At 42.9% G+C, this 72,089-nt stretch overlaps 2 protein-coding genes and 1 long non-coding RNA gene across 4 annotated transcripts; 1 reads left to right on the forward strand and 2 right to left on the reverse strand.

The window, feature by feature from the left end:
* Nucleotides 1-5,892: 5,892 nt before the first annotated feature.
* On the reverse strand, nt 5,893-28,872 carry LOC124140094 (ras-related protein Rap-1b-like). Of its 2 annotated transcripts, none has more exons than XM_046507451.2 (3): nt 28,697-28,872; nt 7,685-7,830; nt 5,893-7,338 (listed from the first exon to the last, which is right to left on the reverse strand). In XM_046507451.2, exon 3 carries the CDS (start codon nt 7,303-7,305, stop codon nt 6,622-6,624), a length of 684 nt encoding a protein of 227 aa, XP_046363407.1. In that variant the 5' UTR covers nt 7,306-7,338; nt 7,685-7,830; nt 28,697-28,872; the 3' UTR covers nt 5,893-6,621. The 2 variants fall into 2 exon arrangements, with proteins under 2 accessions (XP_046363407.1, XP_046363417.1); XM_046507461.2 differs by lacking the exon at nt 28,697-28,872 and adding an exon at nt 11,975-12,237.
* Nucleotides 28,873-35,212: 6,340 nt separating this feature from the next.
* Nucleotides 35,213-35,900, forward strand: LOC125384156 (negative elongation factor E-like). Its single transcript, XM_048402638.1, has 2 exons — nt 35,213-35,384; nt 35,722-35,900. Exons 1-2 carry the CDS (start codon nt 35,213-35,215, stop codon nt 35,898-35,900), a joined length of 351 nt encoding a protein of 116 aa, XP_048258595.1.
* A 19,711-nt stretch (nt 35,901-55,611) lies between these two features.
* Nucleotides 55,612-61,341, reverse strand: LOC125384144. Its single transcript, XR_007222952.1, has 4 exons — nt 61,252-61,341; nt 57,566-57,647; nt 55,972-56,197; nt 55,612-55,891 (listed from the first exon to the last, which is right to left on the reverse strand). It is a non-coding gene; the product is annotated as an uncharacterized LOC125384144 (long non-coding RNA).
* Between the last annotated feature and the right edge of the window lie 10,748 nt (nt 61,342-72,089).

Consider the following 72,089-nt stretch of genomic DNA (forward strand, 5'->3'; position numbering starts at 1 on the left):
CGAAGTGATGCAGGTCTCAGACGTTTACCACTTCGGTGAAACCCATGATCACGGGTATGGTGCTGACAAACCTAGAAACATATATCGGGGCGAATTTAAATTTAGAATGATTAAGTGTATCTATTAGCAAAAATGATTCAAGTGAAAATTGGGAAACCAAACAATGAATATAGGCTCTTTTAAGAAATAAATACATTTAACATAATGAATTATTCAGCAACGTTGAAAAATCAACGTTAAATCGAGGTATGTAAAAAACTAGCATAAAACAACAGAATGCCAAATGCCTGAGGGGAGACAACTGTGGCTAGAGTAATTAACTGATATCAGCTAGGTTCAACACTGAAAGTTTATGTTTCGAAGTTAGACACTTTTTACACAGGTACTTGAGACTTTAATGCCGTTAAAGACAGTCTGTGCTGTGAAATAACAGTGTTCCGTGTAATTGCTGGTCAATCAATACCGTATGTAGGTCCTCAGACTAGAACATACTGACATTTCAGTCTTGCTCGTCTTGTTAGTAAAAACGGGATCTCAGACACATTTATAGATTGTATAATGCATATTCCTTTATCTATTGGTTTCACAGTTGTCATATCCCGTTAGTTATGTATGCACTTATTGACGAGAGGCTGGGCAGTGTGTCGCCGAAAACCCGGCGATTATTTCGAAAAAAGTATTATGTTCCCGAAAGAACTCGAAAAATAACTTTGCATCAGGTTTAACCAAAATAAATAACTGTTTTGATGGAAAACCTGGACGACCTGAAAAATAATGTGTCAAAAGAATTTTGTCGATTTCTCCTTTCAAGGAAACATTTGTCTGCCCGCAGCTGGAAGTTGTGGCCGAAACAATAATATTATACTGTCTCTAACAAACATCCCAGTCTCATCGTACAATAGTAAATAGTCAGTCCGTAGATGAGTCTTTGGATTATCAAATGTCCGGTTTAACCAAATATTCGCATTATGAAATCATGTACAAGGTCAACTGTCATTTTGGGACCATGTAAGCGTTCATAACAATAATCGCACGACTGTTAGGGTTTCCGCATCAACAAAATTCCGGAATAACGAAGATTTACTATTTAATCCGTCTTCTACATTGCCACACCATAGAACGCCACGACAGCACAGGAAGATATTATTCTTAGCTCACTGCGTTGAGCAACCCTGGAATGGTTTCATGCTATGCCATAGTTTCGCAAACCTAAACGTACAACGCCATGCCAAGAGGATAGCCGAGATCAATGCTGCTGCGTCCTGTGAATGTTGATTACATGTGAAGTTCCATCATCAGCTTTGCCAAGTTGGAATAGATTATTCAAGGCTCAGTTTTACGTTGTTTGAATATATATTTAAGGCCCAGCTATTATGATGTTTGAATCGATTATTTAAGAGTCAGCTTTACGTTGTGTGAATAGATTTTTCAAAGCTTCAGCATTATGACATTTGAACAGATTTGCCCGGTTCATTATTCAAATTTCATTTTATGCCGTCAATATATGTTTCATTTTCAGCTATTAATCTTGAATAGAATATTTCAGGTTCTAAAACCTGCCTTTTATTTAGAAAATGGTAATTAATTTTAGTAAGTCAGTTTCGAGGGATGTTACAGTTCGCGAAGGCTATCCTCAGTTACACCTTGACCAGCATCATTCGTTTGGATTCTTTCACAGACTTGAGACTTGCAGAAGTTTTTTATATTTGATAGTTTATCAGTATGCTTGGCATTCCAGTATTGTTCTCCTTTGTGAAATTTAATGTTAATGACGCCCTCATGAAATAGAACCTCAAAACGTGTGGAATGCTCTCATTAATTCAACTCTCAAGTCAGATAAACCTTTTATCCGTCACGAAACCATTCCTTACTTTGCGCGTCACCATATTTCGGCCGCAGTCATCAATCATATCGCTGCTGAATTGAAAAGAGTTCCCGACAGAGCTAAATGGAAGGTCTCACCTTCTGCTGAACCCAATCAGTCTACACCTTCGTGAAAGGCACCAAACAGTCAGCACCTGGGTTGGGATTTTATTCCGGATCTTCATCCTTTGATTAGTACAAATATTCCACCATCCTGGTAACTTTCACCCATAATGAACTGGCACATCACGTTCTGTCACTGGGAGTTAGAGTCTTCAGTTCTTGCTTCACATCTTCATCCTCATCTTCGTGATTAGAGATGGTAATCTTTCATCATGAAGTCTAACGATGTCGTATAATTGACCTGACAAATGCGCCGTACATCATGACAGACCATGGCAAGACTTAAAAGTGTGGGTCTGCAAATGGGTACGACAATCAACGTGTAATCTATATATTATTAACACTATCTCGTTTTTGTATCCAAGGTTGGCACCGGAAATATTTTTAAAGCACGCACTTTATTAAATGATTATATATTTGCACAGCCATTAAAATATATAAAACATTTCCAACAGGAGTATCCCCACACAATTAAGTCTCGTTCAAACCATCAACTCCGTGTGTAAATACATTGCAAGTGATTCCCTATCATTAGGTTGGCTATTAATATTGCGTTTATGCTACCATAAACATCGGCCACACCAACTAGCGAGCTGCTGTTTCCTAGTAACAGAGTGGGCATAACATTACACAAAAGGGTCAATCCCATGTATATATCATATGTCAGAATACAGATCAAATATTTTTTAGCTGCAGCTACAAAACCAGATATTTTTTTATTTTAAACGATGAGCCTTATTTTTTGAAAGAAAAACACCTTGCAACGATACAATTCTTGTGGCAGGCAATTTCGGTTTTTTTAAAAGTCTGAACCAGTGACTGAAAGTATGAGCAACGGTCCACCCCAACGATATCACCTGACCACCCGATCCCTATTTCACTCGGCTCATTCCATCAGCTGACTATTGAAGATCGGATGGTATAAGCGATCTGGTTGATTGTGTGTGGCCATTCCCGGTGGAGTGGACCATTGGTCTTCCTACTAAATGTTTGCTATGTCCAGATTCAACATAACCTGACTATTGCTGACTGCGGCATAACCAACACCCACTCACCATTTTAAAATGTCTCTATCACCAATCAATCGAATCCTATATGAAATACTTTGCTTTAAAATTGTACTTGTGATTGTTAGCTATCCGTCCACTTTTTTCTAGCCATAATAGTCAACCCTTATCTAATTAAAATCGGGCCCCGTGAAGATCTGGGTTAGAATAAGTCTTTAGCAACCTATGCTTGTCATAAGAGGCGACTAACGGGATCGGGTGGTCAGGCTCGCTGACTTGGTTTGATGCATGTCATCGATCCCAATTGCACTGGATCGATGTTCATGATATCAATCACTGGATCGTCTGGTCCAGACTCAATTATTTACAGACCGCCGTCATATAGCTGGAATATTGCTGAGTGCGGCGTTAATCAACAAACAAACAAAACAAACAAACATCATTAAAACCAGATCTTTTGCGCCGACACCTTTTTCGTGTGAAGATTAGAGGAACCTCTATGGGAGGTTGCGTCAAGTGAACTTTCTTATCATCCATCACCGTCGAGGCTTCTGACATCTCGGCAAGAGTGAGTAAGGCATTCGGACAAGAATATCTGATTTCTGTATCTCTAAAAGAAATAATAAGAGGCTTCGGAATTCACCTAATTAATCTATCCTATCCTCTGACTATCGCTGCACCTCTACTACAACCCATCTAAACTTGCACCACACCCTTATTCTCTACAACAGTACAAATCTAGGACATTTCAACTTGAACCTATGACCCTTTGATGGTCCCGATCAAATAGGTATTTCGTATGAGTATGTCTTCTTGATAACCATGGGACCGGTGAAGATCTGGGGAAAATAGGTCTTCAGCAACCCATGCTTGCCGCAAAAGGCGACTGTGCTTGTCGTAAGAGGCGTTTAACGGGATCGGACGGTCAGGCTCGCTGACTTGGATTGGTGCATGTCATCGATCCCAATTATATTGGATCGATGCTCATGTTGTCAATCACTGGATTGTCTGGTCCAGACTCGATTATTTACAGACCACCGTCATGTAGCTGGAATATTGCTGAGTGCGGCGTTAAACAACAAACATACAAACAGACAACCACCCATTGACATTAGTGCTAGAATATGTCCCCAGCAACATATGCTTGCCGTAAGAAGCGACACAATTGACCGGGCTAGGTGACTTGGTTGATTGCATGTCTTCGTGGGCCGTTGGTCAATAAATCAATCACTGGTTTGTCCGGTCCTGATTCGATTTTCACAAGTTGCCACAATATAGCAGCGTTAAATGTTTGTTTGTTTGTGTGTTGTTTATTGCCGCACTCAACAATATTTCAGCTATATGACGGCAGCGTTAAATGACATCAATTAACACGTAAGTACACATTAGTTTACTGAGGACTAAGACTTACTACTCTCACCCGGCTCCCTCCGGGGTTACTTAAGGAAGGTTTGATGACTACACATAGCAAAATTGAAACATACATTTATACATATAAGATTCGAGGTAAAATTGGTCTTCAGCAACCCATGCTTGTCGTTAAAGGCGACTATGCTTGTCGTAAGAGGCGACTGACGAAATCGGGTGGTCAGGATCACTGACTTGGTTGATGCATGTCATCGTATCCCTATTGCCTAGATCGATGCTCATGATGCCAATCAGTGGATTGTCTGGTCCATACTTTAGTATTTACAAACCGCTGTCATACAGCTGAAATATTTCTGAATGCGGCTTTAAACAACAAACACCATTAGTTCAGCTTAAGAGACGTTACCGTATCGATTAATACTATATCCCCATCTCTACAGTACTGCATACTGTCCATGTGCTTCATCACCCGATAGAATTCAAGAACATCTTTTTTTTGGAAAATAATGCATGGGAGTGTCCGCTTTCGAAATAGGGTTCTTCCTCTGGAGCTACCAGTGAACATGCAAACATAAGAATTGATGTACAAGAAAATTCAATGACAAGGCCCCGTTTCTATCAGGCAGTTGAAATTACTCAAAACACATGACGTTTAGAACATCCTCCGCTAATCTGAAGCCATGTAGCGTCTGAATAGACTGCTCAGCTTCATAGTCTGGTAGTTCCCATGGGTCACCTTCCCGACAACACGTGGGACGATATCGGCGCGACCATCAGATTCTGTTTGCTACAGAGGAGCTTATAACAGGAAATTGAAAGCTTTTGAATAACATATCTTGTGGGAAATGAAAGCCATCGCATGAGATAACGGTTTCCTGTTTCGTTAATCTGCTCATTATTTTTCGCATGGTATTAACTCCAAATGCACGCAACGCCTTAATAAGAGTATTGTTGGTGAGTGCGTAACCTGACAATTAGCCATCAGATATTTTTTAGATGTAATACTCCCAATGGACCTGTTGCCATTTCATTTGATATAAAGGACTGGGCATTTTTTATAGGGGGGGGGGGGGGGGGGGGGGGGTGGGGTTGGTCGGTGGGGTTGTTCTTAGGGCTGTATCATATTTTGCTGATACCTCCCCACCCCCTATTGTATATAACATTATGTCATGCCCTCGTCCCACCCCAAATACATGTATAATTTTGTCATGCCCCTTTCCTAAAACACACAGACATTTACATAACTTAACATAACAATCCCAAATGGTAAAACGACTCGGAAAATATGTCAGGAAGATGACTTTCGAACATCGCCATCGAACACAGCCATCGATGTGAGCCTTAGAGTTAAGACTGGCAAACGAACCCGGGATATATGCACTGAAAGCAGTCGAGTTATTACTCAGAACACTGCCCAGTTGTGATGATGTGTAGTTATTGACAGAATCCGACATGGTTATTTGACATGACAAGCCAATGTTTGCATAATAACACGATTCCATAATGTTCCGATAAAGCAACAAATCATTAATTTGTTCACGCCGTTTACTGATAGAGAAGTATGTACATGATATACCAACATATCACATCATTTTATCAACATATATCATAATTTTATCAACATATAGTCCTCACCTGTTAATAGGGATATTTTGGTATAATTGTGTCCCTATGAAAAGTCGAGTAGTATATATTATCATCATGGTATCGACAATTATGTGATCAATATTATATTAACTATCATACAACACCACACGACACATGCACAGGCACAGAAAGTCAGGAATTAAGGACTCCCAGTCTATTTTACAAGAACTGCTACCTTCAGTTCGTGGTGTATGAATGACTTTCGTTGTAGAACCAGTCAGTGCAATTTGAAAAAGTTTCTGCGACGTAATTGAGACAACTCTACTGCCTTACACGAAAAACTCTTCTTCCAATACATGGATACAATTTTAGGCAGGAATGTTTTACTTAAAAGTCAACGAGTCAAATGATAGGGGTATCGGTTGGTAAAAGAGAACCCACCGTCGTCACTGTATCAACGTTCAGCGTGTAAAAACGCCACGCGGACTGTTCTCGACGTCAAGGTGAAGGTCACGGCGTCTCCTGGAACACCGATGAGGATATCTTTGCAACACTTTTCTTGCATAAGGATTGGATGAGACAAATAGTTCCGTAGGATTTTTGGGAAACATGGATGTCCGTACGGATGGCATGGCAACTGTAGAATACCGTACATGCTCTTTGTGGGGTTCCATCAGTTTAACGAACAACTATGTCTTTTAGGAGGATCGAGCTGTCGTCGCTGTACCAACACTGCCGGCATGGACCGACGTCGACGACGAACGGCTGGGCTGAGGGCATATTGAATATTGGACTGTCGTAAAATTTCTTTGAAAATGCCAACAATGTTGATATTGTCTTTGGCTGAGGCTTCAATATAACCGTTCCCCCATTCAATACATACAAGCGTCTCGGCCGTCTCACGCCCGATAACCCTCCGCTCTTCGGTAACGTCCGTCTTGTTGGCGGCGATGACGATGGGAACGTCTTCGCTGTTCTTCTCTTCTATGATCTCGTCACGGAGTTGTTTCACAGCTGAGAAAGAGGAATCATCGTCCACAGAATACACCAGCACAAACGCGTCCCCGGTGGCTATAGCTAGTTTCCTCATAGCCGGGAATGAATGCGTCCCCGACGTATCGAGGATGTCGAGGATGAGGTGCATGCCGTTCACGTCGTACTCCCCTCGATGGAGGTCCTCAACCGTGGCCTTGTACTCCTTCACGAATCTATCGTACAGAAACTGAGAGATGATCGCACTTTTCCCGACGGCCGCCGCCCCCATGACGACGATACGGTAGTGGGCCCTGCTTTTCGGGAGACGATGACCACCCCGTGGACACAGCTGCCCAGTGGAGGGTCGACCTGACGACAACATTTCTGCGAAAGATGCCGACAGCCTCCGCTGTATCTGAAATATGTAAGCCAACTGTCAATCGAACACGGTAAAAAAACCTCGTTAAATCTCACTGCTCACATGTGTGGACAAAAGGTATAGTCACACTGACAGACTAACCCCGGTGAAAGACGAACACTGCATTACTGAGTCCGAGCAGGGATTATATGACACGTCTATCGACTTCGATTGTAATTGGTTGTGATTGATATACATTAGGATCAATATTCATACACAGATACCGATGCTGCGGATTGATTGGGGGTATTTTATGATTATTTTTCGGAGTTTGTAGGAAATGGACTGCCTGCAATATGCTTTTAGTGTCCAAGTGGGAATTAATGAAGTATGCTTCACTTACCTGGGTACTGGAACACTGCCCCGTCTTTACAGCGACGGTCTCCAGACGCAGAATGGATGGATGAAGGGATGGGTGGCGCCAAATGACCAGTGACAAAGGTGATCCGACAGCACGACGCTCGACGCTTCAGAGTTGACACGGAAGAGCTGCAAGATGTATTTAATGACAGTCAAGCTGCGAGACGCCGGGATATATCGATCAGCAGATCAACACGTACCTCGACCAAGGGAGGTCTTGCGGTAGAAATGGGGAATCACAACGCTTGGGAGGGGGAGTAGGGACACTTATGCCCTCAGTACAAGTCAGACTCCAAACCTCGAGGTGTTACCCGAGACACGCGCTGGTCACATAGGCATGATGACGTCACGACTCACCCCTAGCCCACATCCCGCCTGAAGCTGTGTTCTAATTAATGAAGCTCGGGCGAAACCGGTAGGGGGTGACAAGTGATTATAGCTGGAAGTCAGTCAGCACATAGTGGATTCAACGCCGCACCCGGTAACATCACCAGAATAATTCGTCATCTCTTTGTCCTTCATGCATTCAAAGGTTCAGAATAGTTGCAACAGTTCAATGTAAAGTCCCCGGTATCTCTAAGTAATAGTGCTACGAATAAAACATGGAAATACCGCGCCGACACAACTTGACCGGGCGGAAAGGAAAATATGTTATCTCCGAGTCTGGCGACACCGGGATATTACGACAACCAATCTTTTGAAATAGGTAACTCGACGCTACTGGTCTATCTGCTGGCATTGCTCCCCTGTGGTAACGTCAGTGGTAATAGATGCCATTAATGGCTCTTTCAAACATGAGGAAACGCGAAGATAATCATCTTTGTCAGCTGCTCGTCCTTAATCCAAATGTGCTTCTTGGAAGTCTCGTCAAAATATAGTCTTGGGATTTCATTTGATTTCACCGAATGCAGTGTTCGGTTTAGATTTTAGCAAAAAAATGTTGCTTTTTTCAGATGTATAATCTAATGCGGTCTCCTTTCACCGTCAGTTAGGTTTTTGGCACGTAACGAAATCATAGAAAACAGCGGAACTATTCCATTAGAGATGAAACGTGTTTTAATATTCCCCGAATAAAAGGTCGGATTTACGTGAATGGTAAACACACTATAGGGATTACAAGCTACAAGGAAAGCCCGAATGTCTCTGATGTGTAAGCATCGCGCCTCCATAGACAGTTGTCTATAAACAATACTTCTGCGTATCTAACTTTTCTGAGTTGTTGAAACCCCGCATCCAATCCGCTCCATGTTAACGCTGCACTCAGCAATATTCCAGCTGTGATGGCGGTGTGAAGTAATCGAGTCTAGACCACAATCCAGTGAGTGATATTATGAGCAACGATGCATATGTCGGGGCACGATGACACGCAATCCACCGAGTCTGACCACCCGATTTATCTGATCGCCTCTTACGACAAGCATAGATTGCTGGGGAGCAACTAAGCATGTGGTGGATGTAAATTGTGTTTGCTTACTGGTGGGTTATTAGGTGTTGAACTGTTAGTCTTTCTGTAGCCATCAGTAGGACATCAGTAGGACATCAGTAAGACATCCTATATATTATTAACGTATTTGTACGTACTGTACATACGGAGGGGCAGAGACACAGACTCAGGGTCAAAGCCCAGCCATGAACTCTGGTGTAAAGCATAATTGTAACTTAACATTATTAACATTATTCCCGCATTAACCAACGAATTAATGTTCCAGATCTATTCTAATCATAAATATTGGATTTTAATTTGTTTTCCTCAATTCCGTTGTCCTATTGGACACATAAGACCATGCGTGGCCCTCTTGCGATGACAAACTCCACGGTCTTGTGGACAGTGCGGAAATTCGGTGGTTCGATTCAGTGGCCGCGTCATAACAAAAGACGTTAAAAGATGGCACTTGCTGTTACCCTGCCTGGCACTCTGGCATTTAGGGCCTTGTTGGGTTCATGAAAGCAGTAAACATCTACGAACAATTTGGGATTTCCTCTTTTATTTATTCTGACACACCATGAGATAAACTGATATACTAGTCAAAGCAGCGTATAACCCAACCGTTTATAATAATCTCTACAAAGACAATATTTTTGTTTGTTGTTTACGCCGCGCTCAGCACTATTCCAGCTATTTGATGGCGGCCTGTAAATAATCGAGTCTGGACCAGGCAATCCACTGATTGACATCAAGAGCATCGATCTACGCCATTGGAATACGATGACATGCATCAACCAAGTCAGTTAGCCTGACCACCCGATCCCGTTAGTCGCGACAAACTCTTACCACAAACAAAATGGCCTCTTACGACAAGCATGGGTTGCTGAAGACCACTTGACCACAATCACATAAAACTGTTAGTTTCGTCAAATGGAAAATAAAACTTGGTGATACAAAATCCAAAGTGTTTGAAGATTCTGGAATAACTGTTCTAGGGTTTGAGGGCCTGGGATTTATGTCAGAGTCATTCTATATTTTTCCTCTGTGAACAATTGAATATTTCTCAGGGCATCAACCATGTCCAGGGAATATTAATTGTGGCGGTAAATTATTTTGTAACAGTCTCATTCCTCGCCGAGGCGATATAATAAACAGGGAAAACGCGATCCAACACAACATCCTCATCAACATGCCGGTTGGCTTGTCCTAATTGCCACAAATTGCCCAGAACAGTGTGCGGTGTCAGCACAGACAGGGCTAAGCCATCGATTGTGGCCCACTGTGTTGTGTACGCGGGGATGAGCAATATTGAAACAAACATGGAAAATGTCAGTTTGACGAGCACGTGACACCCGCCTCGGAAAATTTCAATAATTGGGAAAAAGGTGTCGGTTCTAAATTATATGGAATTAAATTGTCACTGAGTAAAGAAATTGACCGATACAGCTTGAATGGCAGGCAGATAAAGTCACGCTTGATAGGTGCGGCCGTGTCGTTGTCACGGTTACGTCAAGATAAGTGATGACATGTTTGTGTAAGAATTGATGTGAGAGCGGCTAGTCGTGGTCATGTTGGTCAGTTGCCTGTGAGCAGTCCCTGTTGATATTGTGCTTGCGTATACATGTCTGCTCAGCTTGATAGTTACCTCACTTATCCACTGGTTCGTGTCAGTTAGCGAGTGAGTGAGTGAGATGGGTTTAACGCCGCTTTGAACAGTATATCAGTTATATCATGGCATGTTAGGTTGATGTGAGAGATATACACGATATAATGCAGGTCTTAGACGTTTACCACTTTAGAGACGCTACTTGCAAAGGTATGGTGCTTCTGATATCTAGAAATATAGTCAGAACGAACCGGGATTCGAACCCACGATCATAGGTTCCTTGCATGCCTGAGGGACGCAACTCTGCAGGGAATAGTGCGCCCGGGGCTGATGTAACAAGACACACATTTGATGGGTGGTTGTGGGTACATGAGGAAGAGAACTGAACGTTTGCAGGAACCAAACGGGCACAAACACCGGGTGTTCGTTCTTGTCATATGTATTTGTTGTTTAACGCCGCACCCAGCCATATTCCTGCTATATGACGGTTGTCCTATACATAATCAAGTATGTACAAGACAATCAAGTGATTGATGTCATGAGCATCGATCTACGCAGTTGGGATACGACATGTATCAACCAAGTCAACGGGCCTCACCACGCGATCCCGTTAGTCGCCTCTTACGACAAGCAAGGGTTGCTGAAAACCCATTCTAACTTGATTAGATGATATGGACCATATGTTTATAAACAAATTTCTAATTCTTTTTCAGTAATCTCCATTTATAATCGTTTAACTTGAAGGATATTATTTCTGTTTGATAATAATGTCGTGATCACGAAACCGCACGGCTAAAACTCCGTCCCAAGTCGACTACTTTAAACATTTAAAACGTAATAAAATGAAAGAATAGTTGGTTGTTGGTGGTCGTTGCTGTACAATATATGGGGCCCGTGATGGTTCAGGGGTAGGATAGGTCTTCAGCAACCCATACTTGCTGTAAAAGGCTATGCTTGTAGTAAGAGGTGACTAACGGGATCAGGTGGTCAGGCTCGATGACTTGCAGGTCATCGATCCCAATTGCGTGGATCGATGCTCATTATGTCAATCACTGACAATCACTGGTCCAGACTCCCTTATTTACAGACCGCCGCCATATAGCTGGAATATTGCTGAGTGCGGCGTTAAACGGCAAACAAACACACTAACAAATACAATATATGGTAGTTTCAAACCTGGACTGAGAGAATTGTATCTCAAATATCAGATAAAATACAGTGTAGTCACTGATAATACTTACATGAATGTTAAGATTGGTATCCTAGGTAACAGAGTAGGTGTCCTAGGTTACAGAGGAGGTGTCCTAGGTAACAGAGGAGGTGTCCCACATGACAGAGGAGGTACCCCCTGAATCACTGCAATGGGGGCTCAGCTAGAGCGTAATCAATGGCGCTGTCCTCATGTTGAGGGAATGTCCGCCAATATCTGTCGATGTTCTCTGACGCCACAGAGTGTATTGATTGTCAGTGGTTCAAATAGACACATAACCTATACAATGTGTTATGTGATGGAACGGCAAACACAGGCACTTCGAAGTCGCCCGGAATATCGGGGTGTCGGAGTCAGCCGATAAAAGAACTTCATCGTTCTCCTCGTGATTAACATAATATATTAAAATACATATAATAACTATAATATAGCTGTTCCATGTTCAGCGGCTTTTCATCTTGTTTTGCATACATGCATAATGCTTTATTGAAAGCTGTATTAAAATATTGTTATGTGATTTATCTATGACGCAACAACGGGTCTTATCTGCCTCTTACAAGGTCTGTTTGTTGTTTAACGCCGCACTCAGCAATAGTCCAGCTTTATGACGGCGGTCTGTAAACAAAATCGAGTCTGTACCAGACAATCCAATGGTTGATATCATGAGCTTCGTCCACGCAATTGGGGCGATGACTTGCATCACCCAAGTCAGGGAGCCTGACCATCCGATCCCGTTAGTCGCCTCGTACGACAAGCATAGTCGCCTCTTATAACAAGCATGGGTTGTGGAAGTGTAACCCGGATCATCCCGGGTGTATTGACTATGTACAGGTGCAGGTGATATCGCTGAACAAATCATCACTGTACCGCAAAACAAGATTCACTCGTACTTGCATACACCTTATCCCTATGTGAAGGAGATACTGTGGTTCAGTGTGATAAATTAGTATTTTCGTTTTACCACGGCCACAAAGTCGACACCGATATTAATTGCCCCGAGCCAATGTAGCTGTCTGTATTCGTAACAAGAGATCAGATTTAATTAAAAACTAAAGACATATTCTTTACAAGCACTGATTCCTTCCACTGGTAAATAAACCAGGCCCCTCGGGATATCTATTTAAAGAACACAACCAGGACGGCTACGTAGACATAACGAGTGTTTTACACACAAGGACAGCCGCAGTCAATTTTACTGAAACAATACGAACGCATCGTTATGGCTAATGTGTGGTGGTGGACTTGTGCAATCTGCATTAAGCTGAAACGTCGCATACAGCTGAAATGTAAATACAGAGCGACGTTAAATACGAACATCTTAAATTGTGTCTGCTATTCATGACCAGTGTATGTATATCTGGACTGTTTCGTTCCTTGTGGGAAACTGCGACATTGCTTCTGTGTAATTAGGGTATGGTACGGTAATACTTTCTTGGGGAATTAGTCACCGGACATGATCGTGCGTTCAACTGTTGTGTTCAGATACTTTTGACAGTTAACTGTTTGTTTGTTGTTTATCGCCGCACTCACCAATATCCCAGCTATATGACGGCGGTCTGTATATAATCGAGTCTCGACAAGACAATCCATTTACTGAGATCATGAGCATCGATCTATGCATTTGGGATACGATGACATGCATCAACCAAGTCAGCGAGTCTAACCACCCCATCCCGTTAGTCGCCTGTTACGACAAGCATGGGTTGGTGAAGACCTATTCTTACCCGGATCTTCATGGGTAGACAGTCAATAATATAATCACGAAGTCTGTAGATATGGAGACTATACAAGTTATTTTGTAATTAAGAAACTTAACAGGGTAAACAATTGTCATAGTTTGAACAAAAAAAGACAAAAATGTCAGAGAACCTCTGTCCAAACTGAACGTTTCCTAATCCGACATGTATTTCTAGTCCAAATCGATGTCGGTTCCGACAGACTCGCATTCAGTGAATAAGTGAGTTCGGGTAATTTTACACCCTAGTCAGCCATACTCAATCTGCATTCACGACGGCTTGAAAATGAATCCCTGGTTGGCTCTGCCGGGGCTCGATGAGACACAATCACCATGACAACCACTCAATCCTCAGTAGTCAGCTCATACGACAAACACTGGTTAACAGGGTCCAACTTTGTTTATACTCAGTGATTCAGTTTCAGACCCACCAGAAATATACTTCAGTAAGTTATTCAATAAAACGAAGCGACAAAACCCTTTCCATAATCGCAAGAAAAGATCTGCAAACACAACAGTACGATCCCGACTGTCGTATGCATTGCTTCTGAATCACTATCAAGTAGTGATGATACCAGGTGTTCACGAACAGGTGAAACTGTCCGGCCCCAACGTTGGCATTCGTCATAAACACACGCAAAGGCAAGTCAAGTGTCCAACGAAGAAACACAAGAACATATGGTACATGTCAAAAGAGGGGATTGCATCGGACATTATTTTGGTCTTTGATAAATGATATGTTAAACTGATCTAAACATGTCTGCCACAACCACATTGAAAGCTTTACTGAAGCATTGATCGCTGTAACCCTGATCAAACAACATTTAGACAAGCGTCGTATCGCTCTGCACGAGAAACATATGTCTTGTAACACAGGGGTTATGTAAATATGAATTATCATATGAAAATGGACATAAAGCGTAACAGATACTTGTAACGACGATGAAGCACCATGCAAATACACCTCACATGCAAAACAAAACAAGCATTGCTGGAAAAATAAACAAACCACAATGACCCACATAAAATTCGCACTGATCCAACTCTAGCAGTTGTCTTCAGGCAACAAGCTACTGTCAGCCAACGTGATGTTCGTATGGACATGAGGTCAGATAGGATTTGGAAGTTCTCAGCCGGAGCGGCTTACGCTGAAACTAGCCATCTTAACATCCGGTCACTTGCCACTTACCGGCTTTCCTTACAACGCATTAGCTCCTCACAACGTTAACACTCCAACCAGGCGTCGCTTTCAATCCCATCACGTATCGAGACCAAGTTCATGAGATAATCCTTGAGGTTGTAAAGTGTTCATGGTTGACACAAGACGCGGCGTGTTCATATCTTTCACAGTAACTGATTGGAGCAATTACTAAGCAAGGAGTAGAGGTGCTAATCCAAGAAGGCGGCTACATCCATCGATATGAAAGCGTGCACTTTACAAGGTAAAAGTAGATTATAGAAATCCAATTCCAACTAAAACAATACTTTAAGACAGATCTTTGCACTATCATGAGGCCAGGCTACTGTCTGATTACAGCAACTGTCCATGATGGCATTTTGATGAATTTACAAAACAAGTTTCGGTAAAAACATTTACGACAAGCATAGGCGCCTTTTACGGCAAGCATGGGTTGCTTACGGCCTATTCTAGCCCAGATCTGCACGGGTTCAGAAATGTTCGGAATATAGGTGCCGAACATCTGGAATGTGAAGGTCGTGAAAGAGCATTCAAAGATTTCTACGCAACATTCATACCTAATCCATCTATTTGACGGTGGACTGTATACAATCGAGCAATAACGGACAGGGCAAATCGCTGGCAGCACGATTCCCGCCGTCAGGGTACGATGACGCAATCAAACATGTTTTTGCCGTGAAGGGGGAACGATATATTTTTTTCTTTCAAAACACTTATTTCAGGACAGCGAACACTACAAGTAAAACCCTAGGATAAAAGGTCGGTCCCAGCACTGAGAAAAAGGCCCAGTGAATCTAAGGACTGCTTAAGTAGTAACAGCGGTCAGAAGGTTAGTAACCAGCGAATTTACCATCCTGCCTGGTAGATTGCACGCGGCACCAAGGCCACGTGACATTGCTCATTCCACCATGGTCAGAGGCAACAGGGAGATGATTATGCTTGTTTGTTTGTTGTTTAACGCCGCACTCAGCAATATTACAGCTATGAGTCGGAGTGTTATGTGGAAATTGGCCTTGTAATCGTGTTAATGTGATGTTTTCATGACTGACAAAATATAAACGTTCATATCATGTACTCAATAAAGAAGGAGGGTTTGTTAAGTTTGCCTGTACCAGTGTAAAAAAAGATTTGTTTATTTTATTTACAAGTCAATTTTGTAGTATTATGTAAATATACATAAAATGTCACTGAAAATCATTAAATGGTATATTTCGCCTGTATTCTTTATGTTATTTGTTCTTTACATGTTTTAGTAAATTGTATTCATCAGCTGTCAACAGGGATCGCAGAATGACTAAGAAACGAGCCTTTAATAAAGTGTAGAAAACAAGCTTACAAGCTATAAGCTTCGTAAATATACTATTGCAGTTGGCAAATTGTGAGGAGAACACAAGTAAATATCACTTATTAAAACAGTACTTTAAAAGAGGATAGTAATCTCTACTAACTGATCTATATGCTATATGAAGGCGATCTGTAAATAATCGAGTCTGGACCAGATAATCCAGTGATTGATATCATGAGCATCGATCCACGCAATTGGGATCGATGACATGCATCAACCAAGTCAGCGAGCCTGACCACCCAGTCCCATTAGTCGTCTTTTACGACAAGCATAGTCACCTTTTACGGCAAGCTTGGGTTGCTGAAGACCTATTCTACCCCGGAATCTTCGCGGGTTCATAATTATGTAGTTTCAAATGGAGAATAACAATAATTGCGCCATGTTGTCGATATTTTTACATTTTGTCGTTTCTGAACTTCATAGGCTGTTCAGACCGAAATTTCCGATTCAGCTTCCCAGCAGAAATAGAATCAGATCGCCTTAAAACTTTGAATGCAGCGAGGAAGAATGGTTTCAGAAAGCTGACATCTGATTGGGCCTAACCCCGATGCATCCTGCATTTGTATTCGTGGTGAAAGTTCGACCTGGGTTCACCTGGCGTGAGCCCCTAAAGCAGGATTGTCTGATCTTGACAGGGAAAGGCAGAGAGTAGTACATGTATCTGATTGAAGATACAACACAAATGTTAGCTGATGCAGAGAGCTCCTTGGAAGAGGCAAAATGAGCCGTGTTTCTCCACATGACGTCATTGACTACTCTCATTCTTCATGTGATTATATTAAGTGTCCTTGTCAAGAAAAGGTCACAGCAATTGCCATGGCATGCAAACACACTGTCAAAGTATTGTCGGATATGACCGATAAAACAAGATAGAATGTTTCACAGACTCTTGCTGTTGAAATATCGAATAAGTACCGATCTACCTACCTGTGGTTTGAAGTATTTCAGTCACAAGGAGTCCTGTCGACAAGTTTACAGGAGAAAAATTCGAACGAACGGTTTATTCCGAGTCCAATGAGGACAGTATGAAACGAACTATAGAAATATGCGCAGGCGACTCCGTTATAATAATAATAAAGTCGTCTTCATAAGACATCTAATCCACAAAAAAAGTCAATTGGAGAAAATTGTAGATGGAATATGCATTTGTTTTGTCATGATGTATTACACGTTGTGTAACGGTCATAGCCATGGTACACGACATGGAGTCTGTAGTAGTAAATGTACACATTTTCTTTATACTTGCGAGAGATAGAGGTAAACCATTTATTAGTTTAGATGGGGTGTATCACTGAACTTACAAAGCCCTGGGGCTTTCATACCAAGTCTACAGATTATGCCGTGGGATAAAACTATTTATCATACCTCCAAGTCAGAATGATGAGATCTGATTGGTCCTAGTGATCTTGATAAAATACAGACAGACAGGTTTATTCAGTATTGTGGCAATATGGCTTAAAGTACAATTGATGCTAACTCATAATATGTTTTCACTTGCATATACAGAAATTACATCTTCTTGAATCTGACAGTAAAAACATGCTTTATAGAAGTAGCCACTGAAAAGATAATATATACTCAACAACAAAAGTTCCTATGACACCAATATTTTAGTGTATTTTTCAAACAAGTAAAGTTTGGTTTTCAATATTGTAGTACATGAATGGAATCAAGTCACGAAAACGCAACTGCTACAGAAAAGCATGCATTCGATGCAAAAGCTGACTTTTATGCAAGCCCCATGCATTTCACTACCCAAGAATGGGTATAAAACATGTGCGTTAACGGGATTTCATATGCATTGTTTAGCATCTTGCTGACAACAACCACTCAGAAAACAACAAAATTACCCAATTATTATTCAACATTACGAAATGCCACGCCTGTTCGAAAATGAGCGTCTGCGAGCCATTGGTATGCTTGAAGCAGGATCGAGTTAACGTGATGTTGCAAGACAATTTAACGTCCACAGAAACACCATTTGGTGTTTATGGCAACGTTGGCAACAGACAAATGCAGTCAGAGACCATCCTCGGAGTGGCAGGCACTGGTAACCAATAATCGACAAGACTGGATTCGAACAACACACCTACGAAATCGATTCGAGCCAGCAACAGTGACTGCAAGAAGCATCCCTTGTCTTCGTCGAATATCTTCACAAACCTCAGATGTGCAGAAATTGTCGCCAGAAGACCCGCCAGACGTCCTATTTTGACAGGAAACCACCGTCAAGCACTTCTACGCTGGACGGCCATGCAGTGGGGACAAGTTCTATTCACTAACAAGTCTCGTTTTCACCTCAGCCACAGCGATGGACGGAATCGAGTGTACCGACGTCGAGCCCAGGCAATACCTTTCATTTTGTTGTTCAGTAAATATACATTGTGTGAGTTGATAATAATTATCATTAACATTTTAGAGTTATAGTCATATTCAAGAAGGGGAGATATGTAGATCTTAACTTGGAATACATTCTTCCATTCTAAGTAACTTTATCCAGTATTTATCTACTCTTACTTGGCATATTTACCAATACCACCCCCCCCCCCCCCCCCCCCCCCCCAAAAAAAAGGTTTGAAGTATGAGGTATGTACTTTTTAGATGGCAGGATTATATTTTGTTCCCCATATTTCCGAACCATATAGTAATATTGGTGCAATTTAACAATAATAAATATTGCATGCTCTTGAAAATGATACATAATTATTTTGTTTAAACAATTTATACACAGTTGTTTACTTAAGGATTGACTGTGTATTTTTTTAGGTTCATTGAGGTATGAATCGAAAAACCGATATGCAAATTGTATGAATCCGCGTAGATTGATAAACATTCCAGGTGCAGGAATACATACTGTGACGTGACATGAATCAGGTGATCGTTTAATTTATGCACATAACTTGACACGCCTACACAGTCAGTAGCCAATTAAGTCAGACTGCAACGAACCGGACGAAATATGTCCAGGAGAAGGCGGCTGTTTCAAATAGCATGGTCAGTTATCGCCAGATTCAAACATTACTTCCCTGATTACGGTAAAACACAGTTGGAAAAATGCAAGTTAGAAATGAAACCCCAAGACATGAAAGTTTAACCGAGGCGAGCGGAAAAAAAACAAGCGAGCGAGCCTGCACGTTTGCTGTTTCATTAATTCTCGGCCTTCGGTCTCAAACGGTAGTTTGGACAATGAATATGCATGAAAGTAGCTAAATGTCCTGAACACGACGATACACATAAGCAGAAAGGGAATTCCCTCGACTGTAATATTGGGATTCCCAGACATTCCGCACCAAAAAATACGGCGCCTCGGTGGGCGTGGCTTAATGTTTTACATTCATTGGGAAATGAATGCAATAACACGTGACCAGTTCAGCTAATCAGAATGCAGGAATTTCAATGAACACAGCGAAACTTTAATTATATGCTATTGACCACATTAATTTAGATGAAAACATGATATCCAAATATTAATAGTAAGTTTTAGCCTTGACCGAAGCATTTCCATAAGTCCACTTTTCCCTTTTGGCAACTATACCACCAATATTAAAGACAATTATGTTTGATTTATTTAAGTTTACCTCCAATCCACATTTCAAACAAAGTGATTGTAATACATTTAATTGTTTTTGTAAAACGGTTGCTGCAAATGAAAACATTACAATGTCTTCATCAAGCAATAGCATCATAATATCAACAATATCTTGGACAAATATACCATAATTACATTGTTTATAAATTTCAATAACAGGTTCATTGATAAAGAAAATGAACAAAACAGGACTCAAAAGACACCCCTGTCTTACACCTCTGGACGTTGAAAAACAGTCTGTTTTACCATTGTCCGTCATTATACATGCTTTTACTGCTGAACACATACTTTGCAGAACATTAAACATTTTCCCATGACAACCCTTGATTACAAGTCAATACAGTAAAATCAATGAAAGCACAGTAAAAACGGCCCTTCGATTTGCATATATATTTCGAGCACAATGACTGTAAAATGTACATATTATCTATGGTAGAATAGTTAGAGCGAAAACCAGCTTGAGATTCCAATATAAAATAATTAATTTCCATCCATGTTCTCAACTTTTTTTCCAACACAAAGGTGAATAATTTGCCAGTAACATTTAAAAGAGAAATACCTCTGTAATTATTTGGGTCCGCCTTTTTTTCAGATTGGTATAACGGGATAATCATACCTTAGTTCCACGAAGAAGGGAAAATACCAGTATCTAATACTTTGTTACATAGTAATTTCAAAAAGGGAATAAGAAACGGTCCCTCACACTTAAAAAACTCTGGAGGTAATCTGTCCTCTCTAGATGCTTTGCCGAGTTTCAAATTGGAAATGTCTTCTTCTATCTTGTATGCGGTGATTTCGTCTCATCAATCATTACTAAAATATACACTACAATTTTCACAAGAATGGTTATCAAGGAATTGGGAAACCGAATGATCAAATTCAGAACAATCTTATGTAGTTGCAGGGTTCAATAAGTTTTTAAAATAGGATGCCCAAACGTCAGGTGATATTGTATTACTAGTGTTCTTGTTTTGTTGGGCACGTTTAAGTGTATCCCAGTATCTCTTACAGTCAATGTCCTTTACTGCTGAATTTATCTCATCACTCAGTTTCATATTATATGTGTTCTTCTTTCTTTCACAGCACATTTTAAAATCGGCCTTTGCTTCAATGTATTTTTGCAAATTTATACTGAGTCAAATTAAAAACTTCACATTTTTAAAAGTAATCCAAAATATAAAATACAACGGAAAAATGTATCAGAGAAGGTAATTTTTAATCATTAATGTCCAAAGAAGGATTTTAATTAACGGTGGTAACCATAATTTGTTCCAAGCACCTACGGTATTCGGTAATAACATCAACAGTTTAAATCATCGCAAGCACGAGAAATCTGATGGCACACAAGTTCAGCAGTGTGTATGGCCACCACCTCCGCATGGACCTTGTGATGCTTGTGAACACATGTTTGGGAAGACGACGCCATTGTTGCTGCAAAATGGTGCCAAGATCTTGCAAATTCTGTGGTTGGTTCTGGAGAGTGCGCAGACTTCTGCCAAGAGCATTCCAGACGTGTTCGATGGGATTGAGGTCGGGAGACCTTGACGGCCAGTCCATCAGATTGACCCTCGCATTCTGAAGGAAATTCCTTGTCAAAATTGCTGTTTGGGGTCTGACATTGTCGTAGTTGGAAGATCAAACCGGGTCAATATGCTGCCATAAAAGGCAGACGTTCTGGTGCCAGTACCTGGTCGCGGTAAGCAGCAGCGTTGAGGTTGCCACGGATGACAAGAAGCCTGGAACGTGCATTGCCACAGAAAGCACCCCACACCATGACACTTCCGCCTCTATATCTGTCAACTTCCTGTACACAACACTGGGCGTAACGTTCATGACGGCGCCTCCACACCATCGCCCTACCATCAGCAGATCGAAGATTAAATCGGGATTCATCACTGAAGACGACTTGATTCCAATTACGAGTCCATCGTAAGTGTCGCTGTGCCCACAATTGACGTTGACGTCTGTGTAATTGAGTCAGAATCGGCCCGCAGTATGGCCGTCGTGCTTGAAGGTGAGCAGTTCTCAGACGGTTTCAAACAGTTTGCGCACTCAGTCTACCCCTAAACAGTTCATTTCTGGTTGATGTAGCCGTCAAAAATCGTTTACGGAGGTGACGTAAGACAATCTGACGATCCTCTGCATGTGACGTCACCCTTGGTCGACCTGGCCGAGGGCGATCAGCGGGGGTACCCGTTTGCTGTAGACGCGTCTGTAAATCATAAACAGTCCGTCGACTACAACCCATCGTCCTTGCGACTTCTGCTACGGACGTTCCCGTCCGCAACATGCCGATGGCACGTTCACGTTGCACATTTGAAAGGCGTTGCATGACAAATGACCGTAAAGACTTTTGTTTTCTCGTGGGTTTCTTTTTTTGTTAATGACTGCTAACAAGAATGGCTGAAAACACGTGCTGTATTATGGCCATGACCAGTTGCACGTGAAAAAACACTTTTGCCACTGTAGTGCTGTGCACATGATTTTGATCGATTCACCTGCACAAAAACAGGTGTTATCTGAAGACAATACGTGGCCATTACTGTTTAAATACACAATAAGGGCCCACAATGATAACTGGTCAAAATGTTAAAATTTTAGGATTGTGCAGTTTTTAATTTGGTTCAGTATATTTTCGGAACTTGTTCAGTAGTCTATATTTCTCTGATTTGAATTGGACACAGTCATCATCAAACCAAGGAGGTTGTGATCTTCTAGTTTGCTTAGATGCCGTATCATAAGCTCCTCCATTTAGAGCACTATGAACCATAATTTCAGATAATTTGTCAACGGCTTTGTTAATGTTTTCATCTTATATCACTGAAAATTGTTCATACATAATCTGACTTGTAGTATTCCGAAGACATTGTAAATATGACCCAAAGTTTTCAACTGGTAGAATATATCTAGGAACAGTCTCCACTATACCATCTGTGGTTTCTGGGGATTCCATTACCCTTTTTATTTTGTACCCTTGACGGGCATATGTCCTGAATCTATACGCTGGATAACTGACATATCAATGACATTTGAGAAAAGATCACTGGAAACTATGAAATAATCTACAGTACTGCATCTTGTATGTGACACAAACGTGAAGTTACTCGGGATATCCAATGGGGCTCCGCCATTTACTTTATTTACTAAGATGTGACTAAATCGTTCTCGTGATTTTTATATCAGGCCAGGTTAACATAACATGATTCTTATCTCCAAGGACCCGTGCAGATCAGGGTAGAGAATAGGTCTTCAGCAACCCATGCTTGCCGTAAGAGGCGACTAACGGGATCGGGTGGCCCGGCTTGCTGACTTGGTTGATGCATGCCATCGTATCCCAAATTGCGTGCATCGATGTCCATGATGTCAGTCACTTGATTGTCTGGTTCTGTCTGGTTCATGCTCGATAATTTACAGACCGCCGTCATATAGCTGGAACATTGCTGAGTGCGGCGTTAAACAATTAACAACAAACAAACAAACAAACAAACTTATCTCCAAGACCAAAGGAAGGATATAATACTCTGGATAGTTGAGGATCAAGCAAATGACTTCCGAGAGTCTACAACATCCATTCACAGATGAGAACTACTATCCCCAGACAAGCGATTCACGCGACATCTCAAAATATCATCACATCCTCGTTACCGACTTGTAATTATAAACCTCACCCGAGAATCTTGAAGCTTGTTGATTGTAACGACTTGATTCTCAGGAGTGACTTACGAAGTAGAGATACATACTGTGGCGAGATGCCATTTTTCTATTGAATTTGAAATTCCTTATAACGCTCCATCTCGTGTTCCTCCGAACACGGAAATGTTAATACATTTCCAAATGTCAGACAGAGCACAATGTCCTTTATACACTTCGTACGACTATCAAGAAGAAATGAGAAATGCTCAGGTTTCGGAAATCAATAAAATCCCTAAACATCACCGGACCTGGTAATGATCTTACTACGATCTCAAAAAGACAGTAATTCGATTAGAGTGAACCATTATCACCATCAAAGTCATTGCTAGTCCCGTAAGATTGTTCTTAAACGCGCTCGAGACAAGTTTTAATTACGGAAGACATAGGAGCACCGTCAAATGGCAGTGACTAAAGGGATTGCCGTTAAGTAATTATTCATGCTTAAATTGAAACTTTAAATGCGTCTCCAGATAACACACAAACATGGTAGGCCAAACGTGTTTATTCGTATCACGCAATATTATTGCGTTACTGAGGTTTTGAATTAATCACAGGTACAATGTACGTGACGCATCAGTATAAAAGCTATATGACAAATAATCTCTCGGCCTCACAAACGAGTGGTTGTTTGTTATTTGTTTGATGTTTAACGCCGCAATCATTTATATTCCAGCTATATGACGGCGGTCTGTAAATAAATCGAGTCTGGACCAGACAATCCAGTGATTGAAAACATGAGCATCGATCCACGCAATGGGGATACGATGACATGCATCAACAAAGTCAGCGATCCTGACCACCCGATCCTGTTAGTCGCTTCTTACAACAAGCATAGTCGCCTTTTAAGGCAAGCATGGGTCGCTGAAGACCTTTTCTACCCCGGATCTTCACGGGTCCAAACGAGTGGTTAATTGTAGGGGTTAATTGGTACCTGTGTAACTCCGGAATCCCCAGCGGACGATCTACCTTCTTAAACCATAGCTCGATTGCCTCCGTGGTCTAGTAAAAGAGCGTCCGCGCAGAGAGCGGAAGGTCGGGGGTTTGATCTCCGGCTGTGTCATACCAAAAGACGTTAAAAGATGGTACTTGTTGTTACCCTGTCTGACACTCGGGATTAAGGGGCTAAAACAAGGATTGGTCGGCTCGAAGTCGATATATATTGTCTGATTGTTGTATTCATGTTTACCTGCGGCATGGTATCTCAACGGGCTAGTATTATAAAATCGGCATCATATATTAGTCCGGACCAGTACAAGCAGCCACACACACACGTCGCAATAGTCTTGAACGCGACGGACGTTAAACCCCATTTCACCTCACCTCAACTAAACCATAGATTCTTTGGCTTTGACCAGTATGAATTAATCGAATTGTTAGTTAAACACCAATTCTTGTGTTGGCTATAAACGCACGAAATCTTATCGAAGGCTAACGAATGTGGTCTTTTGTGAAGGCGACATTGAAGAAATCATGCAGAATTAACAATCAAATATTGACTCACATCAACACTCACAGTTGATCCGTTTATGAATGAGAATAATTGTGTCGTGTTCGGTGTGTTATTATGTACCTTGAATGCACGTAATATTCGGGGGATTGGCAGATGCGGCGCCAGCTGGTCCAATATGACTTGCATACTTTCCTCGGGACATGCAATTATGACCCGAGTAAGCGGAGTGCACGTGTGAAAGACTTAGGGAACGTATTTCACGTGCATCACGAAGGGGAACCGCACACAGCGTTCTCACAGCTGAGTTGTGAGTTTTTTTAATATACTCAACAACAAAAGTTCCTGTGACACCAATATTTTTTCAAACAAGTTTTTCAATAGTGTAGTACATATATGGAATCAAGTCACAAAAACGCAACTGCTACAGAAAAGCATGCATTCCAGGCAAAAGTTGACTTTTATGCAAGCCCCATGCATTTCACTACCCAAGAATGGGTATAAAACATGTGCGTTAACGGGATTCCATATGCATTGTTTAGCATCGTGCTGACAACAACCACTCGAAAAAACAACAAAATTACGCAATAATCCAACATTACGAAATGCCACGCCTGATCGAAAATGAGCGTATGCGAGCCATTGGTATGCTTGAAGCAGGATCAAGTGAACGTGATGTTGCAAGACAATTTAACGTCCACAGAAACACCATTAGGTGTTTATGGCAACGTTGGCAATAGACGAATGCAGTCAGAGACCATCCTCGGAGTGGCAGGCCACGCGTAACCAATAATCGACAAGACAAGTGGATTCGTACAACACACCCACGAAATCGATTCCAGGCAGCAACAGTGACTGCAAGAAGTATCCCAGGCCTTCGACGAATATCTTTACAAACCGTACGTTGTCGCCTCAGATGTGCAGGGATTGTCGCCAGAAGATCCGCCAGACGTCCCATTTTGACAGGAAACCACCGTCAAGCACGTCTGCAGTGCTGCAGACAGCATCTACGCTGGACAGCCATGCAGTGGGGACACGTTCTGTTCACTGACGACTCAGCGATGGACGGATTCGAGTGTACCGACGTCGAGGTGAACGTTACGTCAATCATTGTGTCATGGAAGAAGATCGGTTCGGGGGCGGCAGCGTTATGGTATGGGGTGAGATTACAGCAAGACAGGACCCGTTTGATGGTGGTAGAGGGAAATCTCAATGGACAGCGCTACCGCGACGAGATCATCGGCCCTGTTGTTCTACCGTTTTTGCGTCGTCGTGGCCCAGGCATTACCTTTCAACATGACAACGCCCGGCCTCATATTGCTCGACTTGTTCAGGATTCTCTTCAACAAAACAACGTGAATGTCATCCCCTGGCCGGCTCGCTCCCCTCATCTCTCACCAATCGAGCACATGTTGGAAGAGATGGATCGGCGCCTTCGACGTCAACCACGTGTTCCACAGACACTCCAGGAACTTCGAAACATGCTCCAGCAGATATGGACAGATATCCCACAGGACTTTGTGCGACGCTTGGTCCATTCCATGAGACGAAGATGTGTTGCTGTGAGGTGGACACACACGCTATTGATTTGTAAATTGACATTTTGGCATGTTCATGGGTTTTTTTATATGAAATTACGCATTTTCTGAAGTCAGTATGGCAAATTAAACCATTTGAACACTTACAGGAGTCTTGTATCTGTTGCAAACCGAAATTGTCTCAGATTTGGTAAAAAAACTTGGCATTAAATCTTATTCAATGTCACAGGAACTTTTGTTGTTCAGTATACTTTTGTCTCAACAGAACAAAGTTTTTTTTAAAATATTTTAGATGCTGAGGTACTTTGAATGTTTGCTAGCGTATTAATAAGCCCTTGTGTCTAATCGTGGACATTTTTAGTTAGCGCCTGGGACATTAACTAACCATTTCAACGATTAGAGTGAATGAGGATGGTTAACGTTTTACTCCGCTTTTAGCAATATGCCAGCAATATCACGGCAAGGGACACCAGAAATCTGCTTCACACATTGTACCCATGTGAGGAAACGACAGCCCCCTCAACGATTAGACACCTGGCCAATATGCTCCAACTCCAGGCCTGATCCGCTCACAGAATAACACAGATCGCAGCAAGACAATCGTTCAGACCGGACCGATCGATGTTGACAGTTTGTTTGGACTCAAATGTAAATATGATACGAATATTTATATCCCAATTCATTGACGCTTTTCATGAAAGGTATAGCTAAGCCACGCGTCTTTGAACTACATCGATACTCAGAGACGGAGACGATCACAAGGTGGGGACAAATACTGTACCTTGGGTCATTAAGACAGATTACCGATTAATCATTACTGAAAGGTAAGGTTTAATATTTGCTAGTGATCATAAACACTTGAACATGATATCGTCGGAATCGTACAAACGACTCTTTCTTATGAAATGGTTTTGTCGCTTTTATCTAAATTATTATCGAGGTAAACGGGGATATGTGCTGAGTTGTGGAGGCAAGAAAGATTAAAACGATAACTGGTTTTAACTTAGCATTTCGTTGGGAAGCTGTTTATGTCAGTGACTGAAGCATTAGCATGTCATGCCTTAGACCAATTGGCCAAATAAGGGAATGTGCTGTATTGGTGTGTGTAGGCGGGATTCTTCTAAAACAAATGATAATACCTGTGTTTTACATATGCCTCGCTTTGTGGGAAAAATAGCAACGTGTCCCTTTCTTACAGACAATTGTGCAAAGAATATGGTTCGTTATTCAAGTCAATTTATTTCAAAATAAATAAATTGAGCTCCATCACAATACAAAAATATATGCTGATCTCAAACCAAAATCTCCCCATCTCATACCCCTGGAAATGGTTGCTCCCTGATGCTAAAAGCGGGGTAACACGATATACGTTCAATTAATGTGTTCCGCCAGTACACATTATCGTGAATATACAAACGATTCTTTTATATAACACTGACTTGGTATAAAAATTACACAAATCATTAATCTTTATTTTCTGATATAAGCGTCACACTCAGATACAGAAAAAAAACATTAAAAAAATTATTCATATGTTCCAAAATTATCGTAATTAAGTTTAGTATATGGTTGAAATTTCTATCGTTGGTATGTGCTTCAAGGAGACAATGGCTCCTTACAACCCGTTTACGTATTGACCATTCAGAAGGACGCAGTGGACACGTGTGTTATGAGGAGTCGACTGTTGAGGCATAAATTCACTTCATCCCTCTGCCACATTTCAACCAACTTGAACAAATCACGTTCAAGCCATGTTCACTTTCACCAAATTAAAAACAAAAACATCAATTCTCTTTGTTTAGCAAAGTAGATTGCTTTTCTCCATCCTGACAGACCAATACAATACACAAGAATCTTGTGCTCTTTTGATAGCATTGGGTCAATGTATATTACCGTTTTAGACGTAACTCCAATGTCTTTTGAGGACACTCAGATATAAGCAGTTACATCACAGATGTTGTCAATATCCTTGCAAAACTAAGCCACGTCCGCTGTGTGAGGACATTCATGAGGTTTAATATTATCTTTATCGATAAATCGTTAGGGAGCCACTTGGACAAACATACCCATACTCTGAAGGGAGCATGGTAAACACAGACTAGTCCCACGTGATTGTGTGCGCTCGTGTTGCAAGATGAAGTTAATTCTACTGCTCTCGTAAGATCAATGTTTACAGGATACACCAGCTTCACGTGTTTTGGTACTTACAAAATTAAAGACACTCACATTCCCGGCGGCATGCACACACCAGTCCACCCGAGGATGTAAGAATTGATTCTGTGTCTGCCGACGTGTGGCACTTATTAACGTTCTCTCTGTATATTCCACGTCGTGGAGGACTGCCGTGGGCCGACGTCCAATAACAGTCTGCTGGTTTGCGAACAGAGAACGGGATATCTGCTGGACCAATATACGGTTAGGCTGGCGAGAACAAAAGAATGAGACAATGAGACCAGCAGGGTACTAGTGATTTGAAAGACGTACTTAGAAGCTTCAGGACAGCACAATGGGCGGTCCGTAATGAAGAAACTGATTATCTGCCTATTGTGCATGTAGTCATATATGTATTTCATATACAAAGGGGAGTGTTGTTGGTTATGTTTAATACTCACTGACTCCCTCTTTGTAGTATAAATGTCTAGCATAAACCTGTTTACAGACTGTAGATCGTACCCATGTCTTTCATGTTGCCGTGCGTGAGTAAGCTGGTGAGTTAACTGTAACGCCATCAGTTGTAATACGGCGTGACAGCTTAATGTGGGATTAAATGTGTACTCTAATTATCCCTATTGACAATGGGTTAGAAACCACATCATGTGACGTCATCTATTGATTCCCGCGTTTTTTTTATAGTCGTAGAATGACACATCTTGGGGATTCAACTGTGCTCTTCACCTCTCGTGAATGTTTTGAAAGCTTTATTACCTGAAGTAGGTTTTTTACAAACGTTATTTTTGTTAAACCAGACATCCGCTTAAATATTTACGCACATTACAATAATCTGCTCAACTCTGGTGAGTCTTTACAGTTTGTGAGTTTGTTGTTTAACGCCGCACTCAGCAATATTCCAGCTATATGAAGGTGGTCTTTAAATAAACGATTCTTGACCAGACAAAGTAGTGATTAACACCGTGTGCATTGATCTACGCAATTGGGATACGATGACATACATCAACATATATAGTCAGCCAGCCTGACCACCTGATCCCGTTAGTCGCCTCTTACGACAAGCATACCATTAGGCTGCTGAAGATCAATTGTACCCCGGATCTTCACGATCTAACATTCTTAGGACTGTTCAATTGTCATATGCAAAATTGCCATCTGGATGTATGGTTCTATAGTCAGATAGAATATGACATTGTGCGTCATGCCCCTGAACCATCTGGTGGTTTCACCGAAGTGGTAAACGTCTGAGACCCGCATCACTTCGGGCTTTCCCCCCACATTAAGCTGACGGGGGGACGGGTGGCCCAGTCGTCTAAGGCTTCGATAATTCGCTGTGCAGAGTTGCGTCCCTTGGGCACGCCAGAAACCTATGATTGTTGGTTCCAATCCCGGTTCGCCCCGATTATGTTTCTAGGTTTGTAAGCACCATAGCCGTGCTCGTGGGTTTCACCGAAGTGGTAAACGTCTGAGACCTGCATCACTTCGGGCTTACCTCCCACATTAAGCTGACACGCCGTGATATAACTGGAATACTGTTAAAAGCGGCGTTAAATCCAACTCACTCACTCACTTAAGGATATGGGAATGGTTTTGTCGCGTCTTTTTTCTGATTACGTGTCATTGTGCCCCATGGTGTGGATCGTTGGTCTTGCAGTTATGCAATGGATTGCCAGCCGACGTGATATAACTGGAATATTATTGCGGCATTAATCAACATTCATTTAACTAACAAATTTAAGGTATAGTAACAACAGCAAAATATGCAATCTGAAGCTTCTGAAAGTGGGCAATTCTGATCTGAGTATTGCTTGTTAGGCATCTATAAGTGGATCCCAGCTAGTGCTGAGCGCTCGATGACGTTGTAACAGATACAGGGCAGACTAAGGAGACAGATTATGAAAGGACCTCTATTTCGAGGGTTGTGATTTCATTGTCGCGTGTGAAAAGATCGAATCACCCCAGCCATATAATTGATATGTTAACGTCTCGCTGTATTTCAAGCACTCTTCCAAACTGTCTTCCACCTGGAGTTAAGACCCCGTCGTTCATGGAGCCGTGACGTCACCGATGGGATAATTGGCGTCTTTCTCGGAGGAGGTCGCTTCTGAAAGTTTGGCGATCCCCTGAGAGAGTATTGACTGTTGTTAAAGAATGTTAGATTATATCCTGCGAGATTTGCAATCAGTTTTTTACGAACACCCATTGCATGTGGTATTGATTTGAAGTAAGTACTAACCTCCGCTCGTTGGTGTCCTGTGGCTATCTGCTGGTCCGTGGGGTCAGCACTGACCACCGTCACGCCTCTACTGTTCCTTCCTGACCACAACACCTAACAGCAAAACAAAAGCATAACAATATCACATATTACAACGAGGGGTTTGCAAACATATTTTGTGAGCAACGAAAAACAATAAAACCTGTTAAACCCGGATCCACTTAATCCGGAAACCTCAGCTTTCGGACGATCACTGCTGGGAATATACTTAAGGCAGCCGAGGTGGCCCAGTCGTCTAAGGCGCCGCGATTCGCTGTTCAGAGTTGCGTCCCTTGGGCACGCCAGAAACCTATGATTGTGGGTTCAAATCCCGGTTCGTCCCGATTATGTTTCTAGGTTTGTAAGCACCATACCCGTGCTCGTTGGTTTCACCAAAGTAGTAAACGTCTGAGACCTGCATCACTTTTGGGCTTTCCTCCCACACTAAGCTGAAACGCCGTGATATTACTGGAGTGATGTTAAACGCGGCTTTAAACTACTCACTTACTCACTCTAAGGCACCGCAATTGTCTGGAACACTTGTGTCCCTATGGTTGTGGGTTCAAATCCAAGTTTCGCCCTGATGATTTGCCTGTCTTTCTCCACACCATGCCTTGCTCGATCAGTTCCGCCAAAGTGGTAACCTTCTAAATTCTTCAGGATGCCACATCAAGTTAAAACACTGTGATACATCTGAACTACTGTTAAAAGCGGCTTTAGACCAAACTATCTCACTCACTGTATATAATTAAAAGGAGAAAGTGGGAGCTAGCGAGGGTGAGATGTTTGCCACTTTTGTAGTATTGCAACAATATGACGGTGATGGGCACGTGTACACGGTACAGGAATGGATTTAATCACGATTAAATAAGGCTACATTGAAAGGCACATATCAAAGTGAGCGAGTGTGTGCGGTGCATCGTCACTTTCAACAATATACCATGTCCCAAGCAAATCTTGACAATGAGTAAATGAAACTATAATCTCTGTGGCTTCGAGTATGTAATTATGTTTGAAAAAAGGGTTGGATATTTCAAACTGGTTCCATGGTGTCAAGGTAATTAAGATTAGTAGGCTGTATGACGGGAATGACAGAATTCATTTGATAATTTCAGTATTAATGTAGTTTTAGGAGCAAGCAACACCCGTCATTCACGGTGACAGATTTGCATAATGAATAAATCAGTAATGCCAGCTGAGGTATTATCCTGACAAACGCCAAGTCTCCCGAGGTAGGCAGATTAAATTCCTCAATAATACCGGATGAGGACGTCGCGGGTTATAAGCCATGGTAATATGGTCGATGTGGGAGTCCAATATTCAGTCTGAGCACAAGACTGCACACGAGTCTGGTCTGAAGGATGGGAGGAGGTTTGGACACAACCTTATGCGCCTCAGAGTGCGTGAGTGAGTGCGTGAGTGAATGAATGAGTGAGTGAGAGAGTGAGGTTAAGGCTGGAAAGAATACGAACTTACTGCCTATTCCACTAAATGCAGCAACCCAACTTCCCGAACCAATACTGGGCATTCATAGACAAAATATTGTCTTTGAGCTAAAATGGTGATCAGGGTTCTTGGCAATTTGTGGATTACGTACCTCGACGGCTTCATGCTGTCAGCCACTGGTTTGCCTGTCCCTGGCTCGATTATCTACAGATTGATGTGAAAAGGACTGGACTATTGCTGCGACCGGCGTCAAAGAACAAATAAAACAATACAAAAGCCCTGTCTTTAAGTCTCAATACCTGGATACAAACCAACTTGCACTACAGGCCAACAATGAACAAATATGAACTTGATCATTTGACAGAACGTGAATCAGTCGGGGATCGCGTTGGATTAACGCTGGTTTAACAGTTTTTTCCATATAATGGCAACGTGGCAGCTGAATGTTGGAAGTCAGGCGGTAGTGATAAAGGTCGCAGGCAACACATACAAAAAGAACCATCGAGACACAATTCGAATAACCTTACTTTGGTATTAACCTATGCGTTAGCAGCCCAAGAGGCGATGCATGTCATCGTATCCCAATTGCTTAGATCAATGTTCATGATGTCAATAACTGGATTGCTTGGTTCACAGACCGCCATCATAGGGGTGGAATATTCACTGCGACGTAAAAAAAAGAAAAAAAAGAAAAAAAGTATCACTCAATGTAGAAAGAACACTTGTGCCAATGAACAGCGCGCCGCCTTGTCACGTGACATCATAGACAGTCACCTTACACATCCTGTTCATTCGGGTAATAGATGGCAAGTAATATAATATTAACTACATATGAAACCAGCGGATATAAAGGGGTATTTTTACTTGTGTACAGCTAACCTGTGTCAAGGCGTGAGTAATCATCGATGCTCATGATGTCAATCACTGGATTATTTGGTCCAGACTAGATTATTTACAGACCTGGAATCTTTCTACAACAAACAAACAAACAACAGACACAAGGATGGTGAAAGACACAAGGATGGTGACAAGAGACAGGGATGGTGACAAGAGACAAGGATGGTGACAAGAGACAGGGATGGTGACAGAGACCACGATGGTGACACGAGACGGGGATGGTGACAGAGACAAGGTCGGTGACAGAGACAGGAATGGTGACACGGAAGGTGACAAGAGACAGGGATGGTGACAAGAGACAGGGATTATGACAAGAGACAAGGATGGTGACAAGAGACAAGGATGGTGACAAGAGACAGGGATGGTGACAAGAGACAAGGATGGTGACACGAGACAAGGATGGTGACACGAGACAGGGATGGTGACAAGAGACAGGGATGGTGACAGAGACAAGGATGGTGACAGAGACAAGGATGGTGACAAGAGACAGGGATGGTGACAAGAGACAGGGATGGTGACAAGAGACAGGGATGGTGACAAGAGACAAGGTCGGTGACAGTGACAGGAATGGTGACAAGGATGGTGACAAGAGACAGGGATTGTGACAAGAGACCACGATGGTGACACGAGACGGGGATTGTGACAGAGACAAGGATGGTGACAGAGACAGGGATGGTGACACGAGACGGGGATGGTGACACGAGACGGGGATGGTGACAGAGACAAGGATGGTGACAGAGACAGGGATGGTGACAAGAGACAGGGATGGTGACAAGAGAAAGGGATGGTGACAAGAGACAGGGATGGTGACAAGAGACAAGGTCGGGGACAGTGACAGGAATGGTGACAAGGATGGTGACAAGAGACAGGGATTGTGACAAGAGACCACGATGGTGACACGAGACGGGGATTGTGACAGAGACAAGGATGGTGACAGAGACAGGGATGGTGACAAGAGACAGGGATGGTGACACGAGACGGGGATGGTGACACGAGACGGGGATGGTGACAGAGACAAGGATGGTGACAGAGACAGGGATGGTGACAAGAGACAGGGATGGTGACAAGAGACAATGTCGGTGACAGAGACAGGAATAGTGGCAAGGATGGTGACAAGAGACAGGGATGGTGACAAGAGACCACGATGGTGACACGAGACGGGGATGGTGACAGAGACAAGGATGGTGACAGAGACAAGGATGGTGACAAGATACAGGGATGGTGACAAGAGACAGGGATGGTGACAAGAGACAGGGATGGTGACAAGAGACAGGGATGGTGACAAGAGACAAGGATGGTGACAAGAGACAGGGATGGTGACAAGAGACAGGGATGGTGACAAGAGACAGGGATGGTGACAAGAGACAAGGTCGGTGACAGAGACAGGAATGGTGACAAGGATGGTGATAAGAGACAGGGATGGTGACAAGAGACCACGATGGTGACACGAGACGGGGATGGTGACAGAGACAAGGATGGTGACAAGAGACAGGGATGGTGACAAGAGACAAGGATGGTGGCAAGAGACAAGGATGGTGACAGAGACAGGAATGGTGACAAGGATGGTGACAGAGACAAGGATGGTGACAAGAGACAGGGATGGTGACAGAGACCACGATGGTGACACGAGACGGGGATGGTGACAGAGACAAGGATGGTGACAGAGACAGGATTGGTGACAAGGATGGTGACAAGAGACAAGGATGGTGACAAGAGACATGGATGGTGACAGAGACAGGGATGATGACAAGAGACAGGGATGGTGACAGAGACAGGAATGGTGACAGAGACAGGAATGGTGACAGAGACAGGGATGGTGACAAGAGACAAGGATGGTGGCAAGAGACAAGGATGGTGACAAGAGACAGGGATGGTGACAGAGACCACGATGGTGACAAGGATGGTGACAGAGACAAGGATGGTGACAAGAGACAGGGATGGTGACAGAGACAGGGATGATGACAAGAGTCAGGGATGGTGACAAGAGACAAGGATGGTGGCAAGAGACAGGGATGGTGACAGAGACAGGAATGGTGACAAGGATGGTGACAGAGACCACGATGGTGACACGAGACGGGGATGGTGACAGAGACAAGGATGGTGACAGAGACAGGAATGGTGACAAGGATGGTGACAAGAGACAAGGATGGTGACAAGAGACAGGAATGGTGACAGAGACAGGGATGGTGACAAGAGACAAGGATGGTGGCAAGAGACAAGGATGGTGACAAGAGACAGGGATGGTGACAGAGACAGGAATGGTGACAAGGATGGTGACAGAGACAAGGATGGTGACAAGAGACAGGGATGGTGACAGAGACAGGGATGGTGACAAGAGACAAGGATGGTGGCAAGAGACAAGGATGGTGACAGACACAAGGATGGTGACAAGAGACAGGGATGATGACAAGAGACAGGGATGGTGAAAAGAGACAGGGATGGTGACAAGAGACAGGGGTGGTGACAGAGACAAAGATGGTGACAGAGACAAGGATGGTGACAGGGATGGTGACAAGAGACAGGGATTGTGACAGAGACAGGGATGGTGACAGAGATAAGGATGGTGACAGGGATGATGACAGAGACAAAGATGGTGACAGAGACAAGGATGGTGACAGGGATGGTGACAAGAGACAGGGATTGTGACAGAGACAGGGATGGTGACAGAGATAAAGATGGTGACAAGAGACAGGGATGTTGAAAAGAGAAGGGCTGGTGACAGAGACAAGGATTGTGACAGACACAGGGATGGTGACAAGAGACAGGGATGGTGACAAGATACATGGATGGTGACAAGAGACAAGGATGGTGACAAGAAACAGGGATGGTGACAAGAGACCACGATGGTGACACGAGACGGGGATGGTGACAGAGACAGGGATGGTGACAAGGATGGTGACAAGAGACAGGGATGGTGACAAGAGACAAGGATGGTGACAAGAGACAGGGATGGTGACAGAGACCACGATGGTGACACGAGACGGGGATGGTGACAAGAGACAGGGATGGTGACAGAGACAGGGATGGTGACAGAGACAGGGATGATGACAAGAGACAAGGATGGTGACAAGAGACAAGGATGGTGGCAAGAGACAAGAATGGTGACAGAGACAGGAATGGTGACAAGGATGGTGACAGAGACCACGATGGTGACACGAGACGGGGATGGTGACAGAGACAAGGATGGTGACAGAGACAGGATTGGTGACAAGGATGGTGACAGAGACAAGGATGGTGACAGAGACAGGATTGGTGACAAGGATGGTGACAAGAGAGAGGGATGGTGACAGAGACAGGGATGATGACAAGAGACAGGGATGGTGACAAGAGACAAGGATGGTGACAGAGACAAGGATGGTGACAAGAGACAGGGATGGTGACAGAGACAGGGATGATGACAAGAGACAGGGATGGTGACAGAGACAGGAATGGTGACAAGGATGGTGACAGAGACAAGGATGGTGACAAGAGACAGGGATGGTAGCAAGAGACAAGGATGGTGACAGAGACAGGAATGGTGACAAGGATGGTGACAGAGACCACGATGGTGACACGAGACGGGGATGGTGACAGAGACAGGGATGGTGACAGAGACAGGAATGGTGACAAGGATGGTGACAAGAGACAAGGATGGTGACAAGAGACAGGGATGGTGACAGAGACAAGGATGATGACAAGAGACAGGGATGGTGACAAGAGACAAGGATGGTGACAGAGACAAGGATGGTGACAAGAGACAGGGATGGTGACAGAGACAGGGATGGTGACAAGAGATAGGGATGGTGACAAGAGACAGGGATGGTGACAGAGATAAGGATGGTGACAAGAGACAGGGATGTTGAAAAGAGAAGGGCTGGTGACAAGAGACAAGGATTGTGACAGAGACAGGGATGGTGACAAGAGACAGAGATGGTGACAAGATACCACGATGGTGATACGAGACGGGGATGGTGACAGAGACAAGGATGGTGACAGAGACAGGGATGGTGACAAGATACAAGGATGGTGACAAGAGACAAGGATGGTGACAAGAGGCAGGGATGGTGACAAGAGACCACGATGGTGACACGAGACAAGGATGGTGACAGAGACAAGGATGGTGACAAGGATGGTGACAAGAGACAGGGATGGTGACAAGAGACAAGGATTGTGACAAGAGACAGGGATGGTGACAAGGATGGTGACAAGAGACAAGGATGGTGACAAGAGACAGGGATGGTGACAGAGACAGGGATGATGACAAGAGACAGGGATGGTGACAAGAGACAAGGATTGTGACAGAGACAAGGATGGTGACAAGAGACAGGGATGGTGACAGAGACAGGGATGTTGAAAAGAGACAGGGATGGTGACAAGAGATAGGGATGGTGACAGACACAAGGATGGTGACAGGGATCGTGACAAGAGAAAGGGATTGTGACAGAGATAAGGATGGCGACAGAGACAAGGATGGTGACAAAGGCAAGGATGGTGACAGAGACAAGGATGGTGACAGGGATGGTGACAAGAGACAGGGATGGTGACAGAGATAAGGATGGTGACAGGGAGGGTGACAGAGACAAAGATGGTGACAGGGATGGTGACAAGAGACAGGGATTGTGACAGAGACAGGGATGGTGACAGAGACAAGGATGGTGACAGGGATGGTGACAGAGACAAGGATGGTGACAGGGATGGTGACAAGAGACAGGGATTGTGACAGAGACAGGGATGGTGACAGAGACAAGGATGGTTACAGGGAGGGTGACAGAGACAAAGATGATGACAGGGATGGTGACAGAGACAAAGATGGTGACAGAGATAAGGATGGTGACAGAGACAAGGATGGTGACATGGATTGTGACAGAGACAGGGATGGTGACAGAGTTAAGGATGGTGACAAGAGACAGGGATGGTGACAGAGACAAGGATTGTGACAGAGACAGGGATGATGACAGAGATAAGGATGGTGACAGACACAAGGATGGTGACAGGGATGGTGACAAGAGACAAGGATTGTGACAGAGACAGGGATGGTGACAGAGATAAGGATGGTGACAGACACAAGGATGGTGACAGGAATTGTGACAGAGACAGGGATGGTGACAGAGATAAGGATGGTGACAAGAGACAGGGATGTTGAAAAGAGACAGGGATGGTGACAAGAGATAGGGATGGTGACAGACACAAGGATGGTGACAGGGATGGTGACAAGAGACAGGGATTGTGACAGAGATAAGGATGGCGACAGAGACAAGGATGGTGACAAAGGCAAGGATGGTGACAGAGACAGGGATGGTGACAGGGAAATGGATGGTGACACAGACAGGGATGTGACAGAGACAAGGATGGTGACAAGAGACAGGGATTGTGACAGGGATGGTGACAGAGACAGGGATTGTGACGGAGACAGGGTTGGTGACAGACAAGGATGATGGCAGACACAAAAATAGTGACAGACGGGGGTGGTGACAGGGACGAAGATAGTGACTGGGACCGTGACAGAGACAAGGATGGTGACAGGGATGGTGACAGAGACAAGGATGGTGACAGGGATGGTGACAAGAGACAGGGATTGTGACAGAGACAGGGATGGTGACAGAGACAAGGATGGTTACAGGGAGGGTGACAGAGACAAAGATGATGACAGGGATGGTGACAGAGACAAAGATGGTGACAGAGATAAGGATGGTGACAGAGACAAGGATGGTGACAGGGATTGTGACAGAGACAGGGATGGTGACAGAGATAAGGATGGTGACAAGAGACAGGGATGGTGACAGAGACAAGGATTGTGACAGAGACAGGGATGATGACAGAGATAAGGATGGTGACAGACACAAGGATGGTGACAGGGATGGTGACAAGAGACAAGGATTGTGACAGAGACAGGGATGGTGACAGAGATAAGGATGGTGACAGACACAAGGATGGTGACAGTAAATTGTGACAGAGACAGGGATGGTGACAGAGATAAGGATGGTGACAAGAGACAGGGATGTTGAAAAGAGACAGGGATGGTGACAAGAGATAGGGATGGTGACAGACACAAGGATGGTGACAGGGATGGTGACAAGAGACAGGGATTGTGACAGAGATAAGGATGGCGACAGAGACAAGGATGGTGACAAAGGCAAGGATGGTGACAGAGACAGGGATGGTGACAGGGAAATGGATGGTGACACAGACAGGGATGTGACAGAGACAAGGATGGTGACAAGAGACAGGGATTGTGACAGGGATGGTGACAGAGACAGGGATTGTGACGGAGACAGGGTTGGTGACAGACAAGGATGATGGCAGACACAAAAATAGTGACAGACGGGGGTGGTGACAGGGGACGAAGATAGTGACTGGGACCGTGACAGAGACAAGGATGGTGACAGGGATGGTGACAGAGACAAGGATGGTGACAGGGATGGTGACAAGAGACAGGGATTGTGACAGAGACAGGGATGGTGACAGAGACAAGGATGGTTACAGGGAGGGTGACAGAGACAAAGATGATGACAGGGATGGTGACAGAGACAAAGATGGTGACAGAGATAAGGATGGTGACAGAGACAAGGATGGTGACAGGGATTGTGACAGAGACAGGGATGGTGACAGAGATAAGGATGGTGACAAGAGACAGGGATGGTGACAGAGACAAGGATTGTGACAGAGACAGGGATGATGACAGAGATAAGGATGGTGACAGACACAAGGATGGCGACAGGGATGGTGACAAGAGACAAGGATTGTGACAGAGACAGGGATGGTGACAGAGATAAGGATGGTGACAGACACAAGGATGGTGACAGGAATTGTGACAGAGACAGGGATGGTGACAGAGATAAGGATGGTGACAAGAGACAGGGATGTTGAAAAGAGACAGGGATGGTGACAAGAGATAGGGATGGTGACAGACACAAGGATGGTGACAGGGATGGTGACAAGAGACAGGGATTGTGACAGAGATAAGGATGGCGACAGAGACAAGGATGGTGACAAAGGCAAGGATGGTGACAGAGACAGGGATGGTGACAGGGAAATGGATGGTGACACAGACAGGGATGTGACAGAGACAAGGATGGTGACAAGAGACAGGGATTGTGACAGGGATGGTGACAGAGACAGGGATTGTGACGGAGACAGGGTTGGTGACAGACAAGGATGATGGCAGACACAAAAATAGTGACAGACGGGGGTGGTGACAGGGGACGAAGATAGTGACTGGGACCGTGACAGAGACAAGGATGGTGACAGGGATGGTGACAGAGACAAGGATGGTGACAGGGATGGTGACAAGAGACAGGGATTGTGACAGAGACAGGGATGGTGACAGAGACAAGGATGGTTACAGGGAGGGTGACAGAGACAAAGATGATGACAGGGATGGTGACAGAGACAAAGATGGTGACAGAGATAAGGATGGTGACAGAGACAAGGATGGTGACAGGGATTGTGACAGAGACAGGGATGGTGACAGAGATAAGGATGGTGACAAGAGACAGGGATGGTGACAGAGACAAGGATTGTGACAGAGACAGGGATGATGACAGAGATAAGGATGGTGACAGACACAAGGATGGCGACAGGGATGGTGACAAGAGACAAGGATTGTGACAGAGACAGGGATGGTGACAGAGATAAGGATGGTGACAGACACAAGGATGGTGACAGGAATTGTGACAGAGACAGGGATGGTGACAGAGATAAGGATGGTGACAAGAGACAGGGATGTTGAAAAGAGACAGGGATGGTGACAAGAGATAGGGATGGTGACAGACACAAGGATGGTGACAGGGATGGTGACAAGAGACAGGGATTGTGACAGAGATAAGGATGGCGACAGAGACAAGGATGGTGACAAAGGCAAGGATGGTGACAGAGACAGGGATGGTGACAGGGAAATGGATGGTGACACAGACAGGGATGTGACAGAGACAAGGATGGTGACAAGAGACAGGGATTGTGACAGGGATGGTGACAGAGACAGGGATTGTGACGGAGACAGGGTTGGTGACAGACAAGGATGATGGCAGACACAAAAATAGTGACAGACGGGGGTGGTGACAGGGGACGAAGATAGTGACTGGGACCGTGACAGAGACAAGGATGGTGACAGGGATGGTGACAGAGACAAGGATGGTGACAGGGATGGTGACAGAGACAGGGATGGTGACAGGGAAATGGATGGTGACACAGACAGGGATGTGACAGAGACAAGGATGGTGACAAGAGACAGGGATTGTGACAGGGATGGTGACAGAGACAGGGATTGTGACGGAGACAGGGTTGGTGACAGACAAGGATGATGGCAGACACAAAAATAGTGACAGACGGGGGTGGTGACAGGGGACGAAGATAGTGACTGGGACCGTGACAGACACAAGGATGGTGACGGAGACGGGGATGGTGACAGGGACAGGGGTGTTGACAGGGACAGTGACAGACACAAGGGCAGTAACAGACACAATGATAGTGACAGAGACGGGGATGGTGACAGATAAAAGGATAGTGACAGAGACGGGGAGGGTGACAGGGACAGTGATGGTGACAGAGACAATAATGGTGACAGACAAGGATGGTGACAGAGACAGGGATGGTGATAGGGACGGGGACGGCGATATGGACAGTAATAGGTCTAGGTCCAGGTGTAGGTCTTAGAATAGAGCCAGTGGTCGGTGGTAGTAATGAAGACAGCGACGGCGATAGTGTCAGACGCATGGATTGAGACAGTGTCATCGACGTTGACGTTGACAGAGATAGAGTGATACAGTCACTCACTATAGCTGTCGACATCCTCGCGTCGGGAACAACGTAGAAGAGGACACAGAAAAGTTTGGTGAATGTCCCATGACAGATGATAGTTGTTGAGCAGATAAAAAAGAATTGCGTTGACTTCCAAGTTTGCTGCTGTAATTTTCTTCTGCAGCCAAATTGGTCTCCAGCTCCCTCGATAATTATCTTTCTTTTCAGGGCTCGAGTGTCAACTTGGGACCTCATCACCAATGTGTTAGTAATCATTGTCAGTTGTCACGAAGACAATACAATAAGCAACATCTTTTGACGTTCCGCCAGCAGTTCGTGACTACCAAGAAATGCAACTGTTCCATTGATGTAAACCCTTATACTTCAAGACCAATGTGGAAACCCCCGAACAGTATGGTATCTGGGGACAGAGCAGACCCTGGGCAGTAATCTCAATACAGACGAAGAAAGGACGAGAGGGGGATTGGACATAGAGTAAAGCAAATTAGAAAAAAATGAAGTCCACTTCCATACATTTAAGCCATCCGAAGAGTGCGCAGAACGTTTCCCAAATTTGTCAATGTTTGAGGTCCTTAGGGTATTACCTCTTTGACTTTAAAACAGAAACTGGTACTTTGACCTATTTCAAGGGATTCATGTGGGTACTTCCGATACGGCCCTAATTCCAAGTCTATTTGTTGTAACTCCCGGATGCCCTAAGGATATTGAATACATGGTCTACCTGAACATGGGGTCGCGGGTGGCCCAGTCGTCTAAGGCTCCGCGATTCGCTGTGCAGAGTTGCGTCCCTTGGACAAGCCATAAACCTGATTGTGGGTTCGATTTCCGGTTCGCCCCGATTATGTTTCTAGGTTTGTCAGCACCATACCCATGGGTTTCGCCGAAGTGGTAAACGTCTGAGACCTGCCACACTTCGGGCTTTCCTCCCACATTAAGCTCACACACTGTGATATAACTGGAATACTGTTAAAAGCGGCGTTAAACCCATCTCACTCGCTCACTCAACCTGAACATGTCCTATACTCAGGGAATACCGCTTGGTCATGCTGCTCAATTTTTAGTAGTACCTATGTGTTTTTCCAAAGCATCAACCTCATTGATATTTTTGTTCAAGCGGTGTCTGTAATGATATGGCTCTGGGCATGACTGGACATTGTTCACAGTATTGACCCTGCCATTATGGCCTGGAACATACTCACACATGATACTATGGAATAACCTGAACCGAACCGGAACTGTATTAACACATTGGATGTCGGTTCAGGCGGAATGTGTATCACTTGTCTTCAAAAACTGTCTCGACTTGAGATGAACATATCAACATTTTAAGGTCTGAAAGAATATTAACGTTGTCAGAACGATCTCGGTGTCATAGAGACAGTGTCATTTATAAATATAGAAAATGTTCGATCATTTTTATGTGATGATTGCAGGATTACAAAAGATCAGATGACAGAGGTAAGACATTTTACTTCTTCTGTGCCTTCGGAAAAATTGATATTACTGACTTTACTAGTATTTCAGATGAGAGTGATTTTTCACATGCAGGAACAGCAATCGTTATATATAATTTTCTGCACTTGGATAGCCTTGTGGTCAAAGAGTTAGGTCGCGATGTTGGACGCTCAGTCTTGGTGCCTCTTGTCGTTATGTCTGGAATATTGTCGAAAATAGCAGAAAATCAACTCACTGATGGTAGTAAACACCATGGCAAGTGGGCGTCATATAGGATAGTTATGCAAATATATGATAGTGGGGACTGCTAGGCCGAAGGATTTGTTTTGGAGGCTTACCGATTCTGAACTGGTACAGCTCCCTTGCGTCTGTCAACAAGGTTATTCATCGAACAAGGTCATTCATAGAACATTCTACACGTCTGCTAACTCAGGCTTACGGTCTATTTCAGTCAACCAATAGTCGATCATCCTAATATCAAACAGACAATATATCCATTTCACATAGAATACCAGTATACAAAGTCTAGATCTGGAATGGAAGTCCTTGTACTTGACACTCTATCCACAGGATGTGTTGCCCTTCCAGTGGAGGTTGGGATGGGGCTAGGTTGAGGGAATTCACAAGCAGTAAACCAGTGTAGTGTTACACCATGGAGGTGATGAAATGGAAACGATGTCTGGTCGGGATGTAGATTTAAATTGAACAATTTGAAATCAAAATCAGGTAGACGTGTGAGCGAAGACACGTCGATGAACTGGAAATTGAAAATCGAGCGTATGGCTATGTTAATGCTAGATCTTCATGGCCATTTTGTCAAGATGTCTAAAATGAAATACGTTCTTGTTATTTGCCTGGAGTCGAGGTTGCCCTTGTCTAATGATGTACCTACCACTGCACACATAGCATTTAGTTCACTACTTAAATCTCATAATCAATACAGAGGCGGTCGGGTTAAAGCGTTCGCTCGTCACGCCGAAGATCCCGGGTTCGATTCCCGACATGGGTACAGTGTGTGAAGCCCATTTTTGGTGTCCCCCGCCGTGATATTGCTGGGATATTGCCAAAAGTGGCGTAAAACCATACTCACTCACTCACTCATAATCAATACAGAGGCGGTCGGATAGGCACATATTTAAGATAGAATCATTTTTAAAGTCGTCATGAATTTCGACATATCGTGATTTGATGTCATTATTTTGTATTATCTAACAGCCTGGTATATTTATGTATACACTTGACACCCAGTAATGCAGACGTATACACACTTTCCTTGTAGTACATAGGTACGTATTTGTCATCGTATCCTGTTGCTCATAGGAACCACTGGCGTATATAACCCATGATATAACTGTAATATTGCTGACTGGCATGATACAACACACAAAACATTCAATCAATATATTAGATTGACATATTGACTATGGGCTCTTTTATTACACAATATATTTCTTTCTATCTTCTAAAATCTAGACTTGCTTAATTTTGGTATCTAGATTAGTTTTGAAATTAAATGGAGAGTTATGGAGCAGGGCTATCAATTAATAACACAAGATTTTATGCCTTCACAAAGAGAGGCGTCCGTAAAATGTTATGACTAGCATAGGTCCATCGACCAATGCGCGTCGCCTCTGATGAGTTATTTGCAAACACATTTATAACCTGATATCCAATTTAATATGTGTTTATTCTCTGGTGTGTCATTCACGATTAAGAAATATTACTGTTTGGAATTTGTGAAAGAATGAGTTAATAGTTTGCTGTTGATCACCTTCTGAAATGTTCAGTCGCAACTGACCGAGTTTATAAAGATACTGATTGTTTTCTATATATTTTTAATGAAATAGGAACGCACTCGTTGTTGTCATATGAAAGTTGCACGTTGTAGCACATGCGAAATTGACTTCCCCGCCGGTCGATATTTGACATATGTTCTCAATTTATTCTGATATATCTGGTCGTTATTTGACGTATCTTAGCTGGACAGATCAGCAATCCTGGGTATTGTAAACCCTCCAGAAAAGACTCGGGTCTTGCTGAGCTTCGCTTCTCTTCCCTCAAGTTCTCTTATAAGTGTCAACTACAGATCTCTAAAGTGTTGATGTGATTCTACAGCATTCGGGGCTAAAGGGCATCCTACAACTCATTCGTGACCAACTCGTGTTATTCCGGGACAAGCCGAATAGCAACGAGTCTTCTTGCAGGTTACGGAAAGGGGCGAGTGTTGACGAATGGGTCGCCGCAGTACCCTATGCAGAGTTATGGCCCTTGAGTGTGACAGAAACTTCTGATAGTGGGGTCGATTCCCGTCGCGATCTGAATATGTTTTTTGGCTTGTCAGCACCATACCGTGCACGTGGGTGTCACCATGGTGGTTAACTTGCATCACTTCAAATTTTCCAACCTCATCAATCTGACATGCCGTGATAGAGCTGTAATACTGTTGTAGCCAAACGTGTTTTGACAGTGTCCTTCGGTCACCCCTACTGGGATGTCCTCAGATCTTTGTTTAGTGATAGCGAGAACTAAGATCTGATTTTAATGATATTGGTATTCAGAACTCCAAGGAAGGGAAGATCTGATAAATAGTTGAGTTGAATACCTTGCATAGGTTGAACTGGAGACAACAAAGGTGTGCAACTTAATATCATGCATTTGGTTTGAAATTAAATTATTTGGATTCAGTGTGGACAATTGAATACTTTATCGGAGCAGGATCGCTGCGGTCACGTCAGTCAGAGAAGAGTATGTGCTCTTGATCAGAAGTTTGTTTTGTTTCTTTGTTGTTTAACGCCGCAATATTCCATCTATATGACGGCGGTCTGTAAATAATAGAGTCTGGACCAAACAGGTCAGCAAGCCTTACCACCAGAGTTAGTCGCCTCTTATGGCAATCATAGGTTGCTGAAGACCTATTCTAACCCGATCAGGTGTTTGTAGTGACTAGAGACTAAACTATGCATTTGATCATTGATCATCGTTCTAAAGGCTTAACAGTTTATAAGATATTTGTAACTGCCTGTTTATAATTTCCACATCTATCGGATCGATCAGGGTTCTGTTTGTTTGTGTCTTTTGGATATGGGTGGTCGAACCGCGACGCAAAAAAACAAATATCGCACAAAACATTTTGCTCAACGAAAAAACAAATATCGCACAAAACATTTTGCTCAACGTGAACATGAACCTACTCTGTATGCAATACTTTGAACACGCTCTCTAAAGCAGTATAATCTACGTCGAGACAGTCTTACCAGGGGTCGGAAAGTTTGATAGAATCTGTGCTCACGCGATATGTATAGCTGACTCTGTACTGGTTATTAGGTGAGGTGAAATTGGGTTTAACGTCGGGTCCAAAATTATTGCATTTATATTGCGACGTGCATGCACGTGTGTGTGTGGCTGCTTGTACTAGACCGGACTGATGCCGATTTATAGTGCTAGCCCACTGAGATACCATGCCGCAGTTTAACATGAATACCCCACTCAGACACAGTATACTGACTCCGAGCCGACCAGTCCTTGCTTTAATCCCTTAATGACGAGCGCCAGACAGGGTAACAACAAGTACCATCTTTTAACGTCTTTTGGTATGACGCGGCCGGGGATCGAAGCCCGGACCTTCCGCTCTCCGGGAGGACGCTCTACCACTAGACCACGGAGGCGGTCGTACTGGTTATTAAATGTCAGAAGGGACACGATTGTATCAGTAATTAGGGGACTCATTCTGAAATCACTGGAGCCATTCCACAGACAAAACACGAAACTGTTATACAAGGCAACTGCGTTTTCGTTTAAAGGCTATTTTAAAAGATAATCCTTGAGTACCGGTAAAGGATACAAAAATATGTTTAATGTTCTCACCCGATGCTGCAGGTAAGATTCTTAGTGAGAGGTATTGTTTATTTTGTTTCTTTCTTGGTTTGTTGTTTAACGCCGCTATATGACGGCGGTCTGTAAATAATCGAGTCTGGACCAGACAGTCCAGTGATTGACATCATAAGCATCGATCCACGCAATTGGGATACGATGACATCCATCAACCAAGCCAGCGAGCCTGTACACCAAATCCCGTAAGTCGCCTCTTACGACAAGCAGTCGCCTATTACGACAAACATGGGTTGCTGAAGACCTACAATGTATTCTAACCCGGATCTTCACGGGTTTTATTGAGTGTTATAACACAATGTACAGCCTTGCACTGTTACTGGATGTAACCGGCTACACCTTTCTGAATATAACATGAGGAGCACAAACAAACTGTTTTGCACAGGCTTGATATAGCTCCAGGTTAGACTGAACATACATGTATCTTACAAATGGGGAAGTAACACACGGCGCTATTTCTGAAATGTAGTGTATCGACATGGCTCAACTTTTGCGGCACTATTACACACTTTCACGGCACTATCGCGCCACTTTAACGGCACTATCGCGCCACTTTTGCGCCACTATCGCGCCACTTTAACGGCACTATCGCGCCACTTTAACGGCACTATCGCGCCACTTTAACGGCACTATCGCGCAACTTATGCGGCATTATCGCGCCACTTTTGCGCAACTATCGCGCCACTATCGCGAAAGTACGCGCCATTTACGCGCCACTTTCGCGGTATTATCGCGCCATTTTCGAGTCACTTTCGCGGTATTATTGCGCCATTTTCTGGCCGTTTTTGCGGTATTATCGCGCCACCTTCGCGGTATTATCGCGCCATTTTCGAGTCACTTTCGCGGTATTATTGCGCCATTTTCTGGCCGTTTTTGCGGTATTATCGCGCCATTTACGCGCCAATTTCGCGGTATCATCGCGCCATTTTACTTTCACGGCACTATCGGGAACGTACGTATCGCAAAAGTATTTCACGATACATGGGAAGGAACTTTTGTAGAGTTCTCAACCCGGATCTCCACGGGTCTTATTTTCCTTGTACGATGTGTATAACGTAACAGGTTACAGTAACCAATGCCAATATTTGCAGCTATTAATGCTATATATGGTGGTTTCACAAGGAGAGGGGGTTTGGGAGGCCCGGAAGGGGGGTCGTACCCCACGTTTTTCAGGCTCGTTACATGCTAACAGCGCCCTTGACCAAGCTACTTCAGGACTCGGTATTATGTGACCATACCTGGAGACCCGTGAAGATCCGGGGTAGAATAGGTCTTCAGCGACCCATGCTTGCATAAGAGGCGACTAACGGGATCGGCTGGTCAGGCTCTCTGACTTGGTTGAAGCATGTCATCGATCTCAATTGCGTGGATCGATGCTCATGATATCAATCACTGGATTGTTTGGTCCAGACTCGATTATTTACAGACCGCCGTCATATAGCTGGGATATTGCTGAGTGCTGCGTAAAACAACAAACCAACCAACCAGCATTACTCAAACGTAATGTCTGAACTGCAAAAACAGAAACACAAAATCATCTTTAGACCAATGAATAAATCCCCAAAAGTCAATTTTACTATACACATTCACATTCACTGCCAACACGCACAGCTGTACCCATTCAAAGGAAATGAATTCTTCCTTTGAGCACTGAGCGCCAACATTCCCAAAACGCGGAGTTCACGCTGACTTTTCCCAAGTTTTGTTTATAAAACGAGACCTTGCGGCGGTCGCACCGGCATCACCCCGGAGGATGCTTTGGAGCTGTGATGTATGTTATTAAATGTTTACTTATAACTGAGTTTAACTTGCATACAAACGATCGTTAGAACTCTTTTTGAGGCATTGGACACTTGAAAACATTACTCACATTACACTATTTATGAGTTGTTCACCTCCTGTACATGTAGCTGTGGTCTGTATTTGGTTATAGCTAGTTTGGTTCTTGTGTTTAGGTTCTTTTGGAGACAGTTAGGTGGATGGCAACTGCTCTCGATGACATGTTGATGTACAGTTTACTCTGCTACTTTGAGAATACATTTCACGGTTTGTTTGTGTGTTATTTTACGCCGCACTTGACGACATTCGAGGTCAATAGCGACGTGATGTAAACAGTCGAATCTGGCCGAGACAAACCAGTGGTTGATAGTACGAGCGCGGCACCACGCCGTCCAGGAACGATGACACTCAATCAACCAAGTGACCAAGCGCGACCACCCGATCCACTTCAGTCGACTTGTACAGATTACTGAGGGCCAATGCTTAATATTCTAACCCGTTTCCCAACGGGGTTACTTAAGGAAAAGTTTGATGATATACACAGCACAAGAGAAACATGTAAATCATTTATACATTAAAGGTCCGGGTTTCCAGCAACCCAGGCTTGTATTAAGAGGTGACTATGTTTGTCTTAAGAGACGACTCACGGGATCCGATGGTCAGGCTCGCTGACTTAGTTAACGCATGTCATCGTATCCCATTTGCGCAGATCGATGCCTGGACTGGTCCAGATTATTATTTACAAACCGCCTTCAAATAGCTGGGATAAACAAATTTTATACATTAAACGTCATTATCATCATCCGAAAACGCCTCTTGTATAATGTCCAACGTCAGACACAGGAATCAGTTACGGGATTTATTGATTAATTCAGAAGCGTCCGTAAAATATAATCCATGAATCGACAAATTCTGTTTGGCGATAGTGTGCTGGGTGTCGACTTGACAAAACACGCGAATAACTATTTCAACATAACTTTTTCGGGTGGGGATTGTGTTGGGGATTCTCATGAGGCAGCGTATGGGAATCAAGTTAAACTTGCCCTAAAACAAAATTAAATGATAGATGATACATATTTCAGTAAAGAGACCACGGAGCCTTTCTGTAACAGGACAACGAGTATGCATGAAACGTGTGCCGCAATATTCCAGGAATATGAGTTCAAATTATTGGTCGATGACATACTGTGATACACCTGTTTGACATATGTGTCGGGGTGTGTGAGCAAATCGATGGTTTGTAATCAATCTGTCATGTATAGAGAAAGATTTCATGTATCATAAGCTTACAATGTAAATTCTCGTCATTTGTGTACCAAGCGAAAAAGAAAAGAATTGTTAACGAAATAAACATACCCTGTACCAAGAAATCAAATAATATAGGTATCATTTGTAGATAAGCCGTTGGCGTTTAATAAATTAAATATACTTGATTATATACGACAGGTGAAACGACACGAAAGAAATACTTTTAATGACGATTTCACAATGGATTAAGACGTTGTGACTACAACAGTATTATCACACATGACAATAGTCCATGTTTTATGAACAAATAATTATTACAATAACGTTCGCATTAATTCCGACAAAAAGGTGATATCTGTAACCGCGATAGCAGAGGTGCTGTGCTGCCATGGCAACACATCATGTAATGCGTGGATGACCCGGGTCAACCCTGTTTCAGTCATCTTGGTCATACTCCACCCAGATTAGGCTCTTGGTCCTCTTCTTCACGGCTTACCCTGGCAAATCCTTAGTTATGTTTGTGTTCACGTTTGTGTTCACGTTTGTGTTCACGTTTGTGTTTACCTGCAGTTTCAGATAATTTGAAGCTCCACCTTGTTAGGTTGCCTAACAATGTATAAAAAAATTTGCAACACACTGACATGACCTTGTGAAGATGTTATTTTACCTTATACAAATAGGGGGGTTCTTGAAATGTGGCTGATTTAACAAGGAACCACAATAAACAACGTCGAGTGATTGTTTTGAAACGCTTTATCACACGAATATACTGAGTCTTTTATATACACGTGGCCACGTGAAATATGTCCCTTGTTGACGAAGGTCTACCAATCAACAGCGATAGTCTTCTTTATTGTGTATCAAAATTAGGATATATTTGACGTAGGGCGTTTTAGGGTGACGTCGCTTGTCTTTTGGGTGTACTACTTAATTGGGGGAATTAGTCGGTAGCAGCGGTCACGACTGGCTATCACCTTGAAGGACAGAGAAGGCTGTTGAGTTGTTGGCGTTTATTGGTGGAAGCAGAGTGAAGTTTACACAGAAGTACATTTAATTGTAATGGCACGATAATATATATAAGAGGTTGAGTCACATTCATCTAATTGTATACATGTAATTATAACAATTCAATACGTGTACAACACGTACGATCATAATAATACAATCGGCATACAACCGGTAATAACATGACTGTAAAGATGTACAATATATTTGTTTAACGGATGGTTATTAAAAGGCATTAATTACGCGAAAATGTGTCTGGTAGAAAACAGTAGAAAAACAGTCACGCGTGGATATTCTGTTATAAGAGACAATATAATTACATGTTGGCCGACTCAGTTTTCAATGTTACTAAGTTGCAGGCAAATCATTGCTATGAGTATGTGTCACTGAATGTAGGAACGTACAAGTTATTGACATTGGTACACATACTCATATTGGGATGTTGCCGTGCAACTAGTATACTTATATACTAATATACTAATATATGTTCGCGAGAGGAAGTATTGTCTGGATATTTAGTCAATGATAATTTTTACAACGCTACGATATAGTCGAAATAGATCTAACCTATACCTAGCGTATTAAGATCGTAGCTGACAAAATAAGTTAGCAGTTAAGTAAATAGTGACTTACCTTGAAGGACAGAGAAGGCTGTTGAGTTGTTGGCGTTTATTGGTGGAAGCAGAGTGAAGTTTGCTACCACCGACCGCCGTATATATACAACTCAGGCCTTCATTACGTTACATAACTAAAGATCACAACATCCCAGGTGTCAGCGGTTGATCGACTGTAACAATGGGTGGGTGTGTCATTATTTACGGATTTATTCAAGTAGGTTGTTGTATTGCCTAACTGACCCTTACATCACTGTCGGACTGACCATGTATGCCGGCCCTGTGACGTGAAGTTGCCTCACCAATCACTGGTTCTCAGAGAGACTGACCCTTTGTGTCAGCCTGGCTGGGCAGACTAGCATAATGAGCCACTGTCTCACAGCTGGAGTGACCGTGAGTTTAGCCGCATATGTGAAACATAAAATATCTTGTATGCGGCGGTCAGTTAGTGCATTCGCTATACTGAATTTACTTTAAGAATAGTCAGATTAGTTTACCGATATAGGTCGATTGATATATATTTTCTAATAGGAATTTGGTGTTAGAAGAAAGCTATGACAATACCCCTCTGCGACAGGAAGCTTTTGTCCACAAAAGCAAAAAAATAGAATTGACATAATTAGGTAAGGATAAACGGTGATACAGACATGGTAATACAATGCAAAAAACAATAAATGTGATACAGACATGGCAATACAATGCAAAAAAGACATAACATTTGATTAATGTTCATCAACGATAATGGTCATAATCATTTCTGGTACAAAATGGATTATCATCATTATTATTTGTTCTAATTAATAGTTTTTGTTGTTGCGATGTTCAAGACAGATATGAGAAAACATAAAGACCGAATAGTTGGGCAAGAGCACTTGGTGATGAGGAAGTTTGGAAACAAGGGCTTGTGTGGCCCTACAAAATTCGAAGCATACCTGCGATAGTGATGGTAATGCTGTAAAGAAAATTAGGGTAAGAAAGTGAAGCAATGATGGGATCAGTATCATTGAGTTACCTTGGTTAACCCTTCATTTCACCACAATGTTGACATCATTCTCACGTAGATATATTGGTTGGACATGGAAGTTTATGATTTACGAAAATGTTATGGTTACGTTTTCTACCTGTCTGGGTGATGAGGTTACGATTGGCTTGATCGTGGCAGTTCCGTTGGCTGAGGTCCTTGCGAGAAGGTTGACCTGGTGACATTAGAGCATTTTGGGACCTGTGCAACATCATCCGATATGGATGTTAGAAGATCACGGCCCTGCTCAGGAGTCGATTGTTGGAACTACTGAGGTGACTGGTGCCTGACTTGTTTTGAGGCGTTTGGTTTGACTGGTGCCTGACTTGCTTTGAGGCGTTTGGTTTGACTGGTGCCTGACTTGTTTTGAGGCGTTTGGTTTGACTGGTGCCTGACTTGTTTTGAGGCGTTTGGTTTGACTGGTGCCTGACTTGTTTTGAGGCGTATGGTTTGACTGGTGCCTGACTTTTGCAGCTCTTCTCTGTGATTCTTCGGTGTTCTGCCAGTCGTTGACCTGGTCCAAGAAAGGATCCTCTCACCAGTTGAATTAGGATATATTTGACGTAGGGCGTTTTAGGGTGACGTCGCTTGTCTTTTGGGTGTACTACTTAATTGGGGGAATTAGTCGGTAGCAGCGGTCACGACTGGCTATCACCTTGAAGGACAGAGAAGGCTGTTGAGTTGTTGGCGTTTATTGGTGGAAGCAGAGTGAAGTTTACACAGAAGTACATTTAATTGTAATGGCACGATAATATATATAAGAGGTTGAGTCACATTCATCTAATTGTATACATGTAATTATAACAATTCAATACGTGTACAACACGTACGATCATAATAATACAATCGGCATACAACCGGTAATAACATGACTGTAAAGATGTACAATATATTTGTTTAACGGATGGTTATTAAAAGGCATTAATTACGCGAAAATGTGTCTGGTAGAAAACAGTAGAAAAACAGTCACGCGTGGATATTCTGTTATAAGAGACAATATAATTACATGTTGGCCGACTCAGTTTTCAATGTTACTAAGTTGCAGGCAAATCATTGCTATGAGTATGTGTCACTGAATGTAGGAACGTACAAGTTATTGACATTGGTACACATACTCATATTGGGATGTTGCCGTGCAACTAGTATACTTATATACTAATATACTAATATATGTTCGCGAGAGGAAGTATTGTCTGGATATTTAGTCAATGATAATTTTTACAACGCTACGATATAGTCGAAATAGATCTAACCTATACCTAACGTATTAAGATCGTAGCTGACAAAATAAGTTAGCAGTTAAGTAAATAGTGACTTACCTTGAAGGACAGAGAAGGCTGTTGAGTTGTTGGCGTTTATTGGTGGAAGCAGAGTGAAGTTTGCTACCACCGACCGCCGTATATATACAACTCAGGCCTTCATTACGTTACATAACTAAAGATCACAACATCCCAGGTGTCAGCGGTTGATCGACTGTAACAATGGGTGGGTGTGTCATTATTTACGGATTTATTCAAGTAGGTTGTTGTATTGCCTAACTGACCCTTACATCACTGTCGGACTGACCATGTATGCCGGCCCTGTGACGTGAAGTTGCCTCACCAATCACTGGTTCTCAGAGAGACTGACCCTTTGTGTCAGCCTGGCTGGGCAGACTAGCATAATGAGCCACTGTCTCACAGCTGGAGTGACCGTGAGTTTAGCCGCATATGTGAAACATAAAATATCTTGTATGCGGCGGTCAGTTAGTGCATTCGCTATACTGAATTTACTTTAAGAATAGTCAGATTAGTTTACCGATATAGGTCGATTGATATTTATTTTCTAATAGGAATTTGGTGTTAGAAGAAAGCTATGACATATTTAAGAATCTTAACCCGAATATATCGTTTTGTCAAATAGTCTTATTTTGTAGAAAGTCCTGTCACATGTACAGAGATATTTGTATCGGATGACACACAATATGTTCACAATAAGGATGTCTCGGATGAAATGAAAGATTTGAGAAACAATGATTTAGCCTCGGTGTTTACACACACACACAAATTCTACCCTGAACGTGATAGGTGTTCTGAAAACTTGTTTCGTTAAAAATAATTGTTAGGTGCATAGAGGAGTGCAGTCCAATATCCTCTCGATAAGTGTATTTCAAAGTTTTAAGCTTTTACCACTTTTCACAAGTCCCCTGCCCTGCATAATACACCATGTCTCGTTAAGGCAGAGAACACACTGACGCCAGCCACACTACATACCTATGTAACATTACCGCAATGGCAGTCCCGTTCAACGAAGGATGACCAATAGCTTGTTAACAAATACCTGCACCAGTTGCTTACCGATACAAATAAAGCGTCCCTTGCAAACTGCAGTCGATAAAACCTACAAGAACCTGATGCCATTAACCCTGGGGACAGGACTTCAACAACATTATTCTTTCAATGCGACGTTCCATGTCATCAACAACAGGGTAAGGCTTAGTTATGTAGCTGAGATTATTTATAAACAGAAGGGCGATCGGGTAGCCAAGTGGTTAAAGCGTTCGCTCTTCGCGCCAAGGCCCGGGTTCGTGTCTAAACATGAGTACAATATGTTAAGCCCATTTCCCCGCTGAGATATTGCTGGAATATGGGTAAAACGGTGTAAAACGGTGTAAAACTCGCCTGCTCACTCACTCACTCATGTAAACAGTGTAAAAAGAAATCGAAATAATAAGTCAACCCTGTCTCCAGTTTTTAAAATGACCCTTTAAGATACCACCTACCCTGTTCGTAATGCAGCACTTTATTAAAACATTGACGTTTAATTTGTTTTTATTGTGTGGTATAAGCGAAAAAGGATGTTAGACGCCATTCCAAAACATCCACTCCGACACGTGGTCCATTGTGAAGCACCTGCAAATAATCAAAGCATGGTGTGTTATGACATCAGGTTCCAGTGGAGTCGTGAAGAACTGATAAAATGTCTATATTACCATTATCTAAACCAATGAAGCCAGGGCGCCTCCATTACGCACATCCGGTTCAGCGAATGTTCCCCATCCTGGTCTCCCCACTTCTAGTACAGACAACAGCCACGTAATGCGCCCTGATATAATGGACCGCATTGCTGTGGAGGTTTATCTTATCTGGAACTGGATACCGAGTGTTGGTGTTGAGTGGAGGCCGGTGGAAGCTGTTTCATCTGCTCTGGAGACCTTTCTGGAACCGAGTTTTGGTTAAAGATGCATATCGTTTCGGTTCTTATAGAATCAACTTGACCTCTTAATGCTTTTACTATTTAGATAAGAAGGGTTGTTACTGTCGTGTTCCAGTAAATGAAGAACACATGAGGGTATTGATAGTTTTTTAAAATATAATTTGATACGAAAAAATTAACGCCAGATGTCCAGCATACCACACCGAAAAAGAGAATCATTTCTACAGCCTCCAGCATACTGTGCAAGCTGCCCCCTACCTACCCCTGCCACCTATATATGGTGCCCTGGAAGGGAATGGATAAAGTGCCCTAAAATTAATAAACATAGGTGCCCCTGACATACAAATGCTTCCCTAGAGATACTATCAATAGTCTCTACAACATACTTTATATATTGTCCATATTGCCCTGATGTACTGACATTGTACTGATGCTTTATGTACAGCCTCCCGGCATACCACACACATAGTGCCCCCGATGTATTGTACATATTGCCCCGCCCCTGATACTTTATATACAGCCTCACGGCATACCGCACACACAGTGCGCCCAATTTATTGTACATATTGCCCCGCCCCTGATACTTTATATACAGCCTCCCGGCATACCACACACATAGTACCCCCAATTCATTGTACATATTGCCCCGCCCCTGATGCTTTATATACAACCTCCCGGCATACCGCACACACGATGTATTACATATTGCCCCGCCCCTGGTGCTTTATATACAGCCTCCCGGCATACCGTACACACAGTGCCCCCAATTTATTGTACATATTGCCCCGCCCCTAATGCTTTATATACAGCCTCCCGGCATACCACACACACAGTGCCCCCAATTTATTGTACATATTGCCCCGCCCCTAATGCTTTATATACAGCCTCCCGGCATACCACACACATAGTGCCCCCAATTTATTGTACACATTGCCCCGCCCCTGATGCTTTATATACAGCCTCCCGGCATACCACACACATAGTGCCCCCGATGTATTGTACATATTGCCCGCCCCTGATGCTTTATATACAGCCTCACGGCATACCGTACACATAGTGCCCCCAATTTATTGTACATATTGCCCCGCCCCTAATGCTTCATATACAGCCTCCCGGCATATCACACACATAGTGCCCCCAATTTATTGTACACATTGCCCCGCCCCTGATGCTTTATATACAGCCTCCCGGCATACCACACACATAGTGCCCCCGATGTATTGTATATATTGCCCGCCCCTGATGCTTTACATACAGCCTCCCGGCATACCGCACACAGGGGTATATACATGCCCCCGAAATATTGACATGTACATATAGCCCGGGTCGCCCCTTATGCTCAATATAGCGTCTCCCTGCAGGTTAGTCACCTTGACTCGAGTCTCCCTGACATGGCTTGCATACCGTGACGTTGCAGTATCTGCTATCTTCCACTGCATTCCGCCACCTCATCTGTAAAAACAAGACATGTAAAACCATTCAGAAGAGGATACATTTGGTGTTGATGTCGTCCTCATTCCACACAGCTAGTCAGTGCATGTAGTAAATGGACTGTTGCAGCAACGCCCTTACAGTGAGGGCTTATCTATACATGTAGCGAGAATCAAGATATGCCAACATCCACTGAGCTGCGAACAGAACCCGTCGGCTGAGTCAAGCCCTGCTACTTCTGACGAATCTGTAAATGACCCAATCTGGCTTGGAACGTTGATTGCAAATCATAATGTTCGTCAAAGATAATCAACACGTGCGAAGGCAGCCGATATCACTGTACACTGCATGTTTCCAATAACATTTGAAAGATATTTGTCTTCCACAATAGTACAATAACAATTCTCACATTGTCATCGGTTATGCGGCAACTAATTTCTTATATCTTCGTCTTCGTCAGGCTTTAGATTATGTGACAATGGCCGCAATTACATTGTTGTGGCCTTAGATTAATGCCATTGAATCAAAAGGGTTGTTGTAAGCACGCTGTTGTTCAGCTGCAATTTACCTGGCGGTGTTGCGTCCCATATCTTTTAGGCTTGCCAGAAACCTATGATCGAGGGTTCGAATCCGAGGTTTGCTCTTATTACGTTTCTAGGTTTCTCAGCACTATACCCGTACACGTGGGTTTCCTCAAAGTGGTAAACGTCTAAGACCTGCATCACTTTGGCCTTTCCCTTCCACGTGGAGCTGACACACGGTGATATAGCTGGTATACTGTCCTCCCCCTTCCGTGCAGGCGGCACGCGACACTCAATGATCTAAGTCGCCACAACTCGTCGTCCCCTTTAAGTAGCCGCGGTAGGACCCTTTGACCATGGGTTCGAATCCTAGTGTCTACCTGATTATGATCCTTGATCTGTTAGCACCAGTCTTGTACTCACGGCTTTCCTTGAAGTGAAATACATCAACACCACTTTGAGCTTTTAGTCACTCGATTAGTCTTTTAGTCACCCACACAACCAATCACTCACTCCACCCTCTGTCCACCCACTCACTTAATTCACTTAATCACACAATCGCACACACACTGCTGGTGTTATTACCGCCTACTCGTTAGTAAGAAAGGAAACGCACCTGTTCTTAAACAAATAAAACTGATCCTAAAAACCCATAGCAAAGATGTGTAATCCGTTGCACTGACGTACCTTCCACAAGGCCAAAGACAATTTATTTTATAACATGTGCGGGAAAATAAATGACCCCAACTACTAGTATTAAACATAAACTTAACTAATCCTCCACAGTATCTCGAATCGTTATTAAGTCACGCATATGGCCGTCAAGCCAGTGAACCAACATCCGATCTTATTTTAATAATATGACACACATGCACTGGGGTAATACCCCATCTTCAGGATGTAGACAGTTACATTCCAGTAACCTGAGACTAATGGGGATTTCCCGGCGCACAGGGTCTGCATGTCTTGATTCAAATGTAGAATCTTCGAACTATCGAAATAACACCGTTTCATTTGTTTAGTGTTTTTCTGTACGCTGCATCGGTAATTTTCAAGTTATCTAACCGCGGCCTGTAAGTAAATTGCATGTGCCAGGCGACACAGTCGTTGATACCAGTGTACGACTCTGCTGGGGTTCGTTGACATGTAAACACTTCTAACCCGATCCCGATTCTTCACGGGTAATAATATGCTGTTTGGAAAAAAACAGAATTGTTCATAAAGAACGTACAGAACGAGGCTCGGACATCATCCTTGACTTAGTGTTCAGTTAAAATGGTAATTGGCACTACTGGTAATACTACAAAAACGACCCGTGAAGATCCGGGTTAGAATAGGTCTTCAGTAACCGATGCTTGCTGTAAAAGGCGACTATGCTTGTCGTAAGAGGCGACTAACGGGATTGAGTGGTCAGGCTCAGTGACTTGGTTGATGCCTGAAATCTTGCGAGACAAATATCATGTTCATGAATCGAAGGTTTTATGCACTTTACAGCCTTCCTTGAGCAAAACTGGGGCACGGGTGTTTCACTCGCTTAAGGCGACGCGATTTGCAGTTTCATTCCTTAGTCATACAAGGATCCAATTATCATGGGTTTGAATCCTAGATTCTTCCCGATTATGATCCTTGGTTGTTAGTATTATGCATATACTCGTTGATTATACTGAGGTAGTCACTGTGGATCTTCTTCCCATATGACACGACGTGAGTCATCCTGGACTCATGAAGCTGAATTTAAGGATGTAACTGAATTTTATGTAATAGACAACATGAAGAAATTAATGATTTATGCAGTACATCTTATGCAGATAGCCCCTGCTCAAGAGCGTTCAGTCACATGCTTTTGTGAGTGATTGAGTGAGTAAGTATGGTTTTACGCCGCTTTTAGCAATATTCCAGGTAGATCACGGCGGGGGACACCAGAAATTGGCTTCACACATTGTACCCATGTGGGGAATCGAACCCGGGTCTTCGGCGTGGCGAGCCAACACTTTAACCACAAGGCTACCCCACCGCCCTTGTTTCAGTTGGGACAATATCACATATTGCCACTGTCCGTAATATATATTAATGCACACTTTCAAGGAAAACTTTCAATGTTTAGGTGTCGTTAGTGACAGATGTGAATAGGTTTTCGACCACAGAATTGAAAAAATGACATCATAAGATCAAGAGGTTATCACGGTTGTGTGTTTTTGGATAGTTAATATCCTGTATTAATACTTGAAATAAACAGTATTTATTCATATCGTAATGTTTATCCATAATACAGGATATTTACCATTCCAACACATACTCGAGTGATAACCTCAGTCTATATACCTGAACCTGCAGATAACAAATCCCACAAATTACCATTGTATATACTTCAACCGTTTACATGGTGTTACGTTCAGCACACCTGAAGTTATTGGAAAATAATGGCTCACTAATGAGGTAAAACATCCTCAGCATGTTCTTTGGGCAAACAGTTCAGATCTGTACGTCAGCACTGAACTGTACGTTTTGACAAGCGAGAAGTGCTTGTTTCGGCAATTGCCTGTGAAATCATTTCCCGGATACGTCCATATCTGTAAGAACTGATAGTGCAAGTTGCAGTGAGCGTGTTTGGGTATCAGTTTATCATGTTTACGTTCACACATGGGGTTAACGCATAACATATACCTTCTTATCGCTTTCCTCCAAATGGACACTGTATCGTGAACTTCCACTCAACAGTCAACGAATCTGACAGGGGAAATATTCGTGTGCGAAATCTCAAAACTCGAATATAGCTACTCTAATTACATCAGCTAGTTACGCCCACTTCGTTGAAGCAGGGAGACTATACAAAGATTACGTCCACTTCGTTGAAGCAGGGAGACTACACAAAGATTTACGCTCCCTGGTTGAAGTAAACTGTCGATTGTTGATCATGTTAGAGTAACACGCCTAGAAGCGGGAGAAAGGTTAAATTCATAAATAGAAATACTGATTATACATGTTAACTTAGGATTAATTAGGTATAATTTTGATTAGAGACCATAGCTTTGGAAGTTTATTAATACAAGCGCACACACGCATACTGACATGCACTGACCACGAATAATCTGCTTATTAATTACCTGATACGTTATCATTCAAAAGCATCACAGGCTTGCGAAATTGCATTTCCTTCCCAAACTTCCACATGGTCGACCTCAGGACCAGTCTAGAGAAGATGACCTTCACCCCATTACTGATACAACCCCTGTGCAAATCCTGTCCAATTATTGCTGCAATCTCGGCGACAGGATACAAATAACTGCCGAATCGTGACCCTACTGTACATAGATAACGTTGATAGATTGAACGACAATGTGATGCGGCCACATTGCAGTCAGATTAATGCCCATGGCTTAACGTCAATAATAGTCAAGAGCTCACAAACACCGCTGACCAAACAGCGGCGAGTCCTATGATGGCGCTGTTGGGAGCTCGTTGGGAGCCCAAATATGAACATTGCATGGGCTGTCCGAGATATCAAGCTATGGTTACACATTTCAGTTAAACATGCCGTATTATGTAGTTCGGGGATGGCGCTAGTTGGTGAATATTATTAGAACGCGGAGTTGCTGTTGACTCGTCTAACACAGCTACCGAGAAATGGAGATAGCCAGCCAATAGCACTCTTCATACGTAGTTTTCGGGAACAATTACGCTGAAAGGTTAAAACGTACATAGTTTTAGTGTTGAATTATTTTGATAAAGCAAACTTGTCTAAAGACCGGAAATTCATAATTATGTAGTTGTATTCAAAAGGTTACGAAAGGTTAAATCGACCACGTCTCGTGAGGGTTCTGAGTTAGAATAGCTCCCCAGAAACCTATGCTGGTGGCAATAGGCAACTAAATAGATCGAGTGACAAGGCTTTGTGAGGTGGTTAATCGGGCGTTGCTCACAATGCCAATCAATGGTTTGTTTGTTTGTTTGGCCGCCGCCATACAGCTGGTATAGAACTGTCCGGCGTTAAACAACGAACAATATAAGCGACAAAACCATTGCCATAATCATAAGTGTTCATTGTACGATCCCGACTGTATCATAAGCATGCGTTTGTGAATCATTGTCAAATAGTGATGACACCAGGTCAAATCAATAACATAATCTGTAACACCATGACGCATCTACGCTATCTATACACCTTGTCACACGACTGAGGAACTGATAACATTCTTAACAATCTTCACAATGCTTCATTACGGACGGAGTGGTGCGGCGTGGAATTATGTGTAGAAAATCAATCGCCAGAAGAATTGACATTTAATTTATCACCTCGTCACTTCATACAAATCTTCTGTGTCATCAGTTTGGATCCGCATAGAGCATGATCTTTGCACGATGAAAGCCTTTCAGCTGTGCACTTTTCTCCATGGTAGTGTTTGTTTGTTTGTTTAACGCCGCACTCCAATATTCCACCTATATGACGGTGGTCTCTTAATAATCGAGTCTGGACCAGACAATCCAGTGATTGATATCATGAGCATCGATCTACGCAAGTGGGATCAATGACATGCAACGACCAAGTCAGCGTGCCTGATAACCCGAGCCCGTTAGTCGAATCTTTACGGGTCCCATGGTAGTTGCATACAGAGGCTTAACGTTACCTGTGTTATGGAGCGTGTGGTATGGACAGTTTATCCAAGTTATGTTGCTTATGTCAGTATACTTAAATCTTACAGAACATAATATCTACTGCTAAAAAGAACTTAAGAGAACTCACGATCTGCATGATACGTTCAGTCGATAACAACAACAAACCGTGTGGTGCACGTGGAATCCATGCGCTATGTGTATTCAAGGTGCACGTGTATTCCATGCCCTATGTGTATTTGTAGTGCACGTATGTTCGTGTTGCACGTGTATTCCATGCTCTATGTGTATTCGTAGTGCACGTATGTTCGTGTTGCACGTGTATGTCATGCTCTATGTGTATTCGTGGTGCACGTGTGTTTGTTGCACGTGTATTCCATGCTTTATGAGTTTCGTGTTGCACGTGTGTTCGTGTTGCTCGTGTATCCCATGCTCTATGTGTATTCAGTGTGCACGTGTGTTCGTGTTGCACGTTTATTCCATGCCTTATGAGATTCGTGTTGCACGTGTGTTACATGCTCTATGTGTATTCGTGGTGCAACTGTGTTCATGTTTCTCGTGTATTCCATGCTCTACGTGTATTCGTAGAGTATAGAATCCACGTACACCACGAATACACGTAGAGCATTAAAACCACGTGCACCACTTCACCCCCTTGCTCGGTTCCCTGTTGTGTAGAAATTGATTCTTCTGTTACAAGCGTCACGCCTTCTGTTACCAAAACGCGGTGTTTTATTAACATCGATCTTTCTTTCGTTACTTTTTGTAACACTGTACATATATACTCAACAACAAAAGTTCCCGTGACACCAACATTTTAGTGTATTTTTCAAACAAGTAAAGTTTGGTTTTCAATATTCTAGTACATGTATGGAATCAAGTCACAAAAACGCAACTGCTACAGAAAAGCTTGGATTCCATGCCAAAGTTGACTTTTATGCCAGCCCCATGTGTTTCAATACCTAAGAATAGGTATAAAAACTTGTGCATTAACGGAATTCCATATGCATTGTTTAGCATCGTGCTGACAACAACCACTCAGAAAAACAACACAATTACGCAATTATTCAACATTACGAAATGCCACGCCTGTCCGAAAATGAGAGTCTGCGAGCCATTGGTGTGCTTGAAGCAGGATCAAGTGAACGTGATGTTGCAAGACAATTTAACGTTCACAAAAAACACCATTTGGTGTTCATGGCAACGTTGGCAAAAGACGAATGCAGTCAGAGGCCATCCTCGGAGTGGCAGGCCACGCGTAACCAATAATCGACGAGACAACTGGATTCGAACAACACACCTACGAAATCGATTCCAGCCAGCAACAGTGACTGCAAGAAGCATCCCTTGTCTTCGATGAATATCTTCACAAACCGTACGTTGTCGCCTCAGATGTGCAGGGATTGTCGCCAGAAGACCCGCCAGACATCCCATTTTGAAAGGAAACCACCGCCAAGCACGTCTACAGTGGTGCAGACAGCGTCTACGCTGGACGGCCATGCAGTGGGGACAAGTTCTATTCACAGACGAGTCTCGTTTTCACCTCAGCCACAGCGATGGACGGATTCGAGTGTACCGACGTCGAGGTGAACGTTACGTCAATCATTGTGTCATGGAAGAAGATCGGTTCGGGGCGGCAGCGTTATGGTATGGGGTGGGATTACAGCAAGACAGAGGACCCGTTTAGTAGTGGTAGAGGGAAATCTCAATGGACAGCGCTACCGCGACGAGATCATCGGCCCTGTTCTACTGTTTTTTGCGTCGTCATGGCCCAGGCATTACCTTTCAACACGACAACGCCCGGCCTCATATTGCTCGACTTGTTCGGGATTCTCTTCAACAAAACAACGTGAATGCCATCCCCTGGCCGGCTCGATCCTCTAATCTCTCACCAATCGAGCACATGTGGGATGAGATGGATCGGCGCCTTCGACGTCAACCACGTGTTCCACAGACACTCCAGGAACTTCGAAACATGCTCCAGCAGATATGGACAGATATCCCATAGGACTTGGTGTGCGACGCCTGGTCCATTCCATGAGACGAAGATGTGTTGCTTGCATCGCAACCAGAGGTGGACACACACGCTATTGATTTGTAAATTTTGGAATGTTCATGTTTTTTAAATATGAAATCACGCATTTTCTGTATGGCAGTATGGCAAATTAAACCATTTGAACACTTACAGGAGTCTTTTATCTGTTGCAAACCGAAATTATTTCAGATTAGGTAAAAAATATAACTTTGCATTAAATCTTATTCAATGTCACAGGAACTTTTGTTGTTCAGTATATTATTCTTTGTCATTTCTAGACTGTTGAAACTAGGAAAGCAGGGCAGACGTAACGCAACAGTCTGCATTCGACGACTTTGGTTTCAGCCTTCCTGGGATAATACAGTGTCGGACTTAATTGAAAAAGCACTTGAATGACAGTGTTTCGTGACAATAATGCCAGAGCATGCTCATGTTACCATTAGATGACAACGGTATAGGTCACTGATGTCATATAATGCCAAGTCACGTTCTCTCGCATAGAAATTGTGTTCAAGAGGGAGTTTCACATGAGTTAAATATACTACTCAAAAGAAGTTGAAGAACACACGATGCTTTCATATTGCTATAGTTAATCTGTCATGGAATGAAAATTAGAAGTATGCACACACTATGGGGCCGACCAGCTGATATTCTGTGGAGGGGTCGGGTGACGGGGATGGTTATAAGACCTGCTTCTGAAAATGCCCTGAAAAGTAACGTGCTGTGGGAAAAATACTTGTTTGGCGTCTTTTTTCAGAAACATAAGTGTATGTTTTGAAGCACTAATTGAGAACAAATATTTTGTACTCAAACAAAAATCCCTGCACAACCCACACCCCTCCCGGACTTCTAAATGTACGGTTCCAAAAGTGACACAATCTTGATTATCTCCACGTGTATACTCTGTGGTGAAGAAGTGGACTGAGAATTTCATATTGAAAGTCACGTCATGAAGGTAACATGGGCTACTTGACATGAAACATTAAAGCAGGTGACGTCACCATTTATATCACACTTAAACCATGATTCCTTTGTCCGTTAACTGAATTGTTAGTTAAACACCACTTGGCAATGACGGAACTTCTTTATCCCTATCATTTATCTTGATGGTAGAACGATTTCATGAAAAACTTCTTTGATAGGCATATAGAAGTTGGAGTACTAAGTAAGGATAAGAATTTATGGATGAACGACTTCTTTATTACAATTAAGGACGACGTTTCGGTGTAGGTTCTAACACCATTATCAAGCAGGTGATATACAGAGTGTGGTTGGCAAGTATATATACAAGTAGTAGGCAATGTTTATACAGTAGAGTAGATATTGTTATACTGGAGTAGAGAAGCCTGTTATGTACACACAAGGGTAATGATGACAATCAACGTTTGTCGCCAGCGGGATTCGAACCCGCGAAGTCCGCCCGGAAGGTTAACGAATGTAGTCTTCTGCCACGGTGACATTGGAAAAAATGTGTGAAATTAACAACTAAATATTTAGTTACATCAGAACTTATTGCTTATCCGTTTATGAGCTGCGAAATATGTTTTATGCATTTTGTTATACAGTATGTTACTCTATGCATTCTGGCCATGTATTTGTACAGTTTTTGTGATTTGGTAGCTTTTCGTTTAACGAAATGAAATTACTATTATCTTGATCAGGGCTATGCTTGCTCATAACAGGCCCATCAACATGGGCAAGTAATATTTAGGTGATTGATAAATGTTCTCGAGTTGTTCAAAAATGAATGGTATACTTGCCCCGGGACATGCATTTCATAACGCAAATCGGATAAGTGCGAGGTGCACGTGCGAAAGGCTCCGGGGACAGATTTCACGTGCTTCACGCAGGGCCGTCTTTCACAGCGTTGAGCATAAAGTTCCTGAAAATCTTTCAAAATACCTTTAACAAAACAATGTTTTTAAGCATTTTAGATGCTATAAATGTTGGACATGGTTTAAGTATGTTAGACCACTCGGACCCCAGTGTCTAATCGTCGAAATAGTTAAATAAACCTCATGGTTTAATTAACCATTTCAATGATTAGACAATGGGTCCTCGTGGTCTAACTTATACATTACGTCTTTCACTGATATACTTGTATGTATTACGTTAACAGTTCTATTGGGCGGATAAAATAAAAGTTCGTGTGTGCTGTGTATTATTGTTATTACACTTACCTTGCTCAATTTTGTAGTTTCTAACTCGTGGTAATGTGCCACAGAAAGTCATTCATGGCCTCGAATGCAGCTCTTAACTCTCCTTCGTTACAGTTAGGGAGCTTTATGAGTCAGAACCATCCTATTAAGTCTATTTCTACACAAATGGTTCTTTTGGTAATCTCAGATATTGATGAAATTGCAGGTTCTGGCACTGAGCTGCTTCCCATTGCTCTTTTCTCATCCATGCGATTGCTTGATCGTAGATTGATTTAAGGTACTTAATATTCGAATACATGAGATTGAGTTCTGAATAGATTAGAATTTCAGTCACATATCGTCATCAGTGTCGGGGGCACGGGTGGCCCAGTCGTCTAAGGCGCCGCGATTCGCTGTGCAGATTTGCTTCCTTTGGGCACGCCAGAATCATATGATTGTGGGTTCGAATCCCGGTTCGCCCCGATTATGTTTCGAGGTTTGTCAGCACCATTCCCGTGCTCGTGGGTTTCACTGAAGTGGTAAACGTCTGAGACCTGCATCACTTCGGGCTTTCCTCCCACAATAAGCTGTCACGCCGTGATATAACTCACTCAGAGCTTTTTCAATATACTGAATAGCCGATTTGGTCAATTTTCATCATGACGTTTTATTGATATTCACTGTTTTTCAAGGTTTTCAAGAACTGAAATAACTATCATAGAATGATTATGGACAAAACGGGTTTTTTTTCCATTTCGCTGAGTGTAATCTGGACAATATCAGTTTAAATGGGAATTTTGATAGTGAAGAAAAAAGTGAAAGACGGATTGAGAACACCTTGCCAATGATCAGTGTACACAAAGTTCTGGAAACACACCTTAAAGACACCTGAGTTCTTCAACTGTAAATACTGAACATAGCACGATCTGGACGTTTTCTTGTTATAGATTTAAGCACCGAACCTTCCCTATACGATCTGTGAGTATTTGGGTGCCAGTGTTTACCAAACTACAAGCAAGTAGAAAAAAATACTTGAAGGCTTCAGTGCCCGATCAATCACAGTCATTAACTTCGTGTGTCTGTATGTCGTACACCAGTGCTACCAACACACCGACCCGTATATAACAATACTTTAAATCAACGGTTACAGTTTTAACTGAGTGTCTCGTGTTTTGCTGACATAATGATGAATAGTCAGCACCTTTAAATACAAGCGACGAAACCCTTTCCACAATCATAAGAAATCTCTGGTGAAAGCAGACATCATTGTACGAGTACGACTGCATCATGAACATGTGTTTGTGAGTTACTATAAAATAGTGATGATCCCAAGTTTTCGTGAAAATCTTGGCGTATCGTGCCCCACCAGTGGCACCCGTCACAAACACATGCAAATGCAAGTCAAGTAGTCACCTGAACAAACACGTGAATATATGGGACAAGTCACAGCAGATTATTCCATCGGAATTCAGTTTGGTCACTGATGCGTCAAATTTGGAAATGTCCTCCACATAAAATCTTTTGAAAGTTTTTAAAACTTCACTTAAACAGTTTCTTTGTATGTCAATGCATCAACAATAAATACTTGAATATAACTGCTGCTATTATCAATTGATGTGTCGTACCCATCACGTGAAAACCATAGTTTCTCAGCAAAAAGTTGCGGACAACGTAATCTGAAATAATATTATTTTTCTCTCTCTTTTGGTTCAATTAACAATAAAGAACGGAACACGATTTTGTTTGTTATATTAATTTCCGTTTGGTGTGTCTCTCTCGTCAATCATCAACGACTTAACATCCTTACAATGCTACTTGGCTGAACAGCAGTTCACACGAACCAATTTTTCTTGATAAGAGTAGATATATACCTATATGTATGTACTTATATGTATGTAATTTACCTTTTTCAAGGCTATAAATGATAAAATGTGCTTGGTTGTAAATCCGCTCATTATGCAATAGGACCCGTGAAGATCCGGGGTAGAATAGGTCTTCAGCAACCTCTGCTTGCCGTAAAAGGCGACTATACTTGTCGTAAGAGGCGACTAACGGAATCGGGTGGTCAAACTCGCTGACTTGGTTGATGCAAGTCATCGAACCGATTTACGTGGATCGAAGCTCATAATATCAATCACTGGATTGTCTGGTCCAGACTCGATTATTTACAGACCACCGTCATATAGCTGGAATATTGCTGAGTGCGGTCGCCATAGGGTTACCATTCCTGTTGCGGCATCGTCACAGTAGGATGTCTTAATCTGTTTACTTGAATGTTGACGGTAAATTCTTAATTAGTATTTCGTTAAACTGTTGTAATGGGTTGTATAAATGTATAGAGCAGTGACATCGACACTCAACGTGTTAATCACCTTTGTATATTACCTTTATCTCTGTGGGCTTTCCTCCTACGTTCAGTGAGTGGGTTGGGTTTAACGCCACTTTTACCATGTCAGCACTATTCCAGTTATATCACGGCGTGTCAGCTAAATGTGAGTGAAAAACCTGCAGTGATGCAGGTCATTTGCCTGTTTGGTGAAACCCACTAGCACGGGTATGGTGCTGACAAACCTAGAAACAAAATCTGGGCAAACTGTGATTCGGCCTATATTCAGAGCAAGACCCAAGTCACTCACTTAGTCCGCCGCCTGGTGCCTGTTAATACTTTGGGACATAGTTATGGTCATTTCCCTACATTTAAGTGCGATTGTGAATCAGCTAAAGTTTGGACAACTAAATGCGTCCTCTAGGTCTTCAAAAGCAGTGAATTTTACAAAAATCCATTGAAAGAAGTGGGGATAGTGCCAGGCAGACATTCCATCTCCATTCTATCGGATCACTTCTTCAATCGGGACATACGTATGTTCAATGTATACATACACCCCACTTAACTTTTTGTCTGAATGGATTCTATAGTGATATTCCGAAAACATGACCGGCCGACTCCATGCGATGGCCGATAAAGTCAGACTGGCATATTTAGTTATTTCTTTCCCTTAAATTAGAATTAATATTTTTTTAAATATTGTAAAAAAGATGATGTGTTATTACTTAAGAACAGATGATGAAAAGTTCGTTTTGGGGTGGAATATTCCTTTAACAATGCAGTTCTCTGAAAAGGGTATCCTCATTCCAATGCAACCGTTCCTGTCCTTATCGAATCTCTCAACACGACAGGGGGCATCCATGACACGTGTGCAGTTTATTCCGTTCATCTCATAACCAGGGTAAGAGCTGCGGATTCCTCTCTGATGTTCTGAGGAAGCTCTATGATCTGCGAAATCACTAGAATCACGAGGACCCAGGGATGTTATGTTAAGTAGAAACAGACAGAGTTATTGAATCACCAACAACTCAGGAGCCAGTCGCACCGTCTAAAAATATCGTCTCAGTTTCCACGATTCGCAAAGCAGAATCATGCCAGAAACCAATGATCGCAGGTTCGAATCCCAGTTTCGCCCTGATCCTTTTTCAAGGTTTGTCAGAACCATACCCGTACTCATGGGTCAATATTGAAATTCAGTGTTAGACCATTATGTTTGTGTTTTGTTCTTGTTCATGGACAATATCAGTTTAATTTATGATAGTGAAGAAATCGAGGTCTAAGGTGGATTGAGAATACCTTGCCAAAACCTATGTTTCTAGATTTGTTAGCATCATACCCGTATTCGTGCGTTTCACCAAGGTGGTAAATGTGTAAGACCTGCATCATTTCGGGCTTTCCTCCCACATCAGACTGACAAGACGCGTTCAAAGCGGCATTAAACCAGCTCACTCACTCTGCCACGGCTCGTGGGGGTTGTTGTGAGAAAGTAACATTTATATGATGTCCCATGTCTTGAGAATAAGCCCCTCCTGCTCCTGCAAGCCCATAACCAAGGATACATTATCATTGAAAAACATATGTGGTGTATATAGACATCCCACACTTGATGAACAGGCATAATGTACTGACACAAATTGTACAGTTCCAATCTCGCGTCTTCGCTCGTACTCGGTCTGTAAGTGAGTGTTCGTGTTCTCTTCACAAGTAATCTCTTATGATAGTTATTGTTGCTGTTTATGTATATGTGAGTGCCGTCTCTTTGACGTAATCGCAGCCTTTTCACGGCGAGGTATAAATATGTTTACGAGCTGTGCTAAACGTAGTACCCGCGAGGGGGTCGAAACTAGATCCCCGGTATGATGCGGGAAACACTGTTAGGTGTGGGATAAAGTTGAGACAAGTTCCTAACATCAACAACTTGACATGGTGAGTTCCAAAACATGTTACTACTATATGATACATTAATGTTTTTGCAAGAAAGAATGTAGAGCCTTCATGTAAAAGTCGTTTGGATTCTTAAAGTGGTTGTGGGGCGGTGGGGTAGCCTAGTGGGAAAAGCGTTCGCTATTTTGGCCGGGATCGATTCCCAAATGCGTACAGTGTGTGAAGCCTTTTTCTGGTCTTCTCCGTCGTCATATTACTGGAACATTGTTAAAACCGACGAAAAAACAAACTTAGTGTTGGCAAGGCTGTAAACGTGGTGGTTTGATTCTGCATTGTAGTTCTTCAGTATAGCAACGGCGGCAGTAGAAGCAGCACCAATAGTTGCTCTGGTGGTAGTAGTTGTGATATTAGTAGCAGTAGTTGTTGTAGTAGTAGCAACAACAGAAGTAGTAGCAGCAGCATTGGTGGCTCTAGTGGTATAAGTTGTAGTATTAGTAGTGGTAGTTGTTGTTGCAGTAGTAGCAACAACAGAAGTAGTAGCAGTAGTAGCAATAGAAGTAGTAGCAGCAGCAATGGTAGCTCTAATGGTAGTAGTTGTAATATTAGTAGTGGTAGTTTTTGCAGTAGTAGCAACAACAGAAGTAGTAGCAGTAGTAGCAATAGATGTAGTAGCAGCAGCAATGGTGGCTCTAATGGTGGTAGTTGTAATATCAGTAGTGGTAGTTGTTGCAGTAGTAGCAGCAACAGAAGTAGTAGCAGTAATAGCAATAGAAGTAGTAGCAGCAGCAATGGTGGCTCTAAAGGTAGTAGTTGTAGTATTAGTAGTGGTAGTTGTTGAAGCAGTAACTCGGTGTTAGAAACTGGCGCTAGTCTATAGTCCTTACCAAACTGCCCAATAGTTAAGGTATCCAAAGGACTATCAGAAATTTGTCCTTTTCTAAGGGTTTT

Source organism: Haliotis rufescens, unplaced genomic scaffold (genome assembly GCF_023055435.1).
Source record: "Haliotis rufescens isolate VD_foot unplaced genomic scaffold, xgHalRufe1.0.p SCAF_28, whole genome shotgun sequence".
NCBI lineage: Eukaryota > Metazoa > Mollusca > Gastropoda > Lepetellida > Haliotidae > Haliotis > Haliotis rufescens.

What these genes read in the sequence shown, in the direction of transcription:
- LOC124140094 (XM_046507451.2), bottom strand. Translation starts at nt 7,305, where the DNA reads ATGTTGTCGTCAGGTCGACCCTCCACTGGGCAGCTGTGTCCACGGGGT.
- LOC125384156 (XM_048402638.1), top strand. Translation starts at nt 35,213, where the DNA reads ATGACAAGAGTCAGGGATGGTGACAAGAGACAAGGATGGTGGCAAGAG. An exon ending in CAGGAATGGTGACAAGGATG is followed by an intron (nt 35,385 to 35,721) that starts GTGACAAGAGAC and finishes GGGTGGTGACAG; the next exon opens with AGACAAAGATGGTGACAGAG.